Here is a 72,089-nt window from a genome sequence, read left to right as displayed (position 1 = left end):
GCTGCTCACATGAATCCATGAAAGATTTATTTCACTGAATGTTTCTTCAAAGCTCATTTCAACCTGTTGAAGTCATGAATGAAAGTGCAGACTGAGAGTGGATCACATGATGTTTGAGGTGTGTCATGTGACATGTTCAGTATTGTCACACATGTCTAGATTGTCCCTGATATCATAACTGCTCAAACACTGATGATTATATTTGAAGAATTATTCCTGATGGCAGCAAAGTTTGAATGGAGCTCTCTGTCTGTGCTGATTTGTCGCCCTCTGGAGGTCAAAGCACAAACTGCATGATGTCACTGTAACCACCACAGAGACAGGAAGTGTTTTTATGACTGAAACACTGAAATGATGCTAACGGCTGTCGTTAGGCTCACTGACAGCAGTGCTGATGTGTTCATGTCCAACACTGGCTCAGGTCAGACTCCTTCATCCTTCTCCAGCGTGAGGCCGCCCTCAGACCCACAGGAGCTCTGACCTTTGACCTCCTGACCCTAACCATTTTAGTCTTGTTGCATCTTTAAATGCAAATCCTGTGAAATGGTCAGGGGCGGCTCTAGAGAAATTTTCTTAGGGTGGCAAAATCAAAGCCTTTTTCCCCCAAACACATATGCAGGTGGTTACATGTGGTTAAAATGATTCAAATGCAGTAAGTATGCACGTTTTTCATATAAATATAGTCTATAACTTAATTATTGTCTGTACCCACATGATTACACACTTTAGTTACATGAAACATGTGAGTTTTGATGTTATGTACTGTACAGCCTGTATATTAAATACATATGTAGCCCAATAAGTATAAACTCCAGAAAGCTACACAACATGGGGCGCTTCATTTACAAACACAAGTCTAACTTAAGTTTCACTGTTTTTGTTAGAAAACAGTCACATTGTTACAGCTTAAATTACACAAAATGTCAGAAATCTGCACTGTCATGAACAAACATGTAAACCTCATTTTTCATGATTTGTTGGATTCACCCTCTGAGGTCTGAAATACAACCGGACATTTGTGACTCCTTTGAGTTTACGTTTGTATTTCACCCTCAGATTGTTTCATTTCATTTTTTCCTCCTCTTGCTTTGTTTGGTATCTTTTCAGCTCAACTGAATTTAGTTGTTTTTTCACTGACATACTGCATTAGTATTACTATTACTATTAATGTAACTATTACTGATCTGAAATCACACAAAGAACCTAAAATCCTAGCAGTATTTTTTACTGTAAAAAAACCACAGACGTGTTGGGTAAATGTTTATAACTTGAAATGCAAATATAAATTGTACATTTTGTAAACAGATACAACTATTTATCTAAAAATGCAGCCAATACACCTGCTGTTTTTTCATTTTCTACAACCATTTAAAATAGCACTCACCTTCCTTCATTTCCACAGTGTAACATCCACCCACCTGTGTAAAATCCAAAATTCCCATGGTGTTGTTCAAAATGTGCTCTGGCACAATCATAAGCATCACTTGCTGCTGAAAACAAGAAGAAAGCCGTCCTGCTATGGGCTGAACCATTTGTTAATGTGGAGGGGGGGACACTATGGAATATATCCAGTTCTAGCATTTATATTCACTGCTGACTGTAACTACGCTCAAACTGTTAAACTTATTTTAATAAACAACACTGTCATATGCAAAACTGGGGTGGCACTTGGGGTGGCAAGGGATCATTTTAGGGTGGCACTTGCCACCCCATGCCACCCTTCTAGATCCGCCCCTGCTGATGAAGCCAACAGGTTCGCTTCATTTGCAAAAAGCAGATATGAGTTTCTGAGGCCACAGTCTTCTGTGGCAGAAGGGGAATCAGGGGAAGCCCTGGAGGAGTCCACCACCCACCAGAAACAGGTCTGAGCTCTCACTGCAGTTGTAAAGGGGCTACACAGCCCACATGAGGCTGAGGGATGCAGCCTTCTGTCAGACTGTCACTAACACAGAGAAACACCCGTGTACACTCATACTCATGGGCACATACACCAATCAGCCTCGACCCTTTCTTCCTTTGCATTTGTGGTTTGGTGCCATAAATGCACAACATAGAAGAGCCACCTCGACGGGACAACACTCAGCGGTTCATCTGTCTCTCTTCCACAGCATGTCTTTATCCTGTCTTCCTTCTCTCACCCAAACCAATCACAGCAGATGGCCCCGCCCCTCCCTGAGCCTGGTTCTGCTGGAGGTTTCTTCCTGTTAAAAGGGAGTTTTTCCTTCCCACTGTCGCCAAAGTGCTGCTCATAGGGGGTCATATGATTGTTGGGTTTTTCTCTGTATCTATAATTGTGCGATCTACTGTACAATATAAAGCGCCTTGAGGCGACTGCTGTTGTGATTTATATAAATAAAATTGAATTGAATTAAGAAGCTCAGAAACAAAAGTGTCTGGACTTTTTTAAGTTTCTTGAAGACATTTCATCTGAGAAGCTTCTTCAGTTTTACACTGTGTGCACAATTATTATGCCAGAACTATTTTTGAGGATTAATGTCATTATGGACCAAGGACAGTACTCTGGGTCTCCTGCAGAACAACTCGAGCTGTGATACCTGAATGAAGAGCCTCTGCTGCTTTAAAGAAGGAGGCTCGAGGCAGAGGTGAGGTGCAGACCAACCAGCTTTTATTCAGCAACTTTAACAGAAGGATCAGAAAAATAAAACTATACAGCACAGTGATGCTGACTGAAGCCACAGCATTAAACTAAACAAGCATCTGATCATCTTTAACAACATCTAATAAATAATGACAACTATTTACTCCTGTATTTCCTACAATAAAGCCTGTTCAGATATTTGTTGCTGATGGAAATGTAAAAGGCTCCCAGGAACCAAAGGACAAAAACAGAGGCAACAGTCACAACTGCAAAGGATCCCCTAACACATAAACTGGTTCGAAGATATTTTCTAGCTCTGCAGAGGAGCTTGATTGCACGGACAGTAAAAAGTGGATTCAATAACAGCAGCGAGCGCTGAGTGATATAACGGTGCTGCGAGCAGCAGTGCAAAGGCTCACACAGAGACAGCAGCTACACTGTGTGTGGATGTGATCCACAGTCACAGCTGTGGGTTTCAGTCAGTGTGTCTCTAACTTCATGGTCACATTTCAAAGCTTATTGGAGCCAGAAGATGTTCAAGTAAAAGATTTATTGCTGTACTCGTCTACCAGGATAACAGGAGGTTCATAAAGCTGTGTAATACTTCAGCTTTCCATCATGGAGTAGTAGTTGTGTCCCTTTGTGTTTATTAGTGTGTTCACACGTCTACTTTAACTTCACTCTGTAATGAAAGGATTCAAATCACTGATAAATACATACATGCTGACTCTGAGTCTCAGTGAAGGAGGAAAGGATGGATGAAGGCAGCCTAGTGTGGGTCATGTGTGTCCAGCAGTCATCCAGGGCCTGGATCCATCTGTAACAGGAAGACAAAGTCCAGCCTGTAATCATCCTATCAGGCACAGCGTTTCCATCCAGCATCCTGACGACGCTAACAACCCGTCAAACGTCTCCTCTGGTCCACAGAAGTCACACTTCCTGTGTCATGTTTACCTTTTTAAGTGTGCTATTCAAGCCTGTGTGACCAACTCTGACTCTCCAGATTCCATCCTGGTCTCTGCTGCAGCTTCTTCTACACGACTGTTTTCTGTATAATAATATCTGCCTTTCCCGTCTCTGTCCCAGTGTGCCTGCCACTCGTCCTTCATCTTTACCTTCATTATACTCTTCACCTCACTTTTACTGTATTTTATAGTCAAACCTGCACGACCTCTTCTTGCTGCACCTTTTTAAACTTATCGTCCTGTTCATTGCATCAACACCGATATTCACAGGGAGCCATAAGAAATCCACTTCTATCCCTCTGTGTTTGATTCTATACAGTAAATGAAGTATATCAAAAACAATATGTTGCCTAGAGTCTGAAGACATATCACCTGTGCTCACTAGCACGCTGCTAGAGTCCCAGCAAACCACATACCTCCATATTAGTGCGTCCTCCACCCAGTTCAAGCCAGTAACATCACTACCAGCTCCCAGTATAAACTGCCACATCATCTGTAATTCTTTTACTCATCACCAAACTTATTTGTGGGAGAACAAATGCAGCAGCCGTTCTTTTATCTGACAGTGTTGACACATCAGTAAATATCCTCACATGACCTGAGGACTTTCCCACTATATGAACCTGCTTTTAGTCGCCCCTCCTCCCTCGCCACAAGCTTCCTTTACAACATAACTTATAAAAAACAACTTTATTGACAATCAGCAATAACAATTACAGACAGTCTAGAAGAAGAATCACATGATCAAGGAGCAGAAGTTTATGGTTTTAATAGCTTTTACATTTTGGGAAAGTTTTAAAAACATTGTTTGGTTTTCTTTCTAAAGCGTTGAAAGGACGGCTTTGCATCAGAAAATAAGATCAGCAAATGAATCCATTAAAGTTCTTTTGCCTTGTTTGCAAAAGAAGCCAAACAACATTTGTGTTACAAAGAGAGACTTCAGAACAGATCAAAGATCACAAACATCAGGCACTGATGGAAACAGCCAAACACAGAAACAGAGGCACCAGCAGGTGAAGGAGGCCTGTTGTAGAAATGACTCTGAGTGCTCAGGTAGAAACGCATGAAGAACCAGTGCGTCTAATATTTGGAAACCAATCTGTGTTTGAGCGTCCTGGATGAAACACAGATCATGTTGCAGAGCGAGGACGTCGTCTTTCCTCCCGAGTGTGTAACTACAGGACGTGTGCAGCAGGTTTAATCGTCCTCCTGACAGTTACTGATGAACGAGTCCTTCAGGGAGGCTCCAGGATCACTGTGGCTTTTACCAGCTGCTGCTAAACTGAGAGGTGTTGCTGCTTCATGTGTGAAGATGTTTGCATGGCTTTAACAGTGCAGACGTTCCTCATGTGCACCCATTTCATATGTTTTATTGTGATGTTTAGTAACATCTGCTTCCCTCCTTCAGGCAGACGATAAAGTGAGCTCAGCCTTAAACATGTGGAGAGAACGTTTGACCGACAGTCCTGGGACGACTGCAGAACAATGGTTTGTTTTTAATGATAAAGTTTCATAATGGAAATAAATGCTGAGCCTGTTTCATGATGTTGGCCCTGCAGCATCAGGCAGGATTAATACTGTAACAAACGTGTGTCACAGTTATAATGACTTTAAATGAAGACTTGGGTTGGATGGAGATGTCAGCTGGATTTGTGCTGACTGTCACTTTAAATGTTTTCAGTTCAGCTTCTAAATCTACTTTTGTATAATGTTTGCTGAGTTTTGCACTTCATGACGCTTTTAAGAAGAGCCAATAAATCCTGACTTTACACAAAAATAAAGGTTTAATGTGTTTAGTGTGACAGTGGAGGAGAGCGCACATAATAAGAGTCATTAACAGAATGGTGACAATTATAATCTGTCTCATTTTAGGAGCAGCTCACAGGCACAACAGACTACAGAGCAATCAAAGCACCAGTTAAACGTCCATGTGACCGGCTTACAGCCAATGAACAATCAGTCCCCACTGTCCCCACCAACATCACTGTACTGGAGAGACTGTGCTGCCATGGTCAGAGATGAACTGGTACTAAAATGTAAGGCAGCTGATGTGTGTGGCCTTAGCAGCACAAATGCATCACGGCTGCAACGCTGCAGTGTGTTTAAACATTTGAACATTTCTGTGGCTTCAAACCAGCAGCTCCTCTGTACTCAGTCGTGTTTGTGTGTCTGTCAAAGTGATTGTTGTCTTTAAAAAGCCTTTTGTGTTTGAGTTTTGTGAGCAGTGCCGAGCTTCTCTGTAGTCTAAGCTGAGTCGATATATTTGATTCCATGTCTGGTGTGATTTTCAAAGTCAGCAGCAGCAAACGCTGAACAAGCAAAGTTTGGGCCCATCAGAGACAGCAGTGGACCTGCTGACCTGTAGGTGTTGGAGGTGTTTGTGTGCAGCTGTGGGTCAGTCAGCTTTATTTCACTTATCCATGACAGAGCGCTGTTAGCTGTGAGTTAGCATCCACTGAGCTGTTTCATCTACTCTGTCACTGCCAGCAAGCAGAGCCCAGGGTTGGCTTCAGAAGCTGGACGTGGCCTTGCTCAAGGGCACTTTAGCAGCACGTTCCCAGCAGTAACAGAGGGATTCAAACTGGTGACCCTGGAGTAGGAATCACCCAGAAAAGTCACCTTATGCCAGAAGTTTTAGTGAGACGGGAACAACATTACAGCTCTGATGTCATTGACCTGTGCAGTGAGGACATATTGAACTGTGAGGACACAGCTTATAGGTTCAACACTGACCCTGGGTCAGCATGTGCAGGTGACATGGTGTTGGTGTCACCACTACAGACAGCTCAGGTTCAACTGGTTCTTCTTTGATTTGCTTCTATAGCACAAAGGTTGACACCAGTCTGGTCCAGTTAGCATCTGAATCCATAAACCTGTGAGCTCGTCCCACCAGAGGACGTCAGCATCATGGGGATAATGTCTACAGCAGGAAAACACAGGGACAGTTGGGTTTGCTGCACATCTGGAACACACAGTTAGCTCAGATATGTTCATGTCGCTAACACCAATACAGTGACTGAGTGCTCTATAGCAGCTAATGCTAACAACTGTAACACTGCTGTTTGTCATGGTTTTCAGACCAAATGATAACAAAACGTTGGGAAAAGTGAAATATTGGAACATGAAATCATAAATTATTACATTTAAACAACAATAATACAGCTAAATTTCCCCTGTTGGCTCATAAGCTGCTCACCTGGATGCTACATCAGTGCAGTCCTCTCTGAACATTAGATAATCAACACACACACACTTATTGTTGAGAGGCTGACTTCACTAAACTCACAGAAACTCTTAATAAGATCCTCAAATGATGACTTTGGAGTTTTGTGTTACTGTCAGTGTATAAAAGCTAGAAAAGGAAGAAAAGCAGGAGAAATGATCAAAGTGCTGCTGTGTGCAGGAAGAACTACAACATGTTAGTGAGAAACACAAACAGGGTGTGAAACACACTCCAGAGGAAACGCTGTGTGCAGGCTGTCTGTGACTTCCTGTGTCTCTGCCACAGACTGGGACAGACACCAGTGAAACCAGTCACTGTGGTCATGTGCTTGTAGCCAGCAGCCTGTGATGTGAGGCTGCTTGAGTCAGTCGTCTGCTTCCACCATGTAAACCTTGGTGTCTCCTACATGCACAGATGTTTCCTGCAGACTGTGCTGCTCCAGCTGTCACACAGATGTTGAATCAGCAACATCTGGGCAGCTGTGACAGGTTAAAGACAACATGTTTCTAAGTGCAATTAGAAGAAGAAGCCAGTAAAGACGCGTCTGTGATGCAAAGCAACAGAAGAGCAACGTGAGCCACAGTAAGTGATGGAGGATGAACTGGTCCTGTCTCTGTTGGTGGGCTCGTATACTGGCAGGAAGGAAGCTTCTCTGGGATTTCTCCCTCAGCACCAGTGAAGCCTCTGTTTCTGTCACTATTGTCTCTTTGAACTGTGATTATTTTGTGCTTTCACAGCATTTTCCTGTTTCATGGTGTTTTAGAAGCAGCAGTGTGTGTGAGCTCTCAGGGCCACCGTCCATCCTGTATACTTGTTGTTTGTAGTGTCACCAGTGCAGTGATGACCACAGGGTGGCGCTGTGCTGCATCACAGGCAGCCTGAGCTGGGCCTGTTCCATATAACATATATATCAGATGATGATATGAAACATCGTTTGTTTCATGGTGTAAAATATGTTACATGGTTGTGATGCTCACTGTAGTGTCTGTATTAAAGTTCTCTCTTTCTCTTATATTTAATATAACCACACTACGGACGCTCGTTAGCAACAACGCCGGTAAAACCATCGCGTGGCTCCGCCGTCCGCTTCTTTATTTTCCACATAAACCTTTCACAATAAAGCTCAAGATCCTATTGAGACTTTTCAAAATAAAAGGAATCACATGAAAGAGCATGCAGAGAGTTTAGGGATGAAAAGCCAAAAAGAGCCGTCAGGGGCTAAAACATGAATGTTACAACAGGCTTTTCCCCGCAGCACGCCGTGTGATAAATACTCACAAAGACTCACAAACGTGTCGTTTCATGCGTCGGTCAAACACTCGACACCCAGCTGGAAACACTTCAGGGAAGTTCATCTGCCCGAGATTCAGAAAATCGCCATAAACGCTCCATATTCACCTTTACATGGAATATAAAGGGAAAAGAAGAAACACAGTGCTGTGTCAGCGTTACACATATAGATATATCCTTGCTTTTAATACATTTGAAGGTGGGTGGGAGAGGTGCTTCTCCGCGTAGTCTACGGTCTCTTTGGGATCGGTAAAGCTTTTCCTCACATCACCATGGGTCACTAACAGCTTTGCAGGGTATAGCAGTCTGTACCTGACGCCGGTCATCCCACGTAGTCTTCCTCTCATATTTGCAAATGCGGCTCTGCGTTTCCAACAGAGGGAGGGAAATCTGGGAGGATGTTTATTTTAAAAACCCTTATACATCAGGTTCTTGTTCTCTGCAGCTTTCAGCAGAATTTCCTCACCAATGTGGTAGTAGTGCAATCTCAAGATGATGGGCCGAGGAAGATGACTTTGTTTGGGACGCTGGCGATTCACTCTATGTGCTCGATCGATGAGTGGCTTCTCCTCGAGAGATAGCGCCTCCGCCAACAGGTGTGAACCAACTCAGTCATCTTGGGTCCCTCTGTGCCTTCTGGTATTCCTGCAGTTCTTAAATTATTCCTCCTGGAGTGCCTCAAGAGCTCCACATCTCTCATCTAACTTCTTTACCTCCGCAGACAAACGCTCCACAGTGGCCTGGAGAGTGGCGATGGTGTCAGAGTGGTTCGAGGCACAGTCCTGCAGTTCAGTCAAAGTGTTATCATGCCTGGCCACGTCGCTTTTTATGTCCGAAATTGAGGGCTGGATGCTCTGGTTCAAGGATGATATCTCGCCTCCTATGGTGGTAGAAATCTCTAATATGCAAGTGTCCAGTGCTAGTTAGTTAGTTCTAGTTCTAGTGGTTAGTGGGGCTTTATTTGATGATTCTAGTGTGTGTTACATTGTTGTCATATTGTTGAGTCGCAGAGCTGTACAGTGTTACAGTTTCTGTAGAGTCTGGTATAAGGAACTCAGATCCCTCTGTGAATAATGTTCACTGAAACTGATCTGTAGTTAATGAACTAGTCAGGATTTACACTAGAGAATGTTTCTGCCATTACATGGCCTGTATTTGTAGAGCGCTTTACTCGTCCCTAAGGACCCCAAAGTGCTTTTTTGCCCAAGGACACAACGACCGAGACGGTCCAAGCCGGGGCTCGAACCGGCAACCTTCCGATTACAAGACGAGCTGCCAACTCTTGAGCCACGATCGGCCCACATATTGTTGTCTTTTGTTGCAGACACCAAGTGTTGAGATCCTGTCTCAACCTCCTACATTCTTCCAGCAGGTTACACATTATTTTTTGTATTTGGAATCAAATATATGTGTCAGTTGGGCCTAGTGCAGGGGTCAGCAACCTTTAACACCCAAAGAGCCTTTTGGACCCGGTTTCCACGCAAAGGGTCAGGGTTCGGGAAAACACTGGGAGCCGCAAATACTTTGTGACATCTAAAATGAAGATAACACTGTGTATATTGTTTTTACCTTTATGCTTTGTGTGAACAACTACAGTGTGTTGCTTATGAAATCCATGAAGTGCTACAGAGAAAATTACATTTGATTTATGTAATGAACACATTTTGAGCTCTTAAAGAAATATAACAAAGGAAAGCTGAACTCCAATGATCCATGTAGCAAACACAAACTGTTATATCGTCTTTGGGCTTTTGGAGCCTTGACCTGACTTTTAAAAAAAGCGCGTTCATGCAAACATCGTCGGGTCTGCCATGATATGTTTACAACGGGACTTCTGCTCCTGAACCTCTGCGCACAGCGTCTGCAGGTAAGGTAACTTTATTTATACCCAAAGGCAAGGTAAATTGCTTTACAGAAAAATGACAGCATTTGACATCCCTTTAAAAACACACATACCTAGTAAATATATAAAGCTCACTGTGACACATACTTTAATATTTCGAATCAAAAACAGTTCTTATTTAATTCAGTGACAGCAACGGGGACAAAGCTGTTTTTATAACGCTTTGTCCTGCATCTCGGAAATAGAAACCTCCGTCCTGAGGGAAGAAGCTGAAATTCACCCCTTAGAGGATGGGAACCATTTTTAAGGATTGATAAAGCCATCCTCTGTACCTGCTCAGAGTACAGGGAGGCTAAACAAGACTGTGGCTCACCTATCAGACGACTGGACCATCTCACTATCTGATTCAGAGAGTTTTTCTCTGTGACAGAGGTCTGACCGAACCATGCCACCAAACAAAAGGATAAAACAGACTCAATAAAAGAACGATAAAACAAAGTTAACATTTTTTGGTCAATGTGGAAATGAACAAGTTTCCTAAGGCAATAAAGGTGCTGGTGACCCTTTTTACAAACTGATTTGCAATTTTGATCAAAGTTCAGTTTTTCATTGATTATGGTCCCAAGATATTTATATGATTGTACTTGCTCTATTTTCTGACCTTTAATTAAAGTGACTGCTTGCCCATTTTGTTGTTTCCTAAAATCAACAACCATGTCTTTTGTTTTAGATATGTTCAGCTGGAGATAAGACTCCTCCCACCACTGAACAAAGTCATCAATGACTGGGCCGTGGTTAGTTTCACCCTCTTTCAGTAAGCTGACAGTAACAGAGTCATCTGCATATTTAATAATGACCCTGTTTTCATGTCTGCCCTGACACATGTTTGTATAGAGAGTGAATAATAAGGGCGATAGGACGCAGCCTTGAGGAGAACCTGTGGAGGAGAACACTGGGTCAGACAGAACCCCATTTATTCTCACTCTTTGTGACCTGTCAGTTAGAAAATCTAAAATCCAGCCCAGCAGGTTTTTCCTGATTTCAAACTGTTCTAAAAGTCTTTTAATTAAAATATGGGGCTGTGTTGTATTAAAAGCCGAAGAAAAATCAATGAAAAGAAGTTTTGCAAAAGTCCCTTTACTCTCTACATGTTTAAGAATCAGATTTAGTAAAGTCAAAAGTGCGTCCTCCACTCCTCTGTTGGGCCTGTATGCAAACTGCATTGGATCCAGCTGACCTTCAGTCTCTTCATAATCACATTTCTGAGGATTTTTTCAAAGACTTTCATGACAACTGAAGTGAGGCAACAGGCCTGAAGTCGTTTAGATTTAGGGACAGGAACCACGACTGCTTCTTTGCAAAGAGAGGGCACATGTTGTGTTTGCAAGGATTTGTTAAAAATAACCTGAAATATAGGCCTGAGTTCATCAGCACAAGATTTAATTAGGCGGCCACTAATATTATCAGGACCTGGCTCTTGTTCACATTGACTGTATGAAAGGCCTTTTTAACATCGCTGAGTTCAATGATAAAGTGCTGAGTATCTCTCAGTTTCTGTTTCACTTCCCAAATATCCTCGCTGAAATCAGAAGAACTAAAACGAGCATAAAACATGTTTAAAGCATTTGAAAATCTCTGTCTGAATTAAAACATCTAAAATGACCTGACTGCTGCTCTGGGGATTTTGAAACCCTGCTATGGTTTTCATACAAGTCCAGGCAGACCCAAAAGTTTTTGCAGCAAATTTGCTTTCAAGAAGGTTTTTGTCTGTTTTGCTTTCAACATCTCGATTTTCATTTCCTTGGTAGCTGTCTGAAAATCGGTAACAGCCCCTCTTTAAAGGCCTGTCTCTTTTTCCTTAAACAGGATTTGACACTTTTAGTGACCCATGGCTTATTGTTAGCGTAAATTTTAACGCGCTTACGGGGTATAATCATGTCTTTACAAAATACTGCATAAGAGCTAGTAACATCCACCAAAGCGTCGAGATCATCTCCACAAGACTGAAGACGGGGCTGTACGAGTCACTTTATCTCTACAGGACTGTAAGCTGTCGTCTGTGAGGCGTGAGCGTGTTTGTTTGAACACAGTTCACGGTGGAGAACAGCTGCTGACATAATGTGGATCCAAGATCCATAACTGGCCTACCTGGGGCTGAAAGTCTCCATAAATGCAGGCGTTTCGGCGGCTACACCGGCTTCCACGAGTGTGACGCTTATTTTGAGAAAATAATAGAATATAAATGTATTTTTATATTTCAATATCACAATAATCTTCCAATGTAGAACTACAAGTTAAAAAAGAAGTAACATAAATCAAATCCACTTCAGCTAAATACTTCTCATTTATTTCCATCTTACATGCTGTGACTGCAGCCATTCCCACATCTCTGTGAATGGGACTCATGGACATGGATCAGTGGTTGTTGATCAATGGTCCTGAGAATCTGCATAATTAAGATGAAGGAACGGAGCTCCCAGCCCATCGTTCCTGCAGCTGCTTTCAGTCTTTATGCAAATGTCCTGTTTGTAAGACTGAAACCTGCAGCTGAGACTGAAGACGTCACCTGATGATGACGACACGTTTCTCCCACAAAACGCTGCGTCCAGATGAACAGAAGCAACAGACTCACTTTCCTGGATGATTGAGATGCATCAAGACTTCATTGTGTGTTACTTCTCATTCAGCACAGACACATTATTCCTGTTAGGTCATGTCAGCTGTCACTCAGTACAAGCACAACTGTGAACAACACAAACTTCTCTTCAATGTGTCACAGAAACACTAAGTGTGAGAGCCTGTATGACACACAGGACAGACTGTAAGCTCTGCTGGCTGCACAGCACTTTGTAGCAGTTTTCCAACATGTCCTCCACCCGTGATGTCAGTGGTGGGACCCCAGTCACAGCACTCAGCACCACCTCCTTTAAATGGATTTTATAGCAGTTCCTCCCGTTACTCGGTGCAACGCTTCTTAAATGTGTTTTTGCAGGATAAAACACAGCAGGTGGTGTAGAGAGGACGTCAGCTGACGGAGCAGAGGGAGGCAGACTGTGGATAAATGACAGAGTGAGAGGAGAGCAACCATGACAGAAGCACAGGTGTGGCAGATAGAAGTGGCTTTATAGACACTTATTGTCAGTCCTCGTGCATGCTGTGGAAATAAGTGTCTGTGTCATGAGGTGACATGTGAGCTTATCTTTGGTCAATAAAGCTGAACGACCAGTTTTCACTTTGCTTGTTACGCTTGTTTAGTGACGTCTGGGTTTCTGTGGAGCCCGAATTTTGATGAGTTCTGGTGAAATCATCTGAGATCATCTGAGCATCGGTGAAGAGTCAGCAGAGAAAGTGTGGGACAGAAGTTTGCTTTGGACACATGGACTGAAATCAAAAAGTAACAAACAGGATTTCCAATGGACAGTATGGAGAAGTGAAAGTACACAAAGGCTGTGCTGGAACACGTGTGTTACACTTTTTGACAGCTGAGAACAAAACACAATATTTTGCATCATCTCTGCAGTGTCTCTTCTTTCCTCTGCTGTTGTGCTTTTAGCTCCAAACTGTTTCAAATGGTTTGTCAGCAAGCTGACCTCTGACCTCTGCAGTACTAACTCCTGACCCGTACAAAGAGCGGGCGTTTCTGACCTTTGACCTGCAGCTGTATGTCTCTCAGTCTCAGTTCTTCTCTCCGTCACTGATGGAGCAGGTGTAGTTGCTGCTGACAGTCAGTCGTTTGTTTTCTCAGAGTGAGGCTGAAGTCTGAACTGTTCAGAGCATCAGGTCTCATCAACGTGCGCTGCTGTAACGCCGCTTTGTCCTCTGAGATCACCAGGTATGAAACCTGAGTGCTGACAGAGCAGCATGTTCCCCCTCATTCACCTCCACCACCACAGCCAAGGCATGCTGGGAAACTGAGGACACACAGACGGAGAACTGAAGTGTCTGCTGTGTGTTCATCTCAGAGTCCTCACAGGTGACACATTAGCTCCAGAACACCAAGCCAGGTGTTTGAAGCCTGACAGGGATTCTTCCCATCCAGAGGGAGGATTTAGCTGCACAACAATGAACATTAGTGTGTAGTTTAGAAACACAGACTGTGCCTGCACTGCATCTAGTGAAGAAAAGTGTTACTGCCAGAGAACGAGGCTCCTTTAAAGCAGCTGATATTAAGGTTGAAAAATCAACAATAAGCTGATGTAATCAACGTTTCACAAAATGGTCAGCAGCTAAAATCTGGAGCCGTTCTTTGGTGGTAATTAACAGTTTGTTCTTGTTAGCTAATTATGTCATTAAAGGTAGCAGCAGAAGCCTTGTGTTGAAAGCCCATTCACTCACACATTCACACAGTATGTGTGTGTCTGTGTTACACTGTGGACATCCCTTCTGTTGGAGCGCCATCTTGTGGCAGGTTTAAGAAATGTTCTTCTTGTAAATCCAAACTGATGCACCTCCATAGCAGACTGTGGAGGCTTTCAGTGACATGAAGACTTGATTTATACTGTCATATTCTCCTGTTACACAAAGCACAGCACGCTGAACATGGATGAACTGAAACTCCCAGCATCTGACTGAGGAAAAGCACAAATCATTCTCACACTGACTCCTGCTTGATTTTAGATTTGCTTTCAAATCCTCACACTTTCATATGAAGCACTAAATGGGCTCCAGACTGTTTATCTCAGCTTCCTGTCAAACACACTGCTGCTCACACCGAGGCTCAGTTTACTCCTCCAGCCTGGCTTAACCTGCTGTCTGTTAAAAACAGTCCCACACTCCTCTGTTTAATCCTTCTGATCAGACTCTTTGATTTTGTATTGTTTTTACCTGAAGTTGTGTTTTTGACATGGTTCTGTCTGTGAAATAAAGCTCACACACACACTGCTACAGTCCTTCATACACTTAGAAACGAAGCTGCTCCTTTCCTCAGTGCTGACACATAAAGAAGAGTTGGTTTTATATCCAACACGTCTCTGTTCCAGAAAACAGCTTCAGCAGCCTCTGAGTCTGAACTTGGAGTTGGTTATAAGCCACAGGCCTGTGTGCACAGCAATGAGGAAATATAATGCAGTAAGTGAAACATGGATGTGTGGAACAGATTATCCCAAAGGTTGATTCTGTTCATCTGGACGTTCTCAGTGAAACATTTGGTCTCTCGGTCAGGTGACTCCTTTAGTCTCAGCTGACTGCAGGTTTCCAAACCTTTGTCACTGGATCACTCACTTCATCTCCAACGTGTCCCTGACACAGACAGCTGGAGCCGTTACAGCAAAATCATTGATCATCGTTTTTAGAACATTAGCTGGTGTTGGTGGGCAGGCTAGCAGTGCTAATTGTTAGCACTAGTTCTGCTGCTCTCCTGGGCCCTATTTCAGGAAGCCGGTTTAGTGCAAACTCTGAGTAAGTATACCCTGAGTTAACGAAAACTCTGGGTTTTCAGTTTCACAAAGCGAGTTTAGATGAATCCTGAGTGAGTTACTATGACGACACACTCCATGAAGCTAACCTGCCCCCTAGCAGGTTTACTTCAACTAACCCTGACCTTCTCCGCCTCTGTGTCGGAAACCTGACTGTAGGAAGTGTCCTATGGCGTGCCTCTTCCTTGAAGAGCCAGTAGATGTTGAAGCCCAAATTCTCTGCAGAGCTCTCCGCCGGGAGAGAGTGATTAGAGCGCGTTTGGACATTTTATCATTTCCTGATAATTTCCTGTGTGAACGTTACCGTTTCTCAGCACAATCTCTAAGTTATTTGGATAACATCCTCAGGCCATATATTACGCATGCGGACATTCTCTCAGTTCTGTACATATTATTTGTATTGCACTTCGGTTTTTTGCAAACGGGAGCTTTCTGTATAATATTGGTGACGCTGAGCACATTTCCAAGGCTACCGTCTGTCGGGCAGTCAGGAATGTCACAGTTGCACTGAAACGTCTCCTGTACTCGTCTGTGGTGTTCCCCGGTCATAGACCCACAAGATTCATCAAAGAGGGATGCCACAAAATTGCAGGTATCAGGATGAACAGAACTTAATTCATGATGTGGTGATACTTGAACTACTACTTAAATATTACATTTATTTTCACGGTTCCCAGGCGTGATTGGCTGTACAGATGGCACTCACATTCCAATCATTGCTCCTTCAGTAAATGAAGGATGTGAACAGGAAGTCTTTCCACAGCATTAATGTGCAGGTACATAGTTCCCTGTAGCATTTCAAACTAACAAATTATTTCAGTATAGTAATGGATGCTAATTTGTGTTCTCTGCACTGTGAAGATCATATATGATGCTGCCAACATTATCACAAATGTGGAAGCCAAGTGGCCAGGCTCTGTGAGTGGTGGTGGTGGAGGACCCCCACCTGTTTTTCGGGCCTGGTGGTGGTCAGAGGGCCCGGTGGCACCAGTGTCCGGCAGCCTCGCCTCTGTCGGTGCGCCCCAGGGTGGCTGTGGCTACAAGCTTGCCATCACCAGTGTGTGAATGGGTGAATGACTGGATGTGTAAAGCACTTTGGGGTCCTTAGGGACGAGTAAAGCGCTCTACAAATACAGGCCGTGTAATGGCAGAAACATTCTCTAGTGTAAATCCTGACTAGTTCATTAACTACAGATTAGTTTCAGTGAACATTATTCACAGAGGGATCTGAGTTCCTTATACCAGACTCTACAGAAACTGTAACACTGTACAGCTCTGCGACTCAACAATATGACAACAATGTAACACACACTAGAATCATCAAATAAAGCCCCACTAACCACTAGAACTAGAACTAACTAACTAGCACTGGACACTTGCATATTAGAGATTTCTACCACCATAGGAGGCGAGATATCATCCTTGAACCAGAGCATCCAGCCCTCAATTTCGGACATAAAAAGCGACGTGGCCAGGCATGATAACACTTTGACTGAACTGCAGGACTGTGCCTCGAACCACTCTGACACCATCGCCACTCTCCAGGCCACTGTGGAGCGTTTGTCTGCGGAGGTAAAGAAGTTAGATGAGAGATGTGGAGCTCTTGAGGCACTCCAGGAGGAATAATTTAAGAACTGCAGGAATACCAGAAGGCACAGAGGGACCCAAGATGACTGAGTTGGTTCACACCTGTTGGCGGAGGCGCTATCTCTCGAGGAGAAGCCACTCATCGATCGAGCACATAGAGTGAATCGCCAGCGTCCCAAACAAAGTCATCTTCCTCGGCCCATCATCTTGAGATTGCACTACTACCACATTGGTGAGGAAATTCTGCTGAAAGCTGCAGAGAACAAGAACCTGATGTATAAGGGTTTTTAAAATAAACATCCTCCCAGATTTCCCTCCCTCTGTTGGAAACGCAGAGCCGCATTTGCAAATATGAGAGGAAGACTACGTGGGATGACCGGCGTCAGGTACAGACTGCTATACCCTGCAAAGCTGTTAGTGACCCATGGTGATGTGAGGAAAAGCTTTACCGATCCAAAAGAGACCGTAGACTACGCGGAGAAGCACCTCTCCCACCCACCTTCAAATGTATTAAAAGCAAGGATATATCTATATGTGTAACGCTGACACAGCACTGTGTTTCTTCTTTTCCCTTTATATTCCATGTAAAGGTGAATATGGAGCGTTTATGGCGATTTTCTGAATCACGGGCAGATGAACTTCCCTGAAGTGTTTCCAGCTGGGCGTCGAGTGTTTGACCGACGCATGAAACGACACGTTTGTGAGTCTTTGTGAGTATTTATCACACGGCGTGCTGCGGGGAAAAGCCTGTTGTAACATTCATGTTTTAGCCCCTGACGGCTCTTTTTGGCTTTTCATCCCTAAACTCTCTGCATGCTCTTTCGTGTGATTCGTTTTATTTTGAAAAGTCTCAATAGGATCTTGAGCTTTATTGTGAAAGGTTTATGTGGAAAATAAAGAAGCGGACGGCGGAGCCACGCGATGGTTTTACCGGCGTTGTTGCTAACGAGCGTCCGTAGTGTGGTTATATTAAATATAAGAGAAAGAGAGAACTTTAATACAGACACTACAGTGAGCATCACAACCATGTAACATATTTTACACCATGAAACAAACGATGTTTCATATCATCATCTGATATATATGTTATATGGAACAGGCCCAGCTCAGGCTGCCTGTGATGCAGCACAGCGCCACCCTGTGGTCATCACTGCACTGGTGACACTACAAACAACAAGTATACAGGATGGACGGTGGCCCTGAGAGCTCACACACACTGCTGCTTCTAAAACACCATGAAACAGGAAAATGCTGTGAAAGCACAAAATAATCACAGTTCAAAGAGACAATAGTGACAGAAACAGAGGCTTCACTGGTGCTGAGGGAGAAATCCCAGAGAAGCTTCCTTCCTGCCAGTATACGAGCCCACCAACAGAGACAGGACCAGTTCATCCTCCATCACTTACTGTGGCTCACGTTGCTCTTCTGTTGCTTTGCATCACAGACGCGTCTTTACTGGCTTCTTCTTCTAATTGCACTTAGAAACATGTTGTCTTTAACCTGTCACAGCTGCCCAGATGTTGCTGCTGAGAACATGTGGAGCTGATTCATGTAGTCATGTGTCTGTGAACAGCCAATCACAGGAAGACTTTCAGAAGAAACTCAGAGGAACAGCTGAGATGTGCTGAGTGACACAAGAACTGACAAATGTTAAAGGTCAAATGGTGGTTTTGTTTGCAGGGACTGTGAGTGGATGGAGATCCTGGTCCTCCTCAGCTGTGAGTTCTTCCTCTGTCATGAGAACCTCAGGGGGAGAACATGTGCTCACTCTCAGCTGCTTTAACAGGAAAGAAGCTCTTTTAGATCAAAGCTGAGAAACTGTTTGTAACAGCGAACTCTGTCACCTTTCTCTCCTCAGCCTGCTGCTGGACAGGCCCATGAAGCTCTGCTGTAAAGGCTTCCATGTCCCAGGCTTCACCTTTACCTGCTGACCAACGGGAGGCGTGGCCAAAACAGCGATGGGGAGTGGAGCAGCAGGTAGCAGAGGTGAGCCTCTTGTATGCAGCCTGTTATCTGTGGGACCAGGGAGCACGTGACAGCAGATGTTGCTGATTCAACATCTGTGTGACAGCTGGAGCAGCACAGTCTGTAGGAAACATCTGTGCATGTAGGAGACACCAAGGTTTACATGGTGGAAGCAGACGACTGACTCAAGCAGCCTCACATCACAGGCTGCTGGCTACAAGCACATGACCACAGTGACTGGTTTCACTGGTGTCTGTCCCAGTCTGTGGCAGAGACACAGGAAGTCACAGACAGCCTGCACACAGCGTTTCCTCTGGAGTGTGTTTCACACCCTGTTTGTGTTTCTCACTAACATGTTGTAGTTCTTCCTGCACACAGCAGCACTTTGATCATTTCTCCTGCTTTTCTTCCTTTTCTAGCTTTTATACACTGACAGTAACACAAAACTCCAAAGTCATCATTTGAGGAGCTTCTTAAGAGTTTCTGTGAGTTTAGTGAAGTCAGCCTCTCAACAATAAGTGTGTGTGTGTTGATTATCTAATGTTCAGAGAGGACTGCACTGATGTAGCATCCAGGTGAGCAGCTTATGAGCCAACAGGGGGAATTTAGCTGTATTATTGTTGTTTAAATGTAATAATTTATGATTTCATGTTCCAATATTTCACTTTTCCCAACGTTTTGTTATCATTTGGTCTGAAAACCATGACAAACAGCAGTGTTACAGTTGTTAGCATTAGCTGCTATAGAGCACTCAGTCACTGTATTGGTGTTAGCGACATGAACATATCTGAGCTAACTGTGTGTTCCAGATGTGCAGCAAACCCAACTGTCCCTGTGTTTTCCTGCTGTAGACATTATCCCCATGATGCTGACGTCCTCTGGTGGGACGAGCTCACACGTTTATGGATTCAGATGCTAACTGGACCAGACTGGTGTCAACCTTGGTGCTATAGAAGCAAATCAAAGAAGAACCAGTTGAACCTGAGCTGTCTGTAGTGGTGACACCAACACCATGTCACCTGCACATGCTGACCCAGGGTCAGTGTTGAACCTATAAGCTGTGTCCTCACAGTTCAATATGTCCTCACTGCACAGGTCAATGACATCAGAGCTGTAATGTTGTTCCCATCTCACTAAAACTTCTGGCATAAGGTGACTTTTCTGGGTGATTCCTACTCCAGGGTCACCAGTTTGAATCCCTCTGTTACTGCTGGGAACGTGCTGCTAAAGTGCCCTTGAGCAAGGCCACGTCCAGCTTCTGAAGCCAACCCTGGGCTCTGCTTGCTGGCAGTGACAGAGTAGATGAAACAGCTCAGTGGATGCTAACTCACAGCTAACAGCGCTCTGTCATGGATAAGTGAAATAAAGCTGACTGACCCACAGCTGCACACAAACACCTCCAACACCTACAGGTCAGCAGATCCACTGCTGTCTCTGATGGGCCCAAACTTTGCTTGTTCAGCGTTTGCTGCTGCTGACTTTGAAAATCACACCAAACATGGAATCAAATATATCGACTCAGCTTAGACTACAGAGAAGCTCGGCACTGCTCACAAAACTCAAACACAAAAGGCTTTTTAAAGACAACAATCACTTTGACAGACACACAAACACGACTGAGTACAGAGGAGCTGCTGGTTTGAAGCCACAGAAATGTTCAAATGTTTAAACACACTGCAGCGTTGCAGCCGTGATGCATTTGTGCTGCTAAGGCCACACACATCAGCTGCCTTACATTTTAGTACCAGTTCATCTCTGACCATGGCAGCACAGTCTTTCCAGTACAGTGATGTTGGTGGGGACAGTGGGGACTGATTGTTCATTGGCTGTAAGCCGGTCACATGGACGTTTAACTGGTGCTTTGATTGCTCTGTAGTCTGTTGTGCCTGTGAGCTGCTCCTAAAATGAGACAGATTATAATTGTCACCATTCTGTTAATGACTCTTATTATGTGCGCTCTCCTCCACTGTCACACTAAACACATCAAACCTTTATTTTTGTGTAAAGTCAGGATTTATTGGCTCTTCTTAAAAGCGTCATGAAGTGCAAAACTCAGCAAACATTATACAAAAGTAGATTTAGAAGCTGAACTGAAAACATTTAAAGTGACAGTCAGCACAAATCCAGCTGACATCTCCATCCAACCCAAGTCTTCATTTAAAGTCATTATAACTGTGACACACGTTTGTTACAGTATTAATCCTGCCTGATGCTGCAGGGCCAACATCATGAAACAGGCTCAGCATTTATTTCCATTATGAAACTTTATCATTAAAAACAAACCATTGTTCTGCAGTCGTCCCAGGACTGTCGGTCAAACGTTCTCTCCACATGTTTAAGGCTGAGCTCACTTTATCGTCTGCCTGAAGGAGGGAAGCAGATGTTACTAAACATCACAATAAAACATATGAAATGGGTGCACATGAGGAACGTCTGCACTGTTAAAGCCATGCAAACATCTTCACACATGAAGCAGCAACACCTCTCAGTTTAGCAGCAGCTGGTAAAAGCCACAGTGATCCTGGAGCCTCCCTGAAGGACTCGTTCATCAGTAACTGTCAGGAGGACGATTAAACCTGCTGCACACGTCCTGTAGTTACACACTCGGGAGGAAAGACGACGTCCTCGCTCTGCAACATGATCTGTGTTTCATCCAGGACGCTCAAACACAGACTGGTTTCCAAATATTAGACGCACTGGTTCTTCATGCGTTTCTACCTGAGCACTCAGAGTCATTTCTACAACAGGCCTCCTTCACCTGCTGGTGCCTGTTTCTGTGTTTGGCTGTTTCCATCAGTGCCTGATGTTTGTGATCTTTGATCTGTTCTGAAGTCTCTCTTTGTAACACAAATGTTGTTTGGCTTCTTTTGCAAACAAGGCAAAAGAACTTTAATGGATTCATTTGCTGATCTTACTGTTCTGATGCAAAGCCGTCCTTTCAACGCTTTAGAAAGAAAACCAAACAATGTTTTTAAAACTTTCCCAAAATGTAAAAGCTATTAAAACCATAAACTTCTGCTCCTTGATCATGTGATTCTTCTTCTAGACTGTCTGTAATTGTTATTGCTGATTGTCAATAAAGTTGTTTTTTATAAGTTATGTTGTAAAGGAAGCTTGTGGCGAGGGAGGAGGGGCGACTAAAAGCAGGTTCATATAGTGGGAAAGTCCTCAGGTCATGTGAGGATATTTACTGATGCGTCAACACTGTCAGATAAAAGAACGGCTGCTGCATTTGTTCTCCCACAAATAAGTTTGGTGATGAGTAAAAGAATTACAGATGATGTGGCAGTTTATACTGGGAGCTGGTAGTGATGTTACTGGCTTGAACTGGGTGGAGGACGCACTAATATGGAGGTATGTGGTTTGCTGGGACTCTAGCAGCGTGCTAGTGAGCACAGGTGATATGTCTTCAGACTCTAGGCAACATATTGTTTTTGATATACTTCATTTACTGTATAGAATCAAACACACAGGGATAGAAGTGGATTTCTTATGGCTCCCTGTGAATATCGGTGTTGATGCAATGAACAGGACGATAAGTTTAAAAAGGTGCAGCAAGAAGAAGTCGTGCAGGTTTGACTATAAAATACAGTGAAAGTGAGGTGAAGAGTATAATGAAGGTAAAGATGAAGGACGAGTGGCAGGCACACTGGGACAGAGACGGGAAAGGCAAATATTATTATACAGAAAACAGTCGTGTAGAAGAAGCTGCAGCAGAGACCAGGATGTAATCTGGAGAGTCAGAGTTGGTCGCACAGGCTTCAATAGCACACTTAAAAAGGTAAACATGACACAGGAAGTGTGACTTCTGTGGACCAGAGGAGACGTTTGACGGGTTGTTAGCGTCGTCAGGATGCTGGATGGAAACGCTGTGCCTGATAGGATGATTACAGGCTGGACTTTGTCTTCCTGTTACAGATGGATCCAGGCCCTGGATGACTGCTGGACACACATGACCCACACTAGGCTGCCTTCATCCATCCTTTCCTCCTTCACTGAGACTCAGAGTCAGCATGTATGTATTTATCAGTGATTTGAATCCTTTCATTACAGAGTGAAGTTAAAGTAGACGTGTGAACACACTAATAAACACAAAGGGACACAACTACTACTCCATGATGGAAAGCTGAAGTATTACACAGCTTTATGAACCTCCTGTTATCCTGGTAGACGAGTACAGCAATAAATCTTTTACTTGGACATCTTCTGGCTCCAATAAGCTTTGAAATGTGACCATGAAGTTAGAGACACACTGACTGAAACCCACAGCTGTGACTGTGGATCACATCCACACACAGTGTAGCTGCTGTCTCTGTGTGAGCCTTTGCACTGCTGCTCGCAGCACCGTTATATCACTCAGCGCTCGCTGCTGTTATTGAATCCACTTTTTACTGTCCGTGCAATCAAGCTCCTCTGCAGAGCTAGAAAATATCTTCGAACCAGTTTATGTGTTAGGGGATCCTTTGCAGCTGTGACTGTTGCCTCTGTTTTTGTCCTTTGGTTCCTGGGAGCCTTTTACATTTCCATCAGCAACAAATATCTGAACAGGCTTTATTGTAGGAAATACAGGATTAAATAGTTGTCATTATTTATTAGATGTTGTTAAAGATGATCAGATGCTTGTTTAGTTTAATGCTGTGGCTTCAGTCAGCATCACTGTGCTGTATAGTTTTATTTTTCTGATCCTTCTGTTAAAGTTGCTGAATAAAAGCTGGTTGGTCTGCACCTCACCTCTGCCTCGAGCCTCCTTCTTTAAAGCAGCAGAGGCTCTTCATTCAGGTATCACAGCTCGAGTTGTTCTGCAGGAGACCCAGAGTACTGTCCTTGGTCCATAATGACATTAATCCTCAAAAATAGTTCTGGCATAATAATTGTGCACACAGTGTAAAACTGAAGAAGCTTCTCAGATGAAATGTCTTCAAGAAACTTAAAAAAGTCCAGACACTTTTGTTTCTGAGCTTCTTAATTCAATTCAATTTTATTTATATAAATCACAACAGCAGTCGCCTCAAGGCGCTTTATATTGTACAGTAGATCGCACAATTATAGATACAGAGAAAAACCCAACAATCATATGACCCCCTATGAGCAGCACTTTGGCGACAGTGGGAAGGAAAAACTCCCTTTTAAAAGGAAGAAACCTCCGGCAGAACCAGGCTCAGGGAGGGGCGGGGCCATCTGCTGTGATTGGTTGAGGTGAGAGAAGGAAGACAGGATAAAGACATGCTGTGGAAGAGAGACAGATGAACCGCTGAGTGTTGTCCCGTCGAGGTGGCTCTTCTATGTTGTGCATTTATGGCACCAAACCACAAATGCAAAGGAAGAAAGGGTCGAGGCTGATTGGTGTATGTGCCCATGAGTATGAGTGTACACGGGTGTTTCTCTGTGTTAGTGACAGTCTGACAGAAGGCTGCATCCCTCAGCCTCATGTGGGCTGTGTAGCCCCTTTACAACTGCAGTGAGAGCTCAGACCTGTTTCTGGTGGGTGGTGGACTCCTCCAGGGCTTCCCCTGATTCCCCTTCTGCCACAGAAGACTGTGGCCTCAGAAACTCATATCTGCTTTTTGCAAATGAAGCGAACCTGTTGGCTTCATCAGCAGGGGCGGATCTAGAAGGGTGGCATGGGGTGGCAAGTGCCACCCTAAAATGATCCCTTGCCACCCCAAGTGCCACCCCAGTTTTGCATATGACGGTGTTGTTTATTAAAATAAGTTTAACAGTTTGAGCGTAGTTACAGTCAGCAGTGAATATAAATGCTAGAACTGGATATATTCCATAGTGTCCCCCCCTCCACATTAACAAATGGTTCAGCCCATAGCAGGACGGCTTTCTTCTTGTTTTCAGCAGCAAGTGATGCTTATGATTGTGCCAGAGCACATTTTGAACAACACCATGGGAATTTTGGATTTTACACAGGTGGGTGGATGTTACACTGTGGAAATGAAGGAAGGTGAGTGCTATTTTAAATGGTTGTAGAAAATGAAAAAACAGCAGGTGTATTGGCTGCATTTTTAGATAAATAGTTGTATCTGTTTACAAAATGTACAATTTATATTTGCATTTCAAGTTATAAACATTTACCCAACACGTCTGTGGTTTTTTTACAGTAAAAAATACTGCTAGGATTTTAGGTTCTTTGTGTGATTTCAGATCAGTAATAGTTACATTAATAGTAATAGTAATACTAATGCAGTATGTCAGTGAAAAAACAACTAAATTCAGTTGAGCTGAAAAGATACCAAACAAAGCAAGAGGAGGAAAAAATAAAATGAAACAATCTGAGGGTGAAATACAAACGTAAACTCAAAGGAGTCACAAACTCTCAGCACTGGAGCCCCCCAGGGGTGTGTTCTGAGCCCCCTGCTGTACTCTTTGTACACATATGACTGTGTGGCCACTACCAGCTCCACCACCATCATCAAGTTTGCTGACGACACCGTCGTGGTGGGCCTGATCTCTGATAACAACGAGACGGCCTACCTGAAGGAGATTAGGAATCTGGAGAACTGGTGCCAGAGGAACAACCTCCTTCTAAACGTCAGTAAGACAAAGGAGCTGATAGTGGACTTCAGCACTAAGCAGGAGAGGAACTACCAGACCCCCGTCATCAACGAGTGCCCAGTGGAGAGAGTGGACAGCTTCAAATACCTCGGAGTTCACATCACGCAGGACCTGTCATGGTCCTGTCACATCAACACCGTGGTGAAAAAGGCCCGACAGCGTCTCTACCACCTCAGACGCTTGAGAGACTTCCAGCTGCCCTCCAAGGTGCTCAGGAACTTTTACTCGTGCACCATAGAGAGCATCCTGGCGGGAAACATCTTAACCTGGTTCGGGAACAGCACCATGCAGGACAGACGAGCTCTACAGAGGGTTGTGCGGTCAGCTGAGCGCACCATCCGCTCCGAGCTCCCTGACCTGCACTCAATCTACAGCAGGCGGTGCTGGACCAAGGCCAGGAAGATCGTGAAGGACCTCAGCCATCCCAACAACAGACTGTTCTCTCTGCTGAGGTCAGGAAAGCGATTCCGCTCCCTGAAGACCAACACAGAGAGACTGAGGAGGAGCTTCTTCCTGCAGGCGATACGGTCTCTCAATCACATCACCACACAGTACTGACCCACACATATGGTTCTTACACACACACTGGACTTTCTGGACTTTGGTTTTGCACAACACTGGTCACTATATTCTTCATTTCCGGTTAATACTTGTACAGCTGCTGTTATTGTGTATATATTTATTTATATTTATATTTCTTCATACATTCTTATATAGTTCTATATTGTGTATTGTGTATTTTGTTGTACAGTTATTTTATTTTCAACTTTAATTTATATATTTTATCTTATTCTTCCCAGTTAAATTTACCCTTCATTCTAATTTGTGTTGTACAGTTATTTCATTTTTAACCTTAATTTATATTTTATTCCTTCCTAGTTAAATTTACCCTTTTTAATTTTTCATATTTATTTCCTATCTTATTCATAACCTTTTCCTTTTTTGTTTTCTTTAGGTCACGAGTAGTTGTCCAAGCATTTCACTACATATCATACTGTGTATGACTGTGTACGTAACAAATAAAATTTGAATTTGAATTTGAATTTGAATTTGAAATGTCCGGTTGTATTTCAGACCTCAGAGGGTGAATCCAACAAATCATGAAAAATGAGGTTTACATGTTTGTTCATGACAGTGCAGATTTCTGACATTTTGTGTCATTTAAGCTGCAACAATGTGACAGTTTTCTAACAAAAACAGTGAAACTTAAGTTAGACTTGTGTTTGTAAATGAAGCGCCCCATGTTGTGTAGCTTTCTGGAGTTTATACTTATTGGGCTACATATGTATTTAATATACAGGCTGTACAGTACATAACATCAAAACTCACATGTTTCATGTAACTAAAGTGTGTAATCATGTGGGTACAGACAATAATTAAGTTATAGACTATATTTATATGAAAAACGTGCATACTTACTGCATTTGAATCATTTTAACCACATGTAACCACCTGCATATGTGTTTGGGGGGAAAAGGCTTTGATTTTGTCACCCTAAGAAAATTTCTCTAGAGCCGCCCCTGACCATTTCACAGGATTTGCATTTAAAGATGCAACAAGACTAAAATGGTTAGGGTCAGGAGGTCAAAGGTCAGAGCTCCTGTGGGTCTGAGGGCGGCCTCACGCTGGAGAAGGATGAAGGAGTCTGACCTGAGCTAGTGTTTGACATGAACACATCAGCACTGCTGTCAGTGAGCCTAACGACAGCCGTTAGCATCATTTCAGTGTTTCAGTCATAAAAACACTTCCTGTCTCTGTGGTGGTTACAGTGACATCATGCAGTTTGTGCTTTGACCTCCAGAGGGCGACAAATCAGCACAGACAGAGAGCTCCATTCAAACTTTGCTGCCATCAGGAATAATTCTTCAAATATAATCATCAGTGTTTGAGCAGTTATGATATCAGGGACAATCTAGACATGTGTGACAATACTGAACATGTCACATGACACACCTCAAACATCATGTGATCCACTCTCAGTCTGCACTTTCATTCATGACTTCAACAGGTTGAAATGAGCTTTGAAGAAACATCAGTTCAGTGCTGAAATATTTAAACGCTGCAGGAAGAAGAACAACAAAGTGATGACGGATGTTTGTGCTTCAAACAGGAAAACCAGCAGAAATAAATCACAGCCTGCCAGAGGTTTGGAGTTTCCGAGGTGCACCTGAACGCAGCACAGTGTTCCAATGCTCCTGATTGTCCTCAAACGTCTCTTTGGGTGTTTCCTTCCTGCTCAAAGTTTTCTTTCACTTCCTGAACTTCGTGGAGTGGAGCTTGTTGTTGGTGTGTGAAGAAACTGTAAGTTTGCTTTGTTTCCTCCTTTAACAGTTTGTCTTTAGGAACTTTACTGTTTGTTCAGCTCGTGTTTGATTTCTTCACACAACAAACTGTGTGTGTTTGTATTTCCGGTCTCTCCATTAAAGTCAGTGTGTAATGTTTCCTGGCTAACATCAGCTGTGTGCAGCTTAGTTCAGCACAAATCTGCCGCTCCATAGTTCACGGTAACGGACTCACAGCTGGACCAACGAGGCCGAGTGTGTCCGCCACTCTGAGCTACGTTCGTGTTTGTGTACTTGTAGTTTGTACTTTGAGTTCACTCAGAGCCCACAGAGGACGCAGCGTACGTGATGACGTCACAGCCCTTTACCTCCTTTACTGTCACTGTGATTAATATTTACACACGAGACACCTGCAGAGCTCTGACGCTAAGCTAGCACACAGCATGCTAACACTAAGCTAAGCTAACGCTAAGCTAGCCAAGAACCCAGAGTGAGTTAAAGCTGAGTAAACACTGACCCCAGACCAGCACCGTGATAAAGTGAGCTGCTGCTGCTGAACTTGAACAGGTAACAAAGTGATGAGCAGTCAGGCTGCAGGTTTCTACCTGTTCATGTTTCTACAGTAGAATCACTTTGAAGTGTCTTTGTGCTGTTTCATCTTTGATTTGTGTTCATAAACACTCAGAGAAACATCACGTGACCTCATCAGGATCTGTGTTGGTGTGTGGGGCTGTACCTCAGCTTTATGTTGTTACATGCTCATTTGTTCATTTTAACATCAAAGTAATGTTATGAGGAGTAATGAAGTAACGTACTCCATTACTTTTAATTAAAGTGTTCTGTGTAATATGTGTAATAATGACTGTTTTGAGTAATGACCAACACTGATCACAACAAAGAGGAAATGCCTCCAACATGCACAAACATTTGAGCCACAACATGCAGTTAATGTGCACAAATGTCTTTGATATGCTGCTCAGTGATGGTGGTGACTGTCAGAGCAGAGCTACTGAGAATCAATAAGTAATATCAATGATGGGATCAGAATCACTAAATTCTTCTCATCCCTGTCAGTATCATACATGTGCTGTATAATGTGATAAATGTAGAGGTGCTGGCTGTTCTCTCACTCTGCTGTTTAGCTGTAAAGGACGCCTCCCTGCCTTTGTCTCATTCATGACCTTTAATAGTCTCTTCTAACATGCAGAGATCTGTATGATCTGTTTCATAGAGTCTAACCAGCCTGTACAGGTAACAACAACAGTCACTGCATCACTGACACACAAACGTCATCTCTGTCAATAACAACATTCATACATGGAATAAAAACACATCAGTGGATCATTGCTGGAGCTGATGTTTGTGCTCCTGGTGCAAAGGCTCTCAGTTTCCTCCTTGAAATAACATCAGTGGTGGGTCAGCGACATGCTTTCTTTCCCTCTCAGGTTTAAATATCTGGGACTCTCCACCGTTTGGTTGTAGAGCTGAAGAAGCTTCTCAGATGAAACGTCTTCCAGAAACTTAAAGACGTCTCTTTTCTCTCCAAGCTCCTTAGATCACATGACCTGGATGACTGAACCTACAGACATATTGACCTGGTTTCATGGTCACATGACAGGTCAGAGGTCAGCGACTGTAACTCAGTTCCTCCTGTTAATGTGAACTCACTGAGTGTTTGTGGTTTACCTCTCAGACTGACTGAAGATGATGATGGAGGAAGAGGAGGACAGAGCAGAGTCTGCAGGGTCCAGCTGTCCGTCTGTGAGGAGTGACCGGTCCAAACCTCTAAATCCAAACTTCAGTGGTGAACCTGGAGCAACGAGGTCAGAGAGCTGAACTCACTGAGTAACAGAAATAATTCTGCACTGACATTATAATCAGTGTTGACTCTGGTTGATTGTCTGACTGTGTTTGTGAGCTGAGAGGAAATGAAAATGAGTTTGTAACAAAAATCAGTTTTGTCCAGTTTTCCTGTAAAAAGCTGAACTCTAATCTAAGAGGATGTTACTGACAGGAAACAGCTGCATTATCTGCAGTCTGTGTGATCACAGCTGCTTCAATCATGTTTGTGTCTGCAGAGGTCAGAGGTCACAGTCTGCAGGGTCCAGCTGTCCGTCTGTGAGGAGCGACTGGTCCAAAGGTGACCCTCCAGACTTCAGTGGTGAACCTGGAGCAACGAGGTCAGAGAGCTGTGATGACTCCTTTACATGTTTGTGTTTCCTGGATAAATATGACCTGAAACATCCTCAGATTGTTACAAAGATTCATTAAAAAGAAAACAATGAAAGAGAAAAGATCCAAATGTTCGACTTGGTCATTTGCTGTTTGAGGACAGTGATGCTCATATCTGTGGGGAAAGTGTGACCTGAGTGGGTTCATGTTTGTCTTTAAAGAACAGAGCTGCTCTGATTCTCTTTGTGTCTGATCTGTTAAACAGTCTGAGAGGTCACACAGAGACCCAGCAGCTAAAGCCTGGATCATACTGGCTGCTGTTACTCCATCAGGACAACACTGAACCACAGTGGTGTGGATGTAGTGGATAAATCCCACCATACTGATGCTCAGAGTTAACCACAGGGAACAAAACCAGATGTTACCTTCAGATTGTGACCTTTGGAGTGGACGATGCAGATTTCAATAGAGAATAAATGTTGTTGTTTTTCAGCTGTGAAGAAAGAATCTAATTTTCTGAACTTAAGAATTTATGATGCTGGAAACAACATGGAGACTATAACACAACATTTCCACTGTGTTCATAGAATGAATGTAAAACTGTCAGACATTCATTAAATATGCAAAATGTCTACAGAAGCATCAGAGGGTCAGACGTGAAGCACTCAGTGATTTTGATCAAATGACTCATCAGTTATTGATCTGTACTACACTGATCTACCACGTTAGTAAAGCTGGTGTTCTGGTGGTGGAGGGAGACTCGGATCATGTTCTGGTTTTGGAGCAGTGATCTGCTGATGGTTCAGTTTGATGAGCTTCTTCAAAATCATCCCTGACATCACCACTGAAAGGACGTCCATGAAAACAGACTGAAAATTACTGATATGTTCACAATCTGAGAGTTTAAAACTTGACAGACTTGATTCAGATGAAGTTATTTGAGCAGAAACTCCTGGATCTTTATCCTGTGTTGATCTAATCCTTCATGGTTCCTCCACAGAGTGGACCAGCAGAGCTCAGAGGTTCCCAGTGGTCAGTCTGCCCAGCAGCATCAAACACAGCTGGACTCCATATTTATGGTCTGTACATGTACAACAACTACTGTTACATCTGTTCTGTTCACAGTCGTCTCCATGCTGCTCTTTGTAGACCAGTGGATCGTCAGTGTGTCCAACATGGATCTGATGTTTGGCTCCATGATTTCAGTCTGATTGGCTCATTCATAAATATTCTGTTCCAGCTGCTGGAGGACAACATCATCACTTTTGTGAAGAACGAGCTGAAGAAGATCCAGAAGGTTCTGAGTCCAGATTACCCAGAATGCTTAGAGAGTCAGAGGAGCAGCAGCAGAGAGGCGTTTGTGAAGATCACAGTGGACTTCCTGAGGAGAATGAAGCAGGAGGAGCTGGCTGACCGTCTGCAGAGCAGTAAGAGGATTTATCTAAAGATTTAACCCTCACGTCATACTGGGCTCTTTTTGTGCCACTTTTTTCATTCGTATGAACGCCATTTCCGCTGTGTTGGGTGTAGCATAGCCAAACTTGCCAGCCGGTTTCGTTTTTGTAAAATCTTCAAATTTTCAGTCTGATTTTCTTACATCAGCCTAACACGGCTTAGCAGCAAAAATACTCACACTCAACACCCTAGGGACCGTTTTGTGCCCCATTGAAACCCATTATAAACGCTATTTTTCACGGCAAAAAAATTACGGTCAAATCGATCGTCTTCGGTTATGTTTCCGCTTCCGCTTGCAGTACTGGCCTTAGAGTTGTAATTTTTTTATTTGTCCACCGGGTGGCGCCCTTGCTCCACATGTGACGCCTGCTGGAACATACACATGTTCTCCAGCGGCCTGCTCGAGACAGATACCCGGAAAAGGCAGACTAATTTCCCGCGTACAGCAGCAGCTTGGCCCGCTGCTCGTTCCGGACCATTTTCTGCCCTTAGGTTCGTTTGATTTTTTTTTTTTTTTTTTTTTTTTTAATCAACAGGAAATGACGTATTTGTTTTCACGTGGTAGCGGAAGTGTGTGCTGCAGACACGGGAACCGAACCATATGCTCCGGCGCTGCGCGAAACACACCCGCGGCAGAGGCACTCCTCCCCGGGGAGCAGGAGCAGCAGCGCCGCCTGGGGACATTTTTGGCTTCTGGAAAAAAAATTAAAACCGGATCGAAATTAATGTTCGTGCCAATCTTTAGTCCATCTAAAGGCCTAATTATAATAACAATAAAATATTACTTCAAATGGTTTTTTTGGAAAATATTTTATGTTTTATGTTTTTGGGGCAAAAAAAGCAGTGCGCTCATGTGACGAAACCGGGATATAAAGGGTTAAAATCCGCGAAATGTAATTAAAACTTGACATGAATATTTCAAGGAGAAGTAGGTCTAAAAGATTGGCTAATTTAAAGTGGAAAAAAATATTAATATATAAATTTTTTATAGCACTTTTTCGGGCGTGGCAGAAAACGGTCCCTAGGGTGATAAGTGTGAGTATTTTAAAGGATGACGTGAGTTAAGCTGCTGGATAAATGAACATTTTCCAGAGATGGAAGATGGAGCAACATGTTTTAAAGATTAGTTCTTTTTGGAATTGAGTGTTTATTTTTCTTCTCATTCAGAACTTCAAGCTCCAGTTTGTCATCGTAACCTTAAATCCACCCTGAAGGAGAAGTTCCAGTGTGTGTTTGAGGGCATCGCTAAAGCAGGAAACCCAACCCTCCTGAATCAGATCTACACAGAGCTCTACATCACAGAGGGAGGGACTGCAGAGGTCAATGATGAACATGAGGTCAGACAGATTGAAACAGCATCCAGGAAACCAGACAGACCAGAAACAACCATCAGACAAGAAGACATCTTTAAAGCCTCACCTGGAAGAGATGAACCAATCAGAACAGTGCTGACAAAGGGAGTGGCTGGCATTGGGAAAACAGTCTTAACACAGAAATACAGCCTGGACTGGGCTGAAGACAAAGCCAACCAGGACATCCAGTTCATATTTCCATTCACTTTCAGAGAGCTGAATGTGCTGAAAGAGGAAAAGTTCAGCTTGGTGGGACTTGTTCATCACTTCTTTACTGAAACCAAAGAAGCAGGAATCTGCAGCTTTGAAGACTTCCAGGTTGTGTTCATCTTTGATGGTCTGGATGAGTGTCGACTTCCTCTGGACTTCCACAAAACTACAATCCTAACTGACCCTAGAAAGTCCACCTCAGTGGATGTGCTGCTGATAAACCTCATCAGGGGGAAACTGCTTCCCTCTGCTCGCCTCTGGATAACCACACGACCTGCAGCAGCCAATCAGATCCCTCCTGACTGTGTTGGCATGGTGACAGAGGTCAGAGGGTTCACTGACCCACAGAAGGAGGAGTACTTCAGGAAGAGATTCAGAGATGAGGAGCAGGCCAGCAGGATCATCTCCCACATCAAGACATCACGAAGCCTCCACATCATGTGTCACATCCCAGTCTTCTGCTGGATCACTGCTACAGTTCTGGAGGATGTGCTGGAAACCAGAGAGGGAGGACAGCTGCCCAAGACCCTGACTGAGATGTACATCCACTTCCTGGTGGTTCAGGCCAAAGTGAAGAAGGTCAAGTATGATGGAGGAGCTGAGACAGATCCACACTGGAGTCCAGAGAGCAGGAAGATGATGGAGTCTCTGGGAAAACTGGCTTTTGATCAGCTGCAGAAAGGAAACCTGATCTTCTATGAATCAGACCTGACAGAGTGTGGCATCGATATCAGAGCAGCCTCAGTGTACTCAGGAGTGTTCACACAGATCTTTAAAGAGGAGAGAGGACTGTACCAGGACAAGGTGTTCTGCTTCATCCATCTGAGTGTTCAGGAGTTTCTGGCTGCTCTTCATGTCCATCTGACCTTCATCAACTCTGGACTCAATCTGCTGGAAGAACAACAGACAACCTCCAAGAAGTCTGAAACAGGAGAATCTGCAGAGAAACACTTCTACCAGAATGCTGTGGACAAGGCCTTAGAGAGTCCAAATGGACACCTGGACTTGTTCCTCCGCTTCCTCCTGGGTCTTTCACTGCAGACCAATCAGACTCTCCTACGAGGTCTGCTGACACAGACAGGAAGTTGCTCACAAACCAATCAGGAAACAGTCGAGTATATCAAGAAGAAGCTCAGTGAGAATCTGTCTGCAGAGAAAAGCATCAATCTGTTCCACTGTCTAAATGAACTGAATGATCGTTCTCTAGTGGAGGAGATCCAACAGTCCCTGAGATCAGGACGTCTCTCCACAGATGAACTGTCTCCTGCTCAGTGGTCAGCTCTGGTCTTCATCTTACTGTCATCAGAAGAAGATCTGGATGTGTTTGACCTGAAGAAATACTCTGCTTCAGAGGAGGCTCTTCTGAGGCTGCTGCCAGTGGTCAAAGCCTCCAACAAAGCTCTGTAAGTAAACATAAACTCATCGCTTCATTCTTAAAATCATGGGAAATAAATCAGAGGTGCTCAGTTCAAAGAACACTACCACTTTAGAAAAATTAAAAAATAGTCACTAAAATAGTCATGATACTTTAAATATTTCTCTCCAGCAGGACATGTCAGCATTTCTGAAATATTTTTGTCTTCAACTCGAATCAAAGCACAATCCAGATCCAGCCTATAAGAACATGAGCTCTGATCCTTCAGCCCCTCTGACAGGTTTATTATCCTCAAGTTGTTCACTTGTCTCCAACAACCAGGAGTCTAGCTCTGTTTTTTAAAGCAAATACTTGAGCTACCAGACTGCACCTACATCGTTTTCAGATGTTCTTATTTTAAGGTCTGGTTTGTGTCTCATCTTTATTGCAATCCCCCATGTCTCTCTGTTTTTCAAATATAAATCTGTTACCTCGGTGTGGCCAGAACAACATGGTGAACCCAAAATACAGACAAAGGTGAAGGAACTGAATATTACTAGACGTGAAGGCTTTATTTACACACAGGAACTTGACACTTGGAATTTTTTAACATGAACTGTGAACTATGGCGGAAGTCAAGCACTTGAAGCTGTGAGCATGAAGTGGGCTCTGTGGTAGGTTTCCGGAAATGGGTCTTGGTTGATGGTAATCTGAGTCACTGTAACAGAGGTAGAGCAGCATCAGAAAGATCACTGGTGGAGGTTACAGTAAGTGAACGAGGTTATCTTCAATGTCTTATTTGGGGTTTCTGTAGCTCAGGAGGTAAAGCTGGTCTGATCTGACCTACTGATCGGAAGGTTGGTGGTTCGATCCCTGGCTCCTCCAGTCTGCATGTCAAGTATCCTTGGGCAAGATACTAACCCCAACTTGCTCTCCGATGCATCCATCAGAGTATGAATGTGCGTGAATGTACTTAGAAAGCACTAAGTTCAGATAAAGTGTTTGTGAGAATGGGTGTGATTGGGTGGATGTGGCATGTTGTATAGAGCGCTTTGAGTACTCCGGGAGAGTAGAAAAATGCTATATAAGAATCAGTCCATTTACCATTTACTTGTCAGCAGTCGGAAAGCAACTTGGGGAAGGCAGGTGGTGAGGTCTGGGTGAGTACTTGTTAGCTTTGAATCCAGGCAAAGTGGTCCAGTAAGTCTAAGAGACGAAAGGCATTAATGTGGCTGTGAGTGAATCAAGAAGACCAGCATCCAGGAAAACGTGACTGAACTGCAAGGGTGAGTAGATGATCCGAGGATTAGGAGGTTAGCAGAGTTATTGGGAGTGCTGATGTTATATTCAGCCTAGTAGATTACTGTCAGGTGTGGACAATGGACAGGCTGACCAGGCTTCACCCAAAGGCAGAAACCAGAGTCTAGTGGGAAACCACCGCCGCTCACACAGACCATGACAGCAGCATGACCCCCCCCCCAAAGCATTCTCTTTCACTTGGCATCATTTACCTCTCCCTTCTCCAATTTCTGATGTGTCCACCTTTGCAATGATAACTGTGATCAGGGTGAACCAAAAAGGTGCCGTGGTGAACAGATACTTAAGTTTGGTGAATGCAGTTTCAGCTTTGGGGGACCAGATGCATGCTGAGACTTGAGTGGTGCAGCTACCTGACTATAGTTGAAAATGAACAGTCTATAAAAATTTGCTATTCCCAAAACCCATTGGAGATGCTTCTTGAATCTACAATGGGTACAAGGGGTAGGCCACTCTGTTAAAGCTTTCACATTTGCCAGATCCGTCTTCACCTGCCCCCGTGCCAAAATGTAACTGAAAAAAGTTATTGATGAGGAATGGAATTCACACTTTTTTGCTTTGACATAAGGTTTATTCTCCAGCAAACGTTGGAAAAATAGCATGGACATGAGACTGATGTTCCTCGCAGGTTTTGGGAAAAATGAGGATATCATCCAGATACACCAATACGAACCTGTCAAGGAATTCCCGGAGGACATCGTTAACTAATCTTGAAACATTGCGGGAGCATTAGTTAACCCAGGCGGCATGACCAAATACTCGTAGTCCCCCAATGGCATGTTTAAAACGGTCTTCCACTTATCTCCCTGATTGATCTGGAAAAAGTGGTAAGCGTTGCGGATGTGGGGTTTTGTAAACCCAGTGGCACTGTGAAATGGCCTGAAAGCAGAGCTAATGAGGTAATAGGTACTTATTCTTGATGGTAATATCACTGAGGCCCCTGAAGTAAATGCATGGCCAGAGAGAGCCATCCTTTTTCTCCACAAAAAAGAAGTTCCAACTTGAGATGACAATCGTTGGATTATGCCTGCACCGAGGGATTCCTTAATGTACTTTTCCATAGCCGCACACTGAGGTCTAAGCAGGTTATACAGCCAGCTAGAAGGCCGGGTGGAGCCAGAGAGTAGTTCTATGGTGCTGTCCTGTGGTTTGTGAGGTGGCAGTGAAAGCGCTTTACTTTTGCTAAATACTTCCTGAAGATCATGACATTTGGTGGGCACAGAGGAGAGATCTAAAACAGTCTCAGTGTTGGTTGATGGTTCCACAGGTTCCGGTGGACGGGCAGAAACAAGGCAATTTGAATGACAGAACAGACTCTAACTGATTACCCTCTGACCTGACCAGTCTAAGTGGGGGTTATGTAATTCTAGCCAAGGAAACCCGAGTATGAGTGGTTTGTGAGGTGCATGAAAAGCAAAAAAGGTAAGTGTTTTCTTGTGATTGCCAGGGGTGACAGGCTCTGTGCGCTGAGTTATGTGAGGGGACACTCGGTTATTTAATGACTTAGTGGGAATGGGCGGATTAAGGGGGCATAGAGGGATGTTTAACTGTCTCGCTAACTCAGACTCCATGAGGTTCTAATTGAACAAGAGCCTGAAAGGTCTGGTTAACTAGAACAGAGAGTTGGAGTTGCAATCTGGGTTTTTATGTTTGTGTGAGTATCCTCCACCCTTATCCCTGAACTTTCCAGTGGGCAGACCCTGGTGTGGAATCGAAAACAGACAGGTTCATCACGAGAAGCAAGCTGATCTTTCATGGTTTGATTTAATGACTGAAAAACATACAGCGGACGGTGGTTAGCACTGTTGCCGCACAGCAAGAAGGTCCTGAGCAAAAGTCTTTACAAACTCAACCAGGAAATCATCATGCGAGCAGAAAGAAAGAGGATGAGCAGATAGGTAAGCAAGAGAAACCCGCCAGCGTCCCAGGTTTCCAGAGAAGGTTCAGGTTCTAGGTACCTGAAATGGGATGTAATTCAATTCAATTCAATTTTATTTATATAGCGCCAAATCACAACAGTCACCTCAATGCGCTTTATATTGTACAGTAGATCGTACAGTAATAGATACAGAGAAAAACCCAACAATCATATGACCCCCTATGAGCAAACACTTTGGCGACAGTGGGAAGGAAAAACTCCCTTTTAACAGGAAGAAATTTTTGGTGTCAAAGTCAAAGCACAGATCCACCCAGTCTCTGTATTTCAGCTTATTTCCTTTATACACACATTTAACAGGAACAGTTTCAGACAGCTAGTGTTTACCTGACATTACCTGCGTACCTCACAGTTTGCAGGTAATGGGCATAATAATTACTGAACAGAGACATCCTGCTGTGAACTTTGTTGCTGTGGATCTAAAATGTAAAAATACATCTGAGAAGATTTCTAATCATGATTTTATGAGCCCCCAAAGTTTGATTCTGTTCATCTGGACGTAGCGCTCTCAGCGGGAGAAACATTTTGTCACTCACCAAGATGACTTCTTCAGGCTCAGCTGACTGCAGCTTTCCCCAATCTTATAAAGAGTACATCTGCATAATGACTCAAACCTAATGGTCAAGGAACTGACCTCCCAGCCTTATTGTTCCTTCAGTGGGCTGGTTTCAGTCATTATGCAAATGTACTTTTTATAGGGTTGGAAACCAGAAGTCAGCTGAGACTGACGAAGTCACCTGGATGAGTGACGAAATGTTTCTCCCACTGAAAGCGCTACGTCCAGATGAACAGAATCAACTTTTGGGATTTACTAACCTGGATGATTGAGCATGGATCAAGACGGGTTTTTATGAGGTTTACAGTTTCTTATAATTTCTAAACCAGAAGGTTGAGGAGATGGAGCTCATGATAACTGGCTACTGCCCTTCAGCGTGCTTTATGAAATCATCCAATCAAAATAAAGTTGGCCTTTAGGGAGAGCGGGGCTTTAAAGGGGAATGAGCCAAAGCAGCTTTTAGACAGAAAATGAAATGAGAGTCCAGGATGTGATACATTATTTATAACTACATTTACAGTAATCACACATATTAGAATTAATAAAGTGACCAGCAGTACTGTAGTAAGTGTAATACTGCAGTACTCACAGGCCTGTGCCAGCAGACACTGAACTACTGTCACTAAATCAACCTGGTCTTCACTGGTTTCCATTTACATACATTGGAATAATTGTGTTTAATTTGAAATATTTTTCTTCTGTTACACTTAAATTCTTGAACATTTTTTTATTTAATTGTGCATTGTAGTGTACTCATTTGTACACATTTGATTACTTAGATTCAACATATAAAGAGATTTTATTTGATAATAAATATTATTGTCTTGTTGTTCTTGTTATTTTTTTCAGGCTGAGCAGCTGTAACCTGTCAGAGGAAGACTGTACAGATTTGTTGTCAGTGGTCAGCTCCCAGTCCTGTAGTCTGAGAGAGCTGGACTTGAGTACCGACAGCCTGAAGGCTTCAGCAGTAAAGCTTCTGTCTGCTGCAGTGGAGAGTCCACACGCCAAACTGAATATTCTGAGGTCTGACCGATTTGTATTCTTTTTTCTTTTGTTTGTTTGTTTTGTTTTTAACTGAGAAAATAAATCCAGCAATTTAACCAGTAGAGGTAAACTTGATCAATTTACTGTTGTTTCGTACCACATCTGCTCAGCATAAAACAACAAGGATTCTTAAAATATAAGATTAGTTATTGCACCCTGATTACACTTTAACATCAGTCTTTGTTCATGTTTTCATTTTCAGACTCAACGTCTGTGAACTTCTAGCGGGAAACTGTGAAGCTGTGTCCTCAATGCTCAGCTCTCAGTCCTCTACTCTGACAGAGCTGGACCTGAGTATCAAAAATGTGCAGGATTCAGGAGTGAAGATTCTGTCTGCTGGACTACAAAGTTTAAACTGTAAACTAAATACTCTGAGGTCAGATCAATTGACATTTTGTTTTTTTTAAATGAACCAATTAAACATTTTATTCAAGGCTTCCGGTTCCGGCGCTCGTGGGGATGGACACCTAGTACGAGAGCTCTCGACTGAAACTTATTAAAACTGCCCCAAGTAAATTAATACACTATCTAAGTGCACATAAAGAGGAAAAAGGGGTTTAAATGATGTCCAGAAAGAACAAAATAGCTAAGAAGTTAACGTTTGAAAACGTGGAAGATGGCAATGTGCAGCTAACAGAAGGGGCTAACGTTAGCCCCTATAGGGCTAGCCGAGGCCACTCTCCCACTCCTAGCCGCGAGGATTCTGGGACAGAAGATGAGGTTGACCCAGCAAGTTTGACGCTGATACTGAAAGAACTGAGAGGCGTTGGGAAAGAGGTGAAAGAATTTCGAAAAGACACGAAAGCGCAACTGGTGGAAATAAGGGGTGAGTTGGATAAAGCCAATGCGCGGCTTAATGATGTGGAAACCAGGGTTGCAGAACACAAAGATAAGCTCCAGAACACAGACGAGATTTTGTCTGAGATACTAACAATGCAATTCAATGTTATTTATATAGCGCCAAATCACAACAAAAGTCACCTCAAGGCACTTCATAAATACAGAGAAAAACCCAACAATCACATGACCCCCTATGAACAAGCACTTTGGCGACAGTGGGAAGGAAAAACTCCCTTTTAACAGGAAGAAACCTCCGGCAGAACCAGGCTCAGGGAGGGGCGGGGCCATCTGCTGTGATTGGTTGGGGTGAGAGAAGGAAGACAGGATAAAGACATGCTGTGGAAGAGAGACAGAGGTTAATAACACATATGATTCAATGCAGAGAGGTCTGTTAACACATAGTGAGTGAGAAAGGTGACTGGAAAGGAAAAACTCAATGCATCATGGGAATCCCCCGGCAGCCTACGTCTATTGCAGCATAACTAAGGGAGGATTCAGGGTCACCTGGCCCAGCCCTAACTATATGCTTTAGCAAAAAGGAAAGTTTTAAGCTGATCTTCAAAGTAGAGAGGGCGTCTGTCTCCTGAACTCAAACTGGGAGCTGCTTCCACACCCAGTCCAACATAGCCAGGCTTTCTTTGCTGCTTTGACAAAACCTCAAATCCCAGTCAGAGATGATGAGCATCATCACAGTGATGATCATTTCTCTGTAACCCAGGCTTTCTGCTTCAGGATCTGTGCACGCTCAGAAAACAAGGAGACCTTTAAACATCATTTCACTAAATGGATGGACTGAGCTCAGCCTACAGATGAACTGGTGCCAGAGATCATAAAGAACATCAAACAGTCAAATTCAACACTTTTAATGGAAATATGAGATTAATCTTAAAAGTAGAGATAGAGTAGAGATAGTGTCTGTCTCCCGAATCCAAACTGGAAGCTGGTTCCACAGAAGAGGGGCCTGAAAACTGAAGGCTCTGCCTCCCATTCTACTTTTAAATACTTTAGGAACAACAAGTAGGCCTGCAGAGCGAGAGCGAAGTGCTCTAATAGGGTGATATGGTACTACAAGGTCATTAAGATAAGATTGGGCCTGATTATTTAAGACCTTGTATGTGAGGAGCAGGATTTTGAATTCAATTCTGGATTTAACAGGAAGCCAATGAAGGGAAGCCAAAACAGGAGAAATCTGCTCTCTCTTTCTAGTCCCTGTCAGGACTCTTGCTGCAGCATTTTGGATTAACTGAAGGCTTTTCAGGGAGTTTTTTTGGACATCCTGGAAGTAATAAATGCATGAACTAGTTTTTCAGTGTCACTCTGAGACAGGATATTTCTAATTTTAGAGATGTTGCGCAAATGGAAGAAAGCATGCAGGAAAAGTTTCAAACAAAACTAACATCACTGGAGGCTTACTCGAGGAGGGAGTCGCTCTGACTGTACGGGGTGCTGGAGGGAGAAGAATCGGGAGCTCCATCTATGGCCCACTTTGTGGAGAAGCTACTCCGGGAGAATCTCGTCATCCCACCATCAACACCGTTACAAATTCAGAGAGCACACAGAGCGTTATCATTACTCCCTCCGGACGGCTCCCAACCCAGATCGATCCTGGTAAAATTCCTGTGCTTCACGGTTAAAGAAGAAGTGCTGAGGCTCGCTTGGCAAAAGAAAGGTTTTATGTGGAATTCCAGCAAGATTAACCTCGACCACGATTACCCCCCTGAGATCATGGCTTTGAGGAAGGAGTATGCAGAGGCACGAAAGGTCCTAAAAGAGAAGAATGTACGGTTTAGGACCCTCTACTCAGCGCGCCTTAAGGTTTTTTTCGAAGAAGGAGTGAAAACCTACAACACGGTGGAGGAGGCAACGGCTGACCTGGCGAGTCGGGGCCTGCCGGTAAAGGTGATTACACCACCGGCAACCCCCAGAGAAAAACTACAAAGATGCCCGCTGTGGCGGGGAGTTGGTGGTCGGCGTCCGCGTCAGATCCGAGGAGCTGCGGGATATAGAGAGAAGCTGCAAGTATACAGACGTGAAGAGAACGAATTTAATGTTATGTATTAGCTATGGACAACATGGTGAAATATGGTTACTGTCGAGCTAAAATGGGTGGGGCTTCTCGTGCTGTGAGTGACGTCGCAGTGGAAAGCCCCCTAACTCAGGGAGTAATAAGGGGTTTCCCTTCAAGTTGTGAGGGTGTCAGTGGAAGTGCTCCACTGTCAGAAGCCAGCTTAGGAGCTTTCAAGCTCCAGTTATGTTCAAATGTTTTCAGTTCATTCCTAACTTTTTTCACTTCTTACTGTTTTAAGAGGGGGTTGCCTGCTGCTATTGAGTTTATGCGCTGTGGTAACTTAATATATCTTTATGGGAAGTGAGTCAGTGAAAGTAATCTCTTTTAATGTTAACGGGGTTCTGAACGTGATTAAGATGAATAAGATACTGTCCAAACTAAGGAAGGAGAAGGCCCAGATTGCATTACTTCAGGAGACACACATGAACCAAGTAGATCACTTGAGATTGAAAAGAAAGGGTTTTAAATATGTATTCTCCTCTTCCGTTAAGTCCAAACACAAGAGGGGTGTGGCTACACTTATCTCTGGTACACTTAACTATGAACATATCTAAGAACTCTGTGACGAGGAAGGCAGATTGGTTAGAATAACAGAATGGATAGAGGGGTCTGAAATCACAATTTTAAATGTTTATGCTCCCCCCGGGAGCGATTGGCTATTCTATAGGAATAGGTTTGATTTATTGGTGGATTCTCAGGGGATAGTTGTCTGTGGGGGGGTTTTAACTTTAGACTTGACCCTAAACTAGACTCCTCCTCCCCGACCAACCAGGTAACAGCACTTACTAGAAAAGTCAATTCCTATATGGTAGAGATGGGGATAATAGATGTATGGAGGGACCGCTACGCATCTACCAGAAATTTCACTCATTACTCTGGTTCCTTTAAAGTGTATGCAAGGCTGGACTACTTTTTTATGTTTAAAGTTGATAGGTTTAGGGTCAAAGACTGTGACATATTAACAAGAGATCTATCTGACCACAGTCCTATCTCTCTATCTTTGCAGGTGGCTAGGAAAAAACGTACCACACTGTGGAAATTTAACTCGCACCTTGATGATCCTGCCATAGTTTCCAAATTAAAGGTAGACATTAAAGAATTTCTAGATGTTAATGACACAGGAGAGGTATCTCCAACTAGTCTTTGGGATACGCTCAAAGCGGTAATGAGAGGTACATTAATTTCTATCGCCTCCCACTTAAAGAGAGTTAAAGGGCAAAAGTTAGCAGATCTACAGGTAAATTTAAAGTTGAAAGAATAGGAAGACATAAACACCGCAAATCCTACTGTAAAGCAGGATATCAGGAAAATACAGGGTGAAATTAATGATATTTACACCCAGGAGGCCCAAAATAACTTAATTTTTTTGAGGCAAAAATACTACGAGACAGGAGGGAAATCTGCAAAATATCTGGCACATAAATAACGCAAACAACTAGAGGAAAGTACGATATACCAAATCAAGGACCCCAAGACTAATATTCTGGAATCAAAATTAGAAGACATTCAGAAATGTTTTGAGACCTTCTTTAGGGAGCTGTACTCACAGCCCAATGCTACGGAGGAGAATTGTACTGATGCCTTTCTTAGCTCTCTAGAATTACCTTCACTCCCGTCTCTCAAAAATGAGCTTCTAACACATCCCATTTTAGTGGAAGAAATTAATGCTTTTTCCAGATTAAAACCAGGTAAGGCAGTTGGGCCGGACGGGTTCAGTTCTCAGTGGTATCGCACCCTGAGGGCAGATCTAGTCCCCACATTGCTGAAGTCATTTAACTACATCCTACAGGAGGGAGAAATCCCACCCTCCTGGAGGGAGGCAACTATTTCAATTATCCCAAAAGAGGGGAAAGATAAACGAGAATGTGGAAACTATCGACCAATCAGTGTCCTTAACTTGGATTACAAACTATTTACTTCTATTCTTGCTCGTAGACTGGAGAAGTTGGTACCTGACCTCATCGATTTAGATCAGACTGGTTTCATTCACTATAGACAAACAACTGACAACATTAGGAGAATATTACACATCTCTGCTCAAATACAAAAGAACAAAACTCAATCAATGATAGGAAGCTTGGACGCTGAGAAAGCCTTCGACTCGGTCAGATGGGTATTTCTGTATAAGGTTCTGGGGAAGTTTGGCTTTCACGACAAGTTTATTAGAGTAATCCAAGGTCTGTTTGCTCGACCCTCAGCCCGTATTAAGGTGAATGGTGATCTCTCCAAGCCCTTTGCTCTGGAACATGGCTGTAGGCAGGGTTGTGCAATCAAACCACTTCTCTTTGATTTATTCATAGAAACATTAGGCCAAGCGATTAGACAAAATCATAACATTAGGGGTGTTGCATTGTCAGGAGTTGAACATAAAGTGGTAATGTTCGCCGATGATGTACTGGTCTGCCTGGAGGAGCCAGAGAGGTCTTTTAGTGATTTGATGTCTACTTTAAGTGATTTGGGGAAGTTATCTGGTTATAAGGTCAATATTTCAAAAACACAGGTGATGACTTTAAATTATACAGCTTCTGCAGCTTTACGTAGGAAATTTAAAGTAAATTGGGATAATGAGAAAATTAAGTACCTGGGAATATATTTGACTGCGGACCTCTCGGGGCTCTTTCAGGCAAACTACGAGCCAATATCTGCAAGTATAAAAGCTGATCTGCACAGATGGAATCTGGTCCCCTTCATGAGTCTCAGCTCCCAGGTAACTTTTAAAGCATGGATATCCTGTGGCCTTACAACATTCCTCTCTCTTACTCATAGAAATATTGTGCTCAGATTTGAGACCTTACAGGACAACCTGACAAAATACAACTTTCATAGATACTTACAGCTGAGATCATATATTGATCATGAATGCCAACTTCAATGATGCTGAGTCGCATTTTTTCCTCATCCTGAAAAATGCCACAACCATGACCCCTACTAAATCTATTTCTAAACTATACAAAGCCCTCTCTAGTGCCAGCAAGGATAACACTTTATACACTAAGGATAAATGGGAAAGGGAATCAGGGATTGCTATTTCTGTGGGGGAGTGGGAAAATGTTTTGTACTGCCAGTGGTCCACGTCCAGTTCTATGAGCTGGAAGGAACATGGCTGGAAGAATATTATTAGGTACTTCAAGACTCCATATCAGGAGAGGTACAAAGGGGCTTATATGCAATGCTGGAGACAATGCGGCTCGACTGTTGCTAACCATTTTCATGTCTTTTGGGACTGTCCCAAGTTAAAAAACGTTCAGGTCTCCTTAAGTGCAGTCTTTAACGTTCAAATACCTTTAGATTTTAAGGTTTTATACATGGGTTTGGTCCCCTTTCTGGAATGTAGGAGTGAGATTAAGTTGGTGCAATTACTCTTGGTGGCAAGTAAAAAAACAATTACTAGAAGATGGTTAAGCCCAGCCCAGCCTACCCTAGACGACTGGTTTGGGATCATTTTAGAGATATTTAGGATGGAAAAACTTACATATCTGTTAAGAAATCAAAAAGCCAAATTCTACCAAATTTGGAACAATTGGATCCAATTCATCACCCCCACGAGGGCTGACTTCACTTGATCTCACTATTACTTGGTTGTTTTTGTTTTGTTTTTACATTTACTTCTGTTACTATTGCTTGTTTATTTAGGTATTTGTTCACAATGATTGCAGCATGGGCACCCCTCCCAGTTTGTGTTTATAGTTCCATGTAATGTGTTCTATATATCTCCTTTGGGAGAGCATGCGAGCAACTGTCCTAGTAATAGCTAGTGGAGGTTAATATGCACCCGCTGATCACTTTGTTTACTGATCACTTGTCCAATCCAAATAAAGATATAATTAAAAAAAAAACATTTTATTCAAGTTCATCCATATGATGTTGTATCTTAGTATGTTAAGGTTTCATCAAAAATAAAAAGATGGCATGTAATATAATAACAAACTTTACATAAGTATTATAGATTATCTTTTGTTTTTCAGACTGGGTGGCTGTAACCTGTCAGAGAGAAGCTGTGAAGCTCTGTGCTCAGTCCTCAGCTCCCAGTCCTCCAGTCTGAGAGAGCTGGACCTGAGTAACTCTGACCTGCAGGATTCAGGAGTGAAGCTTCTGTCTGGTGGACTAAAGAGTTCACAGTGTGCAGTGGAAACTCTCAGGTCAGGATTCAAACGTTAACACATATGATCATTTAAAATGTGAATTATATTATTGATTGACTTATCTATAGAGCTTTTAGCTAAACTTATATTTATATTTGAGTGGATTATTAGACTGAATTACTGTGTAAAATTTGTCACAGTCATACGATTTTGTTTATTTATTTATTTTTTTAATTCATGTACTGGTCATTTTACATAAATTTGGCTAATCTTCTACAATATATACATTTGATTTCGTTAGGAACAAAATGTTCAAATTACATATTTTGCTGGATATTGGGTATTAATGAAATTATTATGTCTTTAATGACACCACGTTTCCATATGTAGGAGGTTACTGGTGGTATTGTTTCAGTGTCTGAGTTTTCCTTGCAAAGAAACATCTGGAATTTAACAATACATGTTTTAAAGCTGTTTTCTCCAAAGGGATTTGTATTAGTGATGGTAAATTTGATTCTTTTTACCGAATCGAGTTTAAATGAGTCACTCACCAAAATGAATCGGGTTTTTTAAGTCATTTGAGTCTCTGAGTCAGTTGCCCAGAGAGTGCCAAAAATGTACTTTTTCTCTCAAACTTAATTTGTTTTTATTTTCATGTAAATCCTACTGCTACGATGAGTGACTGAAAAATAAAAACAACTATTTTATAGAGCAAAAAAGAATAAGATTTCTAAATTGGACATTTATTTTTGTTTATGTTATTAGTATTTCCTCTTTATCATCTTTGCACAAAAACAAAGTGTAGACTGAATGTTATATTGCATCAGTCAGACTATCAGGCTTCATCTCAGATGAAGGAGTGACTCTTCCGTGGTAACAAACTGTGAGTTTCAGCAGCTGAGAGGCAGGAGGGAAGGGTGAGTGAGTGGTCTTGATGCATTCTCAGTCTAGACTAGACTAGAAAGAGGGGCGCTGCTCTTGTGGCGACCAGCAGGTTGTCTCTCTCTGTCAGTGTCAGTGTTTTAACTTATTTTATTTCATTCTTTTATTCCTTTATATATATATTTTTTTGCCTGAGGAAATTCTATAGCATCGGCTTGTGCTTTGTGGAACTTCTTTTAACGAAGATGGGTTTTTTATTTCGCATGATTTTATTGGCAATCCTGACGGTTGTTTGGAGTCATTCCTTTACCATCAATAATCCTGGCTAATGTGCAGTCTCTGAGGAGTAAATTGGATGAACTGCATTTGAATGTCGCACACTTGCGTGGCTACAGGGATACATGTCTAATGGCATTCACAGAGACTTGGCTCAAGGACTCTGACCCTGATTGTTCTCTGGAACTTAATGGCTTCGGGTTTCCCATACGTTTGGATCGAGACCCCGGAGCTACCCAGAAATCTCAAGGAGGAGTGTGTTTGTATATAAATCAGAAATGGTGTAAAAATGTGACCGTTCGTAGACAAGTGTGTCTGCCTGACATTGAGCTCCTCTCTGTGTCTTTGAGGCCGTTTTATCTGCCGAGGGAATTCCCACAGATCAACGTCACCATTGTTTACATCCACCCTAAAGCGAATCCTAAGAATGCGACTGACACCATCTCCATTTTTTTCCTAATAACAAACCATGGTCTTCAAAAGGTCTTATGAGGCTGATTCATGAAAGGAAAAAAGCTTTTATTGAAGGGAATATCTTGAAAGTTAGAGAAATTAGGAAGGAGATCAGATCAGAAATTAAAAAAGCCAAAGTAAAATACAAGGATAAGGTAGAGGCGGAGATGGGTAGCAATAACTTAAGGGTGGCCTGGGCAGGCATGAAACACATGACTGGTCACCGTTACAGTGACTGTAATAAGATAAGTCTTCCTGGTTTTAGTTCAGACTCTCAGTTAGCAAGTAGAGAAGCTTATAGACCCTCTACAATTTGCATACAGGCCTCGTAGACGTGTTGATGATGCAGTGGTCACTCTGTTGAACTTCCTTTATCGCCATCTTGATGGCGCCAAAGCTCATGCTCAGCTCTTATTTATTGATTTTTCTTCAGCTTTTAATACTATCCAGCCACATCTTTTAGCTGATAAACTTCTTAACCAGTTTACACTTGATCTTAATCTCGTTGGTTGGATTTTAGACTTTTTAACTGACAGATCTCAGTGTGTGAGAGTGAACGGCTGTTTTTCCAAACAGCTGAACTCTTCCACTGGCTCACCGCAAGGTTGTTGTCTCTCTCCTCTACTGTATATTTTGTACACTAATGACTGTCGCAGTACACAGGCCAACAGGCATTTCATTAAATACGCAGATGACACAGTCATTGTAAGCCTCCTTCATGGTGAAGAGGATTCCCATGGGCCTGTTGTGGATGAGTTTGTTTCGTGGTGTGATCAGTCCTTCTTAATGATCAGCACCTTGAAAACCAAGGACATGGTTATTGACTTCAGGGAGACATCCCCTCATCCTGCGCTAACAGTGGTAAATGTGCAGCCATTGAACTGGTGGACAGTTATAAGTATTTGGGGGTTGTTCTTGATAAAGCTCTGTGCTTTGAGTCACATCTTGCTGCTACAGTGAAAAAGGTTCAACAAAGACTTTTTAAGGAGGTTGAGAGGTTTCAATGTTTCATCTGCAATGATGACTCGTTTTTTATAAAAGTTTTATTGAATCTGTTTTAACTTTCTGTATCATTGCTTGGTACGGTAATATGTCTCTGAATAATAAGACCAGACTTAACAACCTGGTTAAAGTGGCTGGTAAGATTTCAGGGAGGTCTCAGGTCCAGCTTGTGGACTTTTATAACAGGCAGGTGCTGAGGAAGGCGACCTCTGTCATGTTGTGTTCAGATCATCCTCTCTTTAATGATTTTCAACTGCTTCCATCAGGTCGTCGTTATAAAGTGCCTGCAGTGAAGACAAAGAGACATAGATTGTCTTTTGTACCTACTGCTATTATCATAGTTAATAACACTGAACCATATGTGTTGTTGCCATTGCACATTGTACTTTTTTGATGAAAAATCTAGGTTGTTTTCTCAGGCTTATATTATATTATATTATTTTGGAGTGTGTATGTGATGTGTTGGTTGCCTGTTTGTTTGTTTGTTTGTACGGACATACTGCAAATCAATTTCCCATTAGGGACAATAAAGTTACCAATAACCAATAATCATCCAGGTAAGTAAATCTCCAAAAGTTGATTCTGTTCATCTGGACGTAGCGTTTTGTGGGAGAAATGTTTCATCATCATCCAGGTGACTTCTTCAATCTCGGCTGACTGCAGGTTTCAATCTTATAAACAGTACATTTGCATAATGACTGAAACCAGCCCACTGAAGGAACAATGGGCTGGGAGGTCAGTTCCTTAATCATAATTATGCAAATTCTCATGACCACTGATCAAAGCCCACTGATCAAAGCCCACTGATCAAAGCCCACTGATCAATAGCCATGAGAACCATTCACAGAGAGTTGGGGAATGGCTGCAATCACAGCATTTTAATCATTATTTTAAAGGCTGTAGATTGGAGCCATTGCTCTAACAGTGTACAAATGTAACAGGGCTTGGTGCTGATGCTAACAGTGCTAGCTGCTTCAGCCTTTATTTACACATTATAAGCACATTTCGCTTATTTTAAACAGTATATAAAACAGCTAGTACTGCTGGGACGTTATATTTTCACAAGCTAACATGAGCCAATCAGTGAGATGTCTAGCCATGACAGTTGTATGTTGCTGTGAGAAGAGTCGGGCTACATACAGTGATGATAGTGTTAGCCATGTTAGCATTTAGCTTCTATGTTTTTATAGTTTACACTTCTTGTTTATTGCTAGCTGCTCTGTTTAGTTGCTTTAGGGTTTCTTAGTTTACTTTTCCTGCATTATTTTGGTAGTTATCGTGCTTGGTGTCATAAGTTCAGTTTGACTTCCTCCCCTGACATTGTCTACATTAGTTTCAGCTGTGGAAGGATTTATTGAGTGTTTTCTATTTCTTCCATTTGAACAATAGTGGTGCACTCTATGCTTGTAGCTGCTGTGTGCTACGTTCTTCTGTCAAACAAGATGGCGCCTGTGTTTGGCTTTGCCGCCGCTGCAGCTTGCTGGAGGCAACAATGTAGTTTTTCACTGTCGTCAATCATTTTTTGTAATGTCATTTTTGCTCTTTTGAGTTCTGACTTAATTTCTGCTGCTTTAAATTATGATTGGGAGATACTGTTAACCCTTTAAGGCCGGTCAGAGTGGGAACGCTCAGTTTTGCGTAACTATTTTTAAATGCCTGTAGATCGGCAACCACACAAGCTAGTGCAATAATTTTTAATTTTGCATGTGAAACCGGAGTTGTACTTACATCTTATGTATCCAGCTTATCCTAGGTCACCGTTTCCTTCCACACATAGCTTTGCAAAAGTTGCATGAAAAGCACTTGCAGCAACAAAAAAGTAATATTCCAGAAACACGCTTTGCCAATCCGATCAGATGTTCATAGCACTTCCTACGTTGGAATAGATGTCAGCCCAAACTATCGTATGTCCGCCATTACCTGCCCGAAACCTGAAGTGACGTCGTTTTTGCGAAAATTCTAGTTGTTTGTTTGTTTGTTTGTTTTTACCTTGAAGCCTACACTGGTGTTTTTAAAAGTCATGTTTGAGTTTACCCTTTCAGTATAGTTTCTGGGAGGCTTAGAACTCAAATTACACAGTTGGAAATAGTTTATTTTGATGCACTGAAGTTTTTCTTGCAAATTCACATGGTAGTATTTATTTTAGTTTTTCATGCAGTATATACAATTTGGTGTATCTCAAAAATACAACTATGGATACACTCAAATTACATTTCCTGTGGTTGGAAACTATTTTGTGCAACTTTTTTAGTTCTTCCGTTTTGAGGGATAAACCTCTTAAATTTCTCTAACTACAAATATATGTAAAAATACAAAACAAAACAATTTTCAATTTGTTCTAGTTTATTGCACTTTTTGCTGTATATGTATATATGTATATGTAGTTACTATGGACTTAATGCATACATATTATTAAAATTTGGGCTATAACGGTTGTATTGATGTATAGCAACTTGAACTGCTCCCCAAAATGGCACTACAGCAGTGGTTCCCAAACTTTTTTTGCTGGGCCCCCCTTTGTTTTACACGAAAAACGTTCGCCTCCCCCCCGGCGCGTGAACAGCACGCACACGCACTAACACATCCTCCAACCACACACGCCCATATTTTGCTCCATTGCGGTTTATTTCACACCTCTAACATTTAGTAAACAATTAAGCAAATACAAGTAATCTGCAATAAATTACAGGTAGTAAGAAAATAAACTACTAAATCTTTTACGCTACGTCCGCACCTACACTGGTATTTTTGAAAACGCAGCTGTTTCATCCAAACAGTGTTTCAAATCACCAAAAACTGAGATTTTTTTAAAACTCCTTTTTTGCGGACGAGGAATACAGAGTTCATCTGGCAACGTCAAAGGTTGCGCCTTTTTTCACGTCACGTTATTGTTTATGTGAGATGAATTGCAGAATGGCAGACAGAGACAAAATACTGTTACTCTGAGTATCTGCAGGTTTCACACGCAGTTACTGTCCCTCCATTTACAAAGGCGTCACGGGTAGTTGTTTTTTCTTCTTCTGTAATACTAATCAACATTGCTGTCAATACATTTTCAAAAAATGCCTCTCTGTGCAAAATGGGTTCAAAAACATAAACAGCTGTGGGATCCTGTTTGTCTGTGATTTGAATCGAGGGAACAAATCGTGGCAGGATCAGCCTGATGTTATTTGTATCCCGCTGTAACTTTACTCTATAAAGAGCAAACATCTCCAACATGTCAGGAGTAGTTAGTCACTACAACAAGTGTTTGTGAACTAAAAATTAAGAATGTGGGATCCTGTTTGTCCATGATTGGAAGAGCCCAGCGCTGCTCCCGACGCAGGGACCTACCTCAGCACCTGTGCAGGTGAAGCCAAAGGGCAGATTTGCTTCACCATATTTTCTAGTCTTTGGCTTAGAATGAAGTTGGTTTGGAAACATATTCAGCGATGCTTCATCTCCTGCTTTGCGTTTCTGTGGGCGCCGTGCTAGCAGTGTTCAAGCGTTTTGTTCCCCCCCCTTTTCATACCGCGCCCCCCCTGCCATGGCTCTGCGCCCCCCCTAGGGGGCGGGCACCACAGTTTGGGAAGGTCTGCACTACAGCATGTAAAAATCTAAAGATAAGCTCTGGCAGACTTGGTTCTATGGTAGGTCTTAAAGGGTTTAACATCAAAGATTCAGTGGAGAGCTACTGTAACAGCTGAACAGGAAAAACTCTTCCTCCCCTGGTGTGCTACTCTTCACAACCCGCAGGACTTTCACCCTCGAGAGATGGAAAAGGGGAACGAGGGCCGACGTCCAGGTGAAACTGAGAAGCTACCAGAGGCTAGCTTCTTGGCTGTGGGGAGAATCCTGGTGCCTGCGTCCACTTCCTCTCCTGACATTTAGTTAATATGTTACGCCGGTGACTGGGACCTGGGCTCTGTGGCTCAGAAGCAGTTTTTCTCACGGTGTGTCCGTCAAACGTTCACTGTTTTTATTGATAACAGCTATGTCTGCTCATCGATCATTGCTTCCCCCAGCTCTGGAGTCGCTGCCCTGCCCAGCAGGTCCACAGGTCTGCATTGTCTTTATTTCAAGTGCCGCTGCAGTCAGCTGTTGATTTTGCAGATCGACCGTCATCAACTCGGTTGGCCCCGCTTAACGTTCGCTCCATAACAAACAAATCATTTATTCTAAGCGATCTCTTTATTAAAGAGTCTCTAGATTTCATGTGTCTGACTGAGACGTGGCAGCAAAATAAGAATTATGTCCAATGTTCCCTCTAATGTTTCATGTGTCTGAGCGAACACACAAACTCCCTGAGCGGTCCCTTGGATCACTGGATCACGTTGTCATTAACGTGGCTTCACTCTACATCAACCAAAACACCGGTGTCGGCACATGAGGACGCTGTCATAGCCCGTCAGCGACGTTGATTAGCTGCGTATATACGAATGTGAATCATTGGCTGGACTATGGGATAAGGCGGCATCGTTCTAAATACTGGAGCAGCCAGTCACTGACTAACACTGCAAAGCAGAATTGTTAACGTATTTATTTTAATTTCAATTCAGGTTAGTATTTAGTATTTATTTATTTATTGTCATTGTCAAGAACAATGAAATTGCGTTTGGGGCTTCCATACAACCCAAAAAAAAAAGAAGAAAATAATAAATACCCCTTAAAACCCAAGTGTACATATTTAACCCAGTGTGACTCCAATGCAATAAGACAATCCTTAGCAACAACATGAGAACATGACAAGTAATGTTCGTAGAAAATCAGACAAAGACCTGAGAAACATGACAAAGTACAACAATGCAACCCATTCAATATTATTGTACTGTGAGATATGATATCAGATATGATAGTTATCTATTTAAGAAGGAGGGGGGGGGGGGCAGGAGGGGGAAGAGAATAAAGATATGATGCACCAATGCAGACCAGTTCATTGCTATTAAGAAGTTGGATATGGTTATTGTCCGTGAGAGGGGGGCAGAGAGTTCAGGAGCCTCACAGCCTGTTAGATATCTTTTTGTGCGCAATGCAGATACTCTGTGTGCAGAGAGCGTGTCAGCGGATTGCACCCGTGCGCAGCTTAGAGGGAACATTGATTATGTCCACTTGAATGAAATCTGCCCGGCTGGCTGCTCCGTCATCTGAACTCCGCGTCTTTTAGGACGTGGTGGAGGACTCGCTGTTGTTTACCAGGACAGATTCACATGCAGTCTGATGACCTCGGACTCCTTTTCTGCATTTGAGTCACAGATGATGGTCAGTTCTCTAAAAACCAGTTATTGTATTTTATTCTACCTGATGGGGTCTTTCTAACTGAATTTAACGACCTTCTGACATCCATCATTTCATTGGAGAAGGTTGGGAGATTTGAGCCGTCATATTGATGAAGCATCCTGTAACACTGCTGCTGAGCTCATCACTGTCACTGAGTCTTTTAACTTTAGGCAGCATGTTTCTGGCCCCACACATACAAAAGGTCACACACTGGATCTTGTTTTCTCCCTGGGTTTAAATATACATGATGTATGTGTGGAGGATGTCCATGTGAGTGACCATAGCTGCATATTTTTTAACTTGTTATTTTACTTGGATCCTTCATCTCCTAAACTGATGATCCAAAGGCGGATTATAAACCAAGATGCTGCTGGAAGGTTCTCTGCCATGTTTGACCCTCGCATGGCTCGTAGTGACCTCGACTCACGTATTTTATCCTTTAATGATCAATGCAAGTTGTTGGAAAGCCCACTGATAACATGTTTACATGGCTAAAATGTTATGGCTCATTCATTGATAGTATTTTCGCCATAGAAATTGTTATGTCCTATATTGTTGAACCCACCATGTCTATGCTGATGCTCTTTGAACGCACCACATACGTACTCGAGGCCATGCAGTGGCTGCTAGTCTGTGTTCTCAGTATTTTTATGTGTCAGTTCCAGTTTTAGAGCTCTAAAGTGCAGCTATCGTGTTAGGAATATGTTAGGAATAGACAGGAACACTGAGCACACTGAGGTCAAATCTTTATTTAGGGCGACCGTGGCTCAGGGGGTTGGGAATCGCATCTGTAACCGGAAGGTCACCGGTTCGATCCCTGGGCTCTCTGTCCTGGTCGTTGTGTCCTTGGGCTTTACCCTACTTGCCTACTGGTGTTGGCCAGAGGGGCCGATGGCGCGATATGGCAGCCTCGCTTCTGTCAGTCTGCCCCAGGGCAGCTGTGGCTACAACCGTAGCTGCCTCCACCAGTGTATGAATGTGAGAGTGACTGAATAGTGGCATTGTAAAGCGCTTTGGGTGCCTTGAAAAGCGCTATATAAATCCAATCCATTATTATTATTATTATTTTACCACTCGCTGCATTCTTGATGTTCATGTTCTTCTCTTTCCCCTCACCCTGCAACCAGTCATGGTAGATGCTCCTCCTGGAGCCTGTTTTCACTGGGAGGATCTTTGTGTCAAAGGGAGTTCTTCTTCCCACCATCACCAAGTGCTGCTCACAGTGGAGGCGGTTACCTTACACTGTTAAACAGCTTCAGATGACTGTTGTTGTCTGTTGGGTATTGTCACTTGTAAATAAAGTTACATTGAATGGATGTATGGATGGATAGATGTTATTGTGACAAAGAGAAAACGATTGTTGACAGATTGATTGTTGTTTTGTGTGTCTGCAGTCTGTCAGGCTGTCTGATCACAGAGGAAGGCTGTACTTCTCTGGCCTCAGCTCTGAGCTCCAACCCCTCCCATCTGAGACAGCTGGACCTGAGCTACAATCATCCAGGTCCCTCAGGAATGAAGCTGCTGTCGGCTGGACTGAAGGATCCAGGCTGGAGACTGGACACTCTCAGGTATGGAGAGAATGTCTGATAGAGGAGGAAGAGCTGGAAACATTTCCTGTGTCCTTCACTCACTTCCTGTTTGTTTCCTGCAGATGAGACATGAACAATCACACATGCAGGAATATTTTCAGGGACAGACACACTAGTCTAGCTGGATAGTTCATGGATATTTATGTAGGGGTCTCCAAGGAGTCTGGTTGCAGGAACATTTAGGTCACAGGTGTACCTGAGATAGATACCAGTGTACCTAATAAAGTGTCAGCCATGTGTATGTTTCCCATGCTGTATGTCCACAGTGACAGAAGGATGAAACAAGGCTGTGAATCATTTCAGTCTGTGTTTGTGACAAAGAGGCAGACAGGAGCAGCTAACATTTGGAAATGGAAGCTTAAATAATGACAAACTCTACATTCACAGCTGAATTAACAATAAATTTGTTCTCAAGTGCACATTTAGCAGCTAATGCTATTACTGTTTTCCCTTGCTTTCTACAACTTGAGCAGCTATTGCTAAGTAGGCCACTTTGCTCTGCTAAGGATTTATGTGACCATGATGGAAACTCTGATAAGCTAATGCTGCTAAGCTAATACTGTTTATGGGCCCTGTTAGAATCAATATTTCATTCTCATTCTGTTGTTTGAGAACAATATTAACATTTCACATCATTATAACACAAGAGAAAAGGGTATTAGCGTTAGCTACTAATGCTTATTCACCTCAAATTAGCTTTAGCTGCTAATGGTAGCCTACTTAGCAATAACTGCTCACTAATATAATGCTAATTCACATCAAATTAGCATTAGCTGCTCAAGTTGTTATAAGGAAAGAGAAAACGGTATTAGCATTAGCTGCTAATAATTGTTCACCCCTAATTAGAGTTAGCCCCTAATGGCAGCCTACTTAGCATTAACTCCTGACGTCGTTGTAATGCAGGGGAAAAGAGTTACCATTATCGGATAATGCTAATTCACATCAAATTAACATTAGTTAACAACGGTAGACTTCGTATCATTAGCTGCTGTCATTCTTACAAAGCAAACAGTATGAGCATTAGCTGTTAATGCTTTCTCATCTAACATTAGAATTGGCCACTAATGGCGTATTGTTAAAAAGTAAAAAAACACATTGTTAGCATAAGCGGATGATGCTAATTCACCTAAATTAGCATTAGCTAATGATGGCTACATACCTAGCATTAGCTACTGATATTGATATAAATCAAGAAAATATGGTATTAGCATTAGCTTTTAATGCTTTTTCATCTAAAATTAGAATTAGCCACTAATGGCGTGCTATTTAGCATTACCTCTTCACATCGCAGGGGAAAAGTTAAAATTAAATAAAAAAAAATGTTCAGATTAGCTACTCATATTGTTAAAAAGTAAGAAAAAACATTGTTAGCATAAGCGGATAATGCTAATTCACCTCAAATTAGTATTAGCTAATAACGGCAACCTACTTAGCATTAGCTGGTCACATTGTTATAATGCAAGAAAATATGGTATTAGCATTAGCTGCCAATTCCTAAATACCTAAAATTAGCATTACCTGTAATGGAAGTCTACTTAGCATTAACTCCTCACTAATGTAATGCTAATTCACATCAAATTAGCTTTAGCTTTAGTATTAGCTGCTAACACCAGCCTACCCAGCACTAGCTGCTCACATTGTTAAAAGGGAAGAGAAAACGATATTAGCATTAGCTGGTAATAATTATTCACCCCTAATTAGAATTAGCTGCTAATGGCAGCATACTTAGCATTAACTCCTCACATCGTTATAATGCAAATGAGGCTAACTTACATTAAATTAGACTGCTGTTATTAGCTAATGCTATTTAGCAGTAGCTGCTCACATTGTTATAAAGCAAAGGAAAACGATATGAGCATTAGGTTCTAATGCGTATTTGCCTTTAATTAGACGTAGGTGCTAATGGCGACCTACTCAGCATTAGCAGCTCAGATGTTGTATTGCTAGGGAAAAGAGTGTTAGCATTAGCCGTTCACATTGTTATAAAGTTAAGGGAAATAGTGTTAGCATTAGCTACTCACATTGTTAAAAAGTAAGTGTTAGCATTAGTGCATAATGCTAATTCACATCCAATTAGCATTAGTTAATAACGGCAGCCTATTTAGCATTAGCAGATAATGTTGAATTTGGCCCACTGGAAAAGTTAAGAACTCAAGATTTAGGAGTGTTTCTCGATAGCTCTTTCTCATTTGAGAAACAAATAAATGTTGTTATTAAAACCAGCTGTAAGCTTTATATTGTTGATTGTCATTTCCCATATGGAAAAGATATATAAATCTTATAAAGTTTGTATCTGTCTTGTGTGAAACTTGTATGAAAAGCATACAAGAGTGAAAACAGATATAAGATCCCTTGAAAAATTATATAATGAAACTTGTATGTTTTCGATACTTACTAAAACAATATATGAAAGTAATGAGAAAGTGGCCACTTTCGTGAGTATGACTTTCATCATATAAGTTTTTAGTCTTTTCCATATGGGATATGCTTAAAAATATTTACTCATACATGCTTAGTTTTATAATCGATTGGATGATGATAGAGGTTCGATCCTTAGTAGTGTGTAAAGACTCTGTGTGCCTTCCAGAGTGCTCTGGCATGCACACACCACTTGGGGCCATGAGAGAGGTCGTACCCTCTCTTACTGATTTATGGTGTAGGACAGGGGTCTCAAACTCAATTTAGCTGGGGGCCGCTGCAGGCAGAGTCTGGGTGAGGCTGGGCCGCATTAGGTTTTCCACAAGAAAGGCAGTGAACTTGTGGTTTTTTCAGTCTTCTATATCTGCTGTATTTAGATTGAAATGTCTGTATTAACAGTTCTATAACCTTCTTCTGAACATGAATGGAACACTGTAGAAAATGAACTGTTCTTCTGAACATGGCTTCTCTTGCCTACTCCTTGCTGCTAGAGACCTGGCAGCGTTTCCTCTCGCATAGCCGAGCCAGATTTGGCCTGAGGGAGGAAGCAGTTGCGACCCTCAGTATGTCTTGAAGATGATCATCCGTAAGTCTGGACCTGTACTTGGACTTATTGAAGTTCAAAGTGGAGAAGAGCTTTTGGCACAAGTATGTGCTACCAAAAAGGCACATGGTCCGCTTGAACATTCGGGAAAGCCGAGGGAAACTAGGGCTCAAGTCTCTCAAAAATTGTCCAAGCTTGTCTGCTTTTCCACTCACCTCCCTGAACTTTGCTTTGAGTTCAGAGTTGCACTGCAGCTCAATGAGCTCCATTTGAAGCACAGAAGGGGCATCTTGCACATCAAAGGAGAAGGGGTCCGCAAAAATGTGAAAGGTGGCTCTGTGTGTCTTGAAGTCGGCAAATCTGTGATCAAATTCCTCCTGTAGCATCAAAATGACATCAACATACTCGTCAGCACTGAATGGTGTGCCTGCATCCACGAGAGCCTTGCATGCTGGGAAATGGCAAAGGTTTGTCTGAGAGAGCTGAGCTTTCCAGAGCGCCAGTTTTGTGGAGAATGCTCTCACGTTGTCATAGGCAGCACTGACAAGTTGCCCCTGGCCTTGTAACGTCTTGTTCAGTACATTAAGCTCATGTGTCATATCAACAAGAAAAGCTGAGTCCATGAGCCATTTGGGATCAGTTAGCACAGGAACACTAACTCCATCCTTCTCCATGAAGGCTTCACTTCTGCTCTCAACTCAAAAAGTCTCTTTAATACATTTCCCCTGCTGAGCCAACGTACCTCAGTGAAGTCGAGCACATCCCCATATTCTGACTCCATTTCCTCTAAAAAAGCTCAGAACCTTCGGTGCTTTAAGCCCCTGGATCTGATTTGGTTGATGCATTTCACAACAATAGACATCACATTGTCAAACTTCAGGCATTTGCTGCAAAGGACCTGCTGATGGATGATGCAGTGCAGAGCAATGGCCTCCTCCACGCCTTCCTCTTCCAGTTTGTTTTGTGCCACCAGTCCATGTTTCCTCCCTGTCATTGATGGCGCTCCATCTGTTGTTATTCCAACAAACCTCTTCCATGGCAAACCAACATTCTCAATGGCATCACACAGCTTGTAAATATCTGCTGAGCGGTGGTCTGGCCATGCATTGGAATTACTGTGAGCAGCTCCTCCATCACTTCAAAACTGTCATCAACACCACGGACATACATTGGGAGCTGGGCAGTGTCGGTGATGTCTGTGGTCTCATCAAGAGCGACTGAGTATACACTGAAACATTTGGCTTTCTCACACAGTTGGTCATAAATGTCACTTGACAGGTCAGAAATGCGATCTGCTGCGGTGTTGGCAGAAAGGCTGATGTTGCTAAACTGACCTTTCTTTCCCGGACAGACTATATTTGCAGCCTGCAATATGCACTTTTAGACAAATGCACCTTCTGTGAATGGCTTCCCTGCTTTAGCAATCATCTCACTAACCACGTGGCTCCGACTGCTGCATTATTCTCTTTGGTTGCTTTCTTGGAGAAATCTTGCTGCCTCAGTAGATCTGTTTTAAGACTGGCAACCCGGTTCGCTCTCTCGTCTCCCTGGTATTTTGCATCCAGCTCAGCATGTCTAGTTGTGTAATGACGTTTCAAATTGTATTCCTTGTGCAGCGCAACTTTCTCTGTGCAAATAAGACAGGTCGGGGTGCCCCTGTGCTCAACAAAGAAATATTGCATTTCCCACTTTTCCTGAAATTGTCGGTGCTCATCACCAACCTTTCTCTTCACCGCAGGCTTTGAAAAAGACATGTTTGGGGCTATGTGACATTTATAATTCTACTTGGTGTCACTGTCGCATTGAAGTTTCAATCAAGCGTTTAGCCGACGGACGGGGAACGTCTCAACGCGTAGAGAACGTCATTTCTGCTTCTTTTTCTTGCAACCGTAGCACGGCGATCGGCAGATAAAAAGCCGGTAGCAGTCTCCTTTGTTTTTACGCTCGATGTTCATGTCTTTCATGACGACACGAACACCGTGGCGTTTGCAGATGGTAGAAAGTGCAGGGATAGCGAGCGCAAAAAAGGCGACTGCTCACGGCGCCGGGCTGTTGTTACAGGAGAAAGAAGCGGAAATGACACCGTGACATATAACAAATAACATCAGCTGTTTCTGATGTTAGTTGTTTTGACTGCTTTTACATTATATTGAAATATATGTAATGTTCATGTTTGCTGCAATGCAAACGCAGTGATGCAAATAAAAACATGGAGCCACAAATTACGGTGCGACCCTATAATTAGTCCGGGTTACCGGGGACTGTTGTTGCCGATGAACAGGTGTCACTATGTGACTGCAGACTAAATTGGGCTGCATTGAGTTCATGACTTTTCTTTTATCCCGCCGCCTACGCATCACTGTGAGAGTTAATATGAGATCTCTCTCTGTGGAAAAATAACTTTAAATCCCACTGACGTGTGTATAAATCTATATACGTATAATGTCCCGCTGGGCAGCAACTTAAAAAAACAACTTTTTTTGAAGTGTTGTGAACGCAGCGCGCTGGGGCGAATGTCGGCGTTTGCCCAATAGAAAGGAGGAAGCCAGCCAGGCACAGGAAAGAAAGAAACACTCCAGGGCAACGCTGCTGGAACTTTGACTCATTGAGAAATGTTTCCCTGCTTGCATCAAGCCCGGCTGGTGTCCCCTGAGATCCATATCCCACCCTGATTGGTGGGTTAATTCAGCTCCGCCCACAACACTGTAAAGTGTCATACATTATCAAACTAACATTACATTTTCATATTAAGGTGGGGCCAAAAACTATCGTCCTGCGGGCCGCAATTGGCCCACCGGCCGCGAGTTTGAGACCCCTGGTGTAGGAGGACACCTACTCTGTGTCTGGTTAAGTATAAGAGCCCTTTGTTAGGGGGACCGCTGGATTCTTAGCACCAGCTTTGGGGTCACAGGGTCACATCTTGAACACACACACACATACCTACACTATGCACAGACTGGTACTCTTTGTTCATACCTGTGTAAGACGTCATAATGAACTTGTGCATATTCATGTAAGCTCAATAAAGAGCAGTGTTACGAGGGAGCAGACGAGAGCGACTGAGGTCAAGTGAAGGAACGGCGCTGTCACAGTTCTCTCCCTCATCAATTGTCTGGTTCCAGCGGTGGGTCTGTGCTAGACGACCCATCACCAGCTTTTTCCACTGGTTACCAGTACGTGGTAGAATCCACTTCCAGATCTGGTTGTCTTTAAATCTGTGAATGGATTGGCTCCATCTTATCTCTCTTTAACAAAAGAATCCAAGTGGAGCCCTCAGGTCTGCAGATAAGCAGCTTCTGACCAGAACTAGACGTAAAAACAGAGGTGAGCTTTATCGATGGCTGCAGCCAAACTCTGGAACAGTCGCCCTTCACATCAGGTCGTCACCAACACTGGACATTTTTAAAAGCCGGTTGGAAACACATTTGTACTCTGTAGCTTTCAATCCTGACCAGTCTTTATAGTCATTACTGTGTATGTTTCCTATTTTCTCTCTACTCTGTGCAGCACTTTGGCTCAAGCTGTTTTTAAATGTGCTGATAAATAAATGTAGATTTCTTTGAATAAAACAGTGGAGCCGAGCTTTGAGCTCAGTGTGTAACAGTGTGTGTGTGAGAGCCATGTAATGTCCATGTGTGCATGCTGACTGTGCTGCTCTGACCCCCCTCCTCCTTTCAGGGTGGAGCCTGCTGGAGTCCGATGGTTGAGACCAGGTCTGAGGAAGTGTAAGTGTGTTTTTAATGGGATTCATGAAAACAAAGCAGCACACATTCAACCATCTTCATCATGTCAGGAGTCATCATCAAAGTGTCAATCAATGAACAGATGATGGATCAATAACTGCAGCTGGATTGTGTTTGTTCTCTCCATCAGATTCCTGTCAACTCACAATCGACACAAACACAGTGAACAAATGGCTCCAACTGTCTGACAACAACAGGAAGGTGACACGTGTGGAGGAGGTTCAGTCATATCCTGATCATCCAGACAGATTTGATTACTGGCCTCAGCTGCTGTGTAGAAATGGTCTGACTGGTCGCTGTTACTGGGAGGTCGAGTGGAGAGGAAGCGTTTATATATCAGTGAGTTACAGAAGCATCAGAAGGAAAGGAGACAGTGCTGACTGTGTGTTTGGATACAATGATCAGTCCTGGAGTCTGTGCTGCTCTGATGATGGTCCTCAGTCTGTCAGGCACAATAAGAGACAAACATCCATCTCCTCCTCCTCCTCCTCCTCCTCCTCCTCCTCTGTCTCTAACAGAGCAGCAGTGTATGTGGACTGTCCTGCTGGCACTCTGTCCTTCTACAGAGTCTCCTCTGACACTCTGATCCACCTCCACACCTTCAACACCACATTCACTCAAACTCTTTATCCTGGGTTTATGGTCTCCTGGTTCCTCAGTGTCCCTGTGCTGAGTGGAGTGTAAAGAGTGTCTCCTGTTACAGAAACACTCTGACTGTTGAACAGATAGTTCAGTCTGTACATGTCTGTCTCTTTCACTCACAAACACGTTTTCAGATTCATGGATTCAATCAGTTGATGTTTGAAACTCTTCTAAATGATTCCTTGTAAACTTCTTCAGTCACAAACAAACAGGAAGTGATGTCACATGTGTTCCTGTCCACACAGCAGAATGAGTCTATTGCTGACAGTGATGTACAAACAGAGTGAGCATTTCTGAGGCCCAAAATAAACTGAGTAGTTCACTGAATGAACAATGGACTGTGAGCTCAGTTCCTTCATCATTAGTATGGATTATATATGTATATGTATTATATTAGTATCATATATATCAGGTGCTGCTGCTTTCAGTCATTGTGCAAATGTGCTGTTTGTAAGCTTGTAAAGCTGCAGTCAGCTGAGACTGAAGAAGTCACCTGATCAGTGAGCAAACGTTTCTGAAAACGTCCAGATGAACAGAATCAACCTTTTGGGATCAGCCAGCAATGCAGCATCATTGTTGTTCAGCTTCAGAGGTTTGCAGGAATGAACTGATGACCAGAAACAGCTGCAAAGTCCAAGAAAATACCAGCTGGAGTTCAGCTGCATTTGAAGAAGTCAAAGAAAAGTAAGGATGGCAAAGGGCGACGTTTTCTTCCAAAGAGCTGCAAACATGGTCGACGCCTCATTAGAAGAATCATCTGGACATTTGTGAGGAACTCTAACCAAGAAAGCAACGTCACACAGATCCAACAGACAGTTTCCATGACTGCAAGTGTTGAGTGGAAAAATGCTACATTGCATTATTGCATCCTCTCACCACAGGAGGCGCTGTTGGCACCACTGATTGCTGATCAGCTGTTCTCTGATGATCTGATTGATACTGTGAATAACGGGACTCACTGAACTCTGTGACACAGTGAAGATTACAGAGTTTAACTTCACCCTTTAAGACTGACCACAGAACCAAGTCCGCCAGAGCTTTTGTTATATTTTTACATGCTGTGGAGCCATTTGTGGGAGCATTTCAAGTTGCTATACATCAATACAACTGTTATAGCCCTAATTTTAATAATATGTCTGCATTAAGTCCATAGTAACTACATAAACTGCAAAAAAAAAACCTCTGCTCATCCATCTCTGTGTGTATCAGGATACATTTGGTTCATAATACACAGAAAAATCAGAGTTATTACCTGTAATAAATGTGAAAGATTCCTGCAGTGATAACCAGGCAGGACTGAAACACATCCAAGCTGTCACCACGGTAACAGCACCGTCCATCCACAGGTGAGGGGAGGAGCAAAAAGAGGGACTTTGACCATTTTATACTAAAAACACTCAACTAATGTTTCTAATATGAAACAAATAAGCCCACATTAATGTGAGCGTTTATTAAATAATAATAATGATGATTTCCTCCTGATCTCATTTCCACAGCAGAGAAAACTGTGGTGTATATTGAGGTGGAGGGTGTGGTCTGTGGCTCAGGTGTAGAGTGAGGGTGGGGTGCACCACAGCAGCATGCTGGGACTGCTGAGGGTGGAGGAGGGAGTGATGATGACATCAGAGCTGCAGCACAGAGACCAGTGAACACACAGTCTGTTCATCTTTGCATAGATACAATATACAGCACAATATTGAATGACAGACACGCTGTGGGAGCTTCCACAGATACACTGACGTCAGCATCCAGAGTCCTCCTGCTGCTCCCCCCTCAGAGCCCCGTGATCAGCACCAACACATTCAGTTAGATGACAGAGTCCAGCTGCAGCTAGAATCAGCTCCCCTCTGTGAACAACAGCACAGCGTCAGTGTTTCACACTCAGTGAAAGGAGGAAACAGCAGAAGAACACCATGTGTGCTACGTTTCCCAGGACACACTACAAACTGCACAAATACAGAGCAGCACGTGGAAGGACCTGGAGCTGCATTTACAGAGCTGCAGACAGCGTGATGTCCTGTATGGACAGGTGGAAGGAACCAAGTCCTCAGCTGGAACACTCGTGTTTGTCCACAGACAGGAAACACAGCAGGAAACTTCCTCACAGAAGTGCAGCTCATGGATAACACACTTCCTGTCAGTCAGAATGAGGCTGCAGCCAAACACAGAAAGGTGTTTTTGTCCAGATGAGCCCAGAGAAGAAACACGAGTGTTCACAGACATCAGAAGCTCAGAGAGGTGAAACATGAGGTTGGAGTCCTCGTCAGCATCCAGAAGAGCTGCTGTGAAACCCTGAGTACTCATGACAGACTCTGATGGCACAAACACATCATGATTCAAACAGAAAGACAAACATGGAGCTCCTGATCCTCCTGCATGAGAACAAGCTGACATGAGCGCTGTGTCTGAGAGTGTCTCCCTGTCACAGTGACAATAACACAGCTGCTGCTCACAGTCATTAAACTGACCTGAGGTCAGCTGTGCTCCTTACATATGAACCATGTGACCTCACATCAGTGCTGTGGATGACTGTAGTCATAGAAGAGTAGAGCTGTAGCAGGTGGTGTGAGGAGGAGGTGGTGTATTCTAGTTAACGCAGTACTGAAACACTCCAGCAGAGGGCGCTGTTAAGTCCTTATTGTAACACAGTTACTGTGTGCAGTTAGACTTCATACATAATCTGCACTTATTTCCATCAGACATGCTGTCAGTAAATGATTGGTTTCTATTGATTCTACTTCCTGTTGACTCGTTTGATGACAGTGAAACAATCACAGCTGATTGTGTGATGATGTAAACTGTCACTGTTACATTCAGTGTGTGTGACATAATGTTAGTGCAGGCTGATAACAGCCTGGTTCTGTTAGAAACACATGAACGTGTCCATAGATCAGTGTGTGTTTAACATGAGAGCTTCAGCCCTGCTGATGTGTTAAATAAAGACATGCAGGAAAACTGATGAGACTCTGAAATAACTCTTTATATTTATAATGTAACTCTGCATCAAAAGAACAACAAAGGATCCCAGACAGGTTTCTGTGAACAAAGACCATTCTGATGTTTCTGTGTTTCTAACACTTTGACATTATTAGTAAACAGACTGCAGTGAGCAGCATTTATAAAGAGCTTCTATATAAAGATATGACAGCTGTTTGACAAGTTTATCACTCTGTGTTTGGACCTGATCAGTCCAGCTGTTTACTTGAAACATGTTCATTTACCTGTTCTGTTATATTCATGTTCTTGTCTCTGTTGAAAACACATTTTAATGTCCCTCAGATTTTTCTCCCAGATGAATAAATATAAAAATGACACAAACTGACTGCAGCTACTTTTTGTCCTTTCTGTCAAAAACCTTCATGTGACTCATGAGAGACACGTTTCAGCTGTTTGTGACAGATCAGAGGCCAACAAGTCATTTATAACACTTTCCATCATTGTTTAAAGTTCTCAGTGTTTCTGTGTTGCTGCGTATAGGATCTCCCAGCATCATCACTGTGCTGTCCAATCATTGTGTGCGAGGTTACCCTTATAGTGCCATGTGTGTTTGCACAAAGAGAAGCATGTGTGTCAAATATAAATAAGCACAGAACAGAAACAGCTGCTCGTTTCTTCTGTTTAGAGTCAAGTTAGTGTTTTGTGTCTTTGTTTGAGGCCTGATGTCGAGCAGAGGTGTGTGTAACTGCACTGCTCTGTTATATGTGTGAAGTGTGTGCTTCTCTTCAGCATCATCTTTGTCACTGCTGATTCCTTTGTGTCATCATGTGTTGAGAAGAGAGAACAGTTATAACGGAGGAGCAAAAGGAAGCCCTGAAATCTGCATCAACAAGGAAGTGTTGGCTCACCAGTGATCCCAGCAGAGCCACTGGTTTGGCTCCAGTTGTTCTAGATTCAATGATGTTGTTGCTACAGATACATGTCAGCATCTTTATTGAATTTAATATGAAGCAGAAATGGTGTCATTAGGAGAAGAAGAGGAGAACAAGTCCGGCGAGGAGGCAGCAGCTCTTAAAGATGAAACAGCAGCTCAGCCCTGAGCTCAGAGAGCTGCACATGAAAAAGCTCCTCAAGCAGATCCTGTCAGAGGTTTGTCATCAACAGGAGGAACTGTTCACATCATAGGATGAAGATGCTGTCAGCTGGATGAAGAAGGTTATTTAATGGCTTCAACAACAAATACAGGAAGTGGACTTTCAAATACTAGATTCACTTTAGACTCACAGAGAAATGACTCAACCAGCTGTGTTTGACTATATGAAAGGTCAGTGTGTGTCTGCACACAGACTGTTGTGTTGGACTGTTATTCAGTTGTCTGCTGAATGTTTTCAAATGTCTGCATCTCAGCTGTGATGAGGCTGGGGGTCATGGGAGGCCACCGTAGCAGCCTCTTCAACATCATGACATCATCATAAATGCTGCTGGACTGTCTGATGGGCTGACGGTGAAAAAGCCGTCGGGAAGGAAACAGAAGACATTTCAGAGGCTGCAGCAGATTTCTTTGATTCGGGGCCTTTTTCAGCTTTATTGGACAGAGCAGTGAAGATAAGTGACAGCAAAGCAGAGAGAAAGGGGGCGTGGCCCGGGTCAAAGCCAGGCCAGCTGCTCTCCACCTCGTGGTCACCTGCTCATCCTAGTGAGCTCCACCAGCAGCCCTTTCACACACTTTACACTGTCAAACACTGTGTGTGGACCTCAGCTAACAACAGGCTACATTTAAGTCTGGACTACATGCTTTTATATTGTTTTTATTCCATCAGCAGCTCAACATCATGAGCAGCTTTGACATAAAGACATCAAACTCAAGCTGACTTTAAACTACTTTTAATACAGGGGCTCAAAAACAACAACATCTTTATTATATATCAGGACACAAAGTCATTTCATCTCAAAGGGAAACAGCTTTATTTGGAATAACCAGCACTATCAACTGGTTTGGGATCTCCACCAGTTTCATGTCTTTGCAGCTTCTCCAACAAAGTTCCTGTAAAATCAGCATGTTTGTCTTTATTGGTTTGATAGTGATTGATTATTCAGTCCCAATCTGCTGTCATCTAAAGAACAAAATGATGTTTCTATGAGTCACAAAGCTCCAGATGTTGTCGGCTTCACAAAGAAAACAAAGAACTTAAACACAAAGTGTTTGGAGCCAAAATGTTCCCAAGCTGCTCTTTTTGAAATGGCAGAGGTACAGTGGTGTCTAACAGCACACTGTGGAAGGCAAACATGTTATTGTTGGATGAAACTTCATGAATCCTTTGTAGATTTGAGCTGTTGGAGCCTTTCTTTTCTCTTCAGGTGTACAGATGCTGAGGAGGCAGGTGAAGCAGGTGGAGCTGTTGTGATGCTGCAGAGGGTGTGTCTTAGTAACTCTGTGAGGCAGAACTGGATCCAACATTGTGGATGTGTTGATGTTGGAGCCATTAAGAGTCTCTGGCCACACTGTAGGATTTCCCTTTGATCCACTGTGGGGGCATTTTGGAGTCTGTCAGTGAAACTCTTCATGTTTGTGTTTGACTCCAGTTTATAGAAACAGAGAAATGTGTCATGCTTTTGTTCGGCCTCCACAAATACACACATTTGTTCATTGGTTGGACTTTTTGGAAGGAGACACATTGAAAACCATGTTAATAAGATCTTGTTGTTTCCTGTGGATCCGACACAGAGAGTGGACTTCAGACAGAAAGCGTGGAAGAGATTTTAGAGGCCGTGTGTGGCAACAGGAAGTTTCTGTGTGTTTGCTGATCTTACATGTGGAAAACAACACGTGATGTTTGTGAAGTTCTACAATGATCATTGTTCTCACAGCATTTTGAGTGGGAACAGTTCAAACTGGGAGTAGTGGGAGTTATTTACTGATTGAAACAAGCTGAATGTTTCTGTGACGATGAAGATCAGCAGCTCAGCTGATCAATGAACTGACATCTATCAGTCGTTTCATGAGATGAAGTCATCAGCAGACATTTGTTCTGACTGTGTGATGAATGCCAGAACGTCAGGGCTCTGCTTTAGTCACTGCTTGATGATCATTGGCTCATTGTTGAATCCAGGGCCCAGTCTGACCTCTGACCTTTGCTGCAGGTCTTCTGTGTTATCTCCACTTTCATGTCTGATCTTCTGCTGTATCGTCCAAAATAAACATCTGGATCATTTCCAACACTTCAGCAGATCTTTAGTTTGGGCAGTGCAGCACAGAATAACACATATTGTACTATACTGCCCACTTCCTGATCTTATTGGATCTGTGTGTGAGGTTGGTGAAGGAAACACATGTTTACTGAGTGAGTCGCTGCCATTAGGAACTAGTTTTTATATCACAGCCTGGAAATCACACAGGACCATTTCTGCAAGTGAAAAGTCGTCATTGGAGGAAAATGATTGTGTAGTTTGTTCGACTGAAGAATTGTCCCAACTACATGTGCTGCTGACCCTTGACCTTTTCTTTAGGTGCACAGAGGAGTCTGTGGGAACATCCAGAACTGAGGCATCTTGTGTACAAACGTGTTCAGACCAGATGTCAAATGATGTCAGATGTCATCCGTGAGTGGATGCAACTGTGGATCGTTCCAATAAAATGAGGCAGTTTTGTAAGTACAAGCCCACTACAACCCATCATCAACATTTTAAATTACATTATACATCTTCACTGATATAAAGCACCACTATTTTAACCTGATTCACTTTTTCCACCCTAACAGTTCATTCCTCAAATCAAACAAGATATTTGACCCTAAAAAAATGCATCAACAAATAATTTTGTAATAAAATATTTATTCTTCAACTTTTACAAGTGAAATCAAACAAGTGTGTTTAAGAGTGAAACCAGAGTGGAAGCTGCTCATATAGAGTCCAACCCAGGCTAAAGTAAGCTGAGTAGAGCAGCACCATCAAAGTGTCGGCTCTCTGAACACGGTGCAAGATCGCCATCTGCAGGACAAAACTAGTTTTTCTCGCCCTCCTCGTCAACATCAAGATGATGTCATCGTACAGCAACTGATTCCCTGTCCGTCTGGAACAAAGCATTTACATTAAAAAAGACATTTACAGAAAATACAAACACCAACAACACATCTCATCATCACATGATATTTTATTATTTATTATATTATATATTTTTATTGTACCATCAACATCAACAAATACCAGCATATTTTCTTTGAGATTGAGTAGAGTGGACCTTTCCCTTGGTTCACTTCCTGCTCGTAGCATCAGCTGACCTCTGACTTCCTGGTTAAGGTCTCTCAGCGTTGACTGGAATATCAAATCGGACTCACACCATGTTCTTGTAATGTGGTCATGTCTGTCCGCTGTTTGAAGAGCATCTCTGGCCTAAACACAATAGGAAGAACAACAACACGGCAAAAAAAACCAACACATTTCCATATTAGATGAAGGGCGCCGTAACTGGAAATGGTAACATTCATCTGATGCTGCTTTGGATTTATCTTCTGTTTTAGATCAACTTTGATCACTTCGAGCCATCTTAAGTCCGTTTGTTCTAACTTCTCACTAACATCTCGTATGATTTCAGATCCCTGCTGTTCCTCACCTGCCCTGTAGGTTTGTGCTTTGACCTCCAGAGGGCGACAAATCAGCACAGACAGAGAGCTCCATTCAAACTTTGCTGCCATCAGGAATAATTCTTCAAATATAATCATCAGTGTTTGAGCAGTTATGATATCAGGGAAAATCTAGACATGTGTGACAATACTGAACATGTCACATGACACACCTCAAACATCATGTGATCCACTCTCAGTCTGCACTTTCATTCATGACTTCAACAGGTTGAAATGAGCTTTGAAGAAACATTCAGTGAAATAAATCTTTCATGGATTCATGTGAGCAGCAGATGAACTTTACAAAGAATCAGTGGATTTATCTTCTGTTTTAGATCAACTTTGATCACTTCGAGCCATCTTAAGTCCGTTTGTTCTTCTCACTCACTAACGTCTCGTATGATTTCAGATCCCTGCTGTTCCCCAGCTGCCCTGTAGGTGGCCTCAGTGTGTCTCACACCATTTACAGATGATTACAGGTCGTTTACAGTTCAAACAGGTCCAACATAAGAAATATGCAGAAAATATCCTGCTATAACAGTTTGGGTCAAAGTGCAGATGTTCCAGATGTTCTGAGTCTGTCTGTGTTTCATGTTAACATGTAGATGTTGGACCAAAGTGAAGCTTTTTGATGTGACAGCAGGAATGTGAAGTGTAACTCTGAGCTGTAGGAAATGAAACTAAACGGACTTTTTCTCCTTTATTTATAGGAAAGTGTAGGAGAGCAACAGATGAACAAGCGTTACTGTAACAGGAAACATCAGAGGACCTTTATGTTCATCATCATCACTGTTTCCTTGTTCTGTCACAAACACACAACACTTCCTGCTCTCTCTCTGATGGATCTGATTGGCTGTTTCATTCACAGGAGGTCAGGGCGTCACACAAACAGCTTTAACTGCACAACGACACACTTTAAATCATCTGCAGACAAACCTGTGTGTTTGATTTATGAAGAAATAATAAAGACGTGTGTACAGCTGTCCATGAAGCAGCTTCTCACACAAACTCTGACACTTCAGCCACTTTAATTCCTGCAAAGCTGCGTAATAAAGAGCTGTGACTGCTATGAGCTGCTGATGATGACTGCATGAAGCTCTCAGCTGAAGCTTCTTTCATTTATTTTAATGTTAATGTCGCCTTTTTAAGTCTGTGTGAGGATTTTAATGACACACATTAAAGGAGCTTCTTTGATTAGAACCAAATTCATGTTGATTTTCAGCCTGAAATGATAAAAACTTTAATAATTCTGTTTATAATCATCAACCTGGAGACTAATGAAAAGTATAATAGTGAAAAAAAGCCTTTATTATTTGAGTAATGCCTGAATCTGCTCAGAGACAACACAGAGGTGTTGATGACAGTTTGACATTAACTGAATTAAAAACTAGGGCTGTCAAATGATTAAAATTTTTAATCAGATTAATCACAGCCTAAAAATTAATTAATCATGATTAATTGCAACTCGAAATATGACCAAAATGTGTGCAAACATACGGACAGATAGCGGATTTTTACACACTTGTTAGTGTTATTTAATGCTAAGACCACGCTGAGTGGCCTGCGTTCACTCAGCGTGGTCTGACGTAGGCTGGGTGTTGTGCTGGAAGCGA

The 72,089-nt window shown here is 42.7% G+C and overlaps 2 protein-coding genes across 2 annotated transcripts in view; one reads left to right on the top strand and one right to left on the bottom strand.

The window, feature by feature from the left end:
• The first annotated feature begins 27,712 nt into the window (after nt 1-27,712).
• Nucleotides 27,713-63,519, top strand: LOC146577080 (NACHT, LRR and PYD domains-containing protein 3-like). The gene is made up of 13 exons (XM_085268111.1): nt 27,713-27,748; nt 29,277-29,347; nt 29,423-29,552; nt 29,808-29,909; nt 30,902-30,980; nt 31,142-31,328; nt 32,524-34,321; nt 38,931-39,104; nt 39,328-39,501; nt 45,999-46,172; nt 55,379-55,552; nt 62,214-62,260; nt 62,409-63,519. The coding sequence occupies exons 3-13, from the start codon at nt 29,434-29,436 to the stop codon at nt 62,960-62,962; spliced, it is 3,582 nt and encodes a 1,193-aa protein (XP_085124237.1). The 5' UTR covers nt 27,713-27,748; nt 29,277-29,347; nt 29,423-29,433; the 3' UTR covers nt 62,963-63,519.
• An 8,435-nt stretch (nt 63,520-71,954) lies between these two features.
• Nucleotides 71,955-72,089, bottom strand: part of LOC146577079 (E3 SUMO-protein ligase ZBED1-like) — a 1,399-nt gene continuing 1,264 nt past the window's right edge. Inside the window, exon 1 of the mRNA XM_085269398.1 lies at nt 71,955-72,089. This exon is cut by the window's right edge and continues 1,264 nt beyond it. The gene's annotated coding sequence lies outside the window, so the exon portion shown is untranslated.

This window comes from Mchenga conophoros, linkage group LG3 (assembly GCF_057382185.1).
Source record: "Mchenga conophoros isolate Kocher_MC1m ecotype Shallow Benthic linkage group LG3, M_conophoros_male_GT1.1, whole genome shotgun sequence".
Classification (NCBI taxonomy): domain Eukaryota; kingdom Metazoa; phylum Chordata; class Actinopteri; order Cichliformes; family Cichlidae; genus Mchenga; species Mchenga conophoros.
This window is presented reverse-complemented; position numbering and strand designations above follow the sequence as displayed.

Excerpts from the sequence above, each read along its gene's own strand:
- LOC146577080 (XM_085268111.1), top strand. The coding sequence starts at position 29,434 with ATGATGATGGAGGAAGAGGAGGACAGAGCAGAGTCTGCAGGGTCCAGC. Across the intron at positions 29,910-30,901 it reads GGTGAACCTGGAGCAACGAG|AGTGGACCAGCAGAGCTCAG; the intron begins GTCAGAGAGCTG and ends GTTCCTCCACAG. Across the intron at positions 39,105-39,327 it reads GCCAAACTGAATATTCTGAG|ACTCAACGTCTGTGAACTTC; the intron begins GTCTGACCGATT and ends TTTCATTTTCAG.